At 34.4% G+C, this 72,089-nt stretch overlaps 2 pseudogenes; one reads left to right on the plus strand and one right to left on the minus strand.

Annotated features, from left to right (window-relative positions):
* Nucleotides 1-9,593: 9,593 nt before the first annotated feature.
* Nucleotides 9,594-42,933, plus strand: LOC122731998 (annotated as a pseudogene).
* Nucleotides 42,934-57,371: 14,438 nt separating this feature from the next.
* LOC122733184 lies at nt 57,372-57,485 on the minus strand (annotated as a pseudogene).
* Between the last annotated feature and the right edge of the window lie 14,604 nt (nt 57,486-72,089).

The following is a 72,089-nucleotide window of genomic DNA, read 5'->3' on the forward strand; positions in this document are numbered from 1 at the left end:
GACAAACAGGATGATCTCAGAAAAACCTTGAAAAACTCATGAACTGATGTATAGTGAAATGAGCAGAACTGTGAGGACATTGTGCATAGTGACAGCAGTATTGTTTGATGAGCAATTGTGAATGAATTAACTACCCTTAGCAATACAATGATCTAAAACAATCCCAAGGGACTAATAATGAAGCATACTATCAACTCCCATAGAAAGAACTGATAAAAAGAGCACTTGTGAATCAAACATATATAACCTATATCAGATTGGTTGCTGTCTTGTGGGGGGGGGGGGAAGAAAGGGAGGGAGATAGAAAAATTTGGAACTCCAAATCCTATGAAAATTAATGTTGAAAACTACCCTTACATTAACTGGAAAAAAATAAAATGAATGTTTGTTGCAAAAAAAAAAAGACAGAAAGAAAATATAGACTGCTTAAATGGTAAGGGCTAGAGATGCTATAAGTTCAGTCAGAATGTTCCCTGGTCCCCTCTTCATAGCAGGAAAAAGATAACAAAGGCCTCCAGTACACTGGGTGGACCTCCCATGCTTAATTTGCAAGATCATTAAGCACAGAATTATTGCAACCTGTATTCATGGTCAGAACATCCAAATCAATGAAACCTATTTGGGAATTTGAGAACATTCTGTGTGCTTTTCAGCCTCTGTGTCTTTGCTGATCCTGTTCCCTAAAGAAGGAATATTGTTTATCCTTATTTACTATTAGATCTTCTGAATTCCTTCCCTTTTTAAAAATCCCACTTCTAATACAATATCCTCTGCATTCCTCCAAGAAGATGCATCTATCATACCCCTAACTGCTAATGACTCCTTCTTTGCAGACCTCAGAAAATACTTTAGTCATACCTCTCTTCTGCACTTATTTTGTATTTTTGTGGCTAGTAGCTATTTATGTATTTATCATACTGCCCTGTTAGACTGTGAACTGTAGGGGAAGAAAGACTATAGTTTATATAAACTTTAAATTTATCTTAGCAACTAGTATACTTCTCTGCAGACATTAAATATTTGATGAGTGATTTCTGAAAGGAACTGATTTGAATCCAAATGATGGTGATCAGAATTCATTGGAATTAAGGTCTTTTAAAGTTTCCACGGGGCTTAGACAATGTTTAGTTTTATTACATCATCTTTCAAATCGAATGAAATATTTGCATGGTGCTTAGAACAGTCCCTGGTATGTAGGGGACAATTAATAAATGTGTATTCCTTTCTCTCCTTTCAGATGAAGAAACCTGAGGCCCAGATGTTATTGCCCAAGGTCAAACATGTAGCCATGCAAATTTGATTCAAACACATGACTTAATGGTCCATACTTAATAATCCTACCTCTGTGGAAGTTCTTCCATAAACACAAATTGGAGGAAAACTCTGAATATATTTGACTCTTGATTCAGTTTGAGAGACAATAAATTCCAAATATAAAACTTACAAACACACTGAATGCTTTTCATAAAAATAAATCCGTTCATATCTGTTATAAATATTTTCCATATTAGAACAAATATTGAAAAGAGAGTTAGGGGAGCCATATCAGTGTACTGAAAGGCAATTAAGATTCTTACATTATGAATAAGTGACACATACAACTCCAATCAAAAAACAACAACAACAGGCAAAGAATCATACAAAGTGTAATATAAGGAAAGAATGGACTAGAAATGTGTGTAAGCAAAATTACAGTACAGACAATTTATTTAGAAACTAATCTATTTGCACATATTTACATATTTATTTTTAAAGCAATGTATGCTATGTGTCCATTATAGATTAAATGGGTCCATTATATTTATTTTGATTCAGAACGTAAACAGCCATTGAAAGACAAAATATAATTTAGCAAGCACCCAATTTCAAAATTGTAACTGCAGTGTTAATTGTACCCGGCCATGAATGAAAGCTCTGTGTTGGTATTGTTGGAACTTCTATCTCAGGCACCATATATGATTCAATGGTTCAAAGGATCATTGATTCTATGTCTGGGAATTCCTAAAGTACTTGCTTTCTTTTTTTAAAATTTTTTTGATAGTTTAGCATTTTATTATTTTCCAGGTACATATAAGGATAGTTTTCAACATTTGTTTTCATAGGATTTTTGGTTCCAAATTTTTCCCCACCCTTCCTTCCTTACCTCCCCAATTCAGAGAGCAATCTAATATAGGTTACATATGTGCAATCACATTAAACATATTTCTGCATTAGTCATATTGTGAAAGAAGAGTCAGAGCACTAGGGAAAAACTTCAAAAAAGAAGGAAAAAAAAAACAGCCCTAAAGTAGAAACAGTATGGTTCAATCTGCATTCATAAACCACAGTTCTTATTTTTGGATGTTGAGAACATTTTCTATCATGAAGTTCTTTGAAATTGCTTTGGACCATTGCATTGCTAAAAAGAGTCTATCACCATTGTTCATCACACAATGTTGCTGTTACTGTGCACGATGTTCTCCTGGTTCTGTTCCTCTCAGTCAGCAACAGTTCATGTAAGTCCTTCCAGGTTTCTCTGAACTCCTCCTGATCATCATTACTTTTCACATGAATTTTTTAAAACCTTGTGTTCTGAATTTTCTTCCTCCCTCCCTCCTAATCCCTCTCTATGAAATCAAGCAATTCAATATAAGTCATATATGTGCAGTTATGCAAAACATCTTCACATTAGTCAGGTTTTGAAAGAAAATAGACAAAATAGCTTTAGAAAGGAGCTAACAAATAAAATTATATTTCAATCTGTATTCAGATACCATCAGTTCTTTCTCTGTTGATGGTTTGAATTTTTCATATGTCCTTTTTTTTTTAGTGAGGCAATTGGGGTTAAGTGACTTGTCCAGGGTCACACAGCTAGTAAATGTTAAGTGTCTGAGGCCAGATTTGAACTCAGGTGCTCCTGACTCCAGGGCCAGTGCTTTATCCACTGCACCACCTAGCTGCCCCATATGTCCTTCTGATATCATTCTGTTCATCATTTCTTTCACAGTTAATATTGCTAACTGTATTACCCTCCAACTTAATCCCTCCCTTTTTTCGCCTGCTATTAGAAAACAACTTACTATCACTTAGATATAAATTATAAAGAATAAAATTTTAGCTAACCTTCCCAGTTTTCTTGAGTTTTGTTTCATCTCAAAAGAGAACAGTATTGGGGTAGCTAAGTGGTGCAGTGGATAAAGTACTAGCCCTGGATTCAGGGGGACCTGAGTTCAAATCCAGCCTCAGACACTTGACACTTACTAACTGTGTGACCCTGGGCAAGTCACTTAACCCTCATTGCCCCACAAAAAAAAAAGTACTTTAAGCCTCTGCATGGAATTCTAGTGCATTGGTCTCAAAATTATTTTGACCATTCAACAATATAAATATTAATAAAAAGCATATACATCCAATATGTAAATATATTTATGTATAATCAATTAAATTAGATCATACATAAACATATATATGGATATATACACATATATATTACCAAAGAAAGGTTGGAATTGAAAAATATGAAGTAAAAATTAAATAAAATATTTAACATATTTTCCTTTTATTTGTTAATGTTACAAATATATTTTGTTCTCACTAAAATAATACAATTGTTGATGTGTTTGAATAAGAGCAATATGATTCAACATCATTCATTATATTTTTAAAATCCTAGGGTATATGATAAAGAAGGCAATGATTTGCAAATAACAATTTATTCCAAATTGATTATTCACTTACTATTATAAAGGGAGTAAAACAGGAGATTTGAAAAAACAAACAAACAACTGTTTAGTTGAAAGAAATGCATTAAAATAATCAGATATTATTTTATGAAAGTCAGTGAAACTCACTGCTATTCAGCAGGGGCCATGTTTATTATAATTTTTAACATTAAAATATTTTAAGTTCCAATTATTGTCTCTTTCAAGTTCCTCTTTTACCCACTGAGAAGGCAAACAATATTAAACCAATTATACATGTGAAATCATGCAAATATATTTCTATTTCAGCCATGTCACAATAAAGGAAGAAAAATAAAGTAATAAAATTATACTTCAATTTGGATGCATATTTCATCAGTTTTTTCTCTAGAGGTGGGTCAACAATTTTCATCATTAGTCCTGAATTCTCTTGGGTCATTATATTAATCAAAATAGCTAAGTCTTTCACAGTCAATAATTACATTCTTGCTGTTACTGTGTACAGTGATCACCTGCTTATACTCACTCCACATTGCATCAGTTCATTTAGGTCTTTCCAGCAAAGCCTTGTCATACAATAGTGGTCTATCATATTTGATACTACAACTTCTTCAGCCATTTCCCAATTGATGGGCATCCACTCAATTTCCAATCCTTTGCCATCACAAAAAGTACTACTATAAATATTCTTGTACATATAAATCATTTTCCCTTTCCTTTGATCCTTTGAGATACAGAACCAGTAGTGTTATTGGTAGGTCAAAGAGTATGCCCAGGTTCATAGCTCCTTCAGGACAGTTTCAAATTGTTTCCAGCATGGTGGGAGCTATTCACAACTCCACCATCAGTTCATTTAGTGTATCTATTTTCCCACAGCCCTTCTACAATTTGTACTTTCTGATAGATATGATGTGGTACCTCAAAGTAGTTGTGATTTACATTTCTCCATTCAATAGTTATTTGGAGCATTTAAAAAATTTGACTAATAAAAGCTTTCATTTTTTTCTGAAAACTATATCTCTATATACTTTAGCCATTTATCAATTAAGTTATGGCTCTATTTTTAATGAATTTGACTTATTTCCCTATATATTTGAGAAAGAGACACTTTATTTGAGATTTATATTGTTTCACTGTATGTAATAACTTTTATCAAAATATATTTTCCCTAATTATCTTTCTTAATTAACTCTATTTTTGCTTTAACTTTGACTTATGATTACAAAGCCAGTCTTTTTAATTCAGCTATAGCATAATAGATTTGACTCCAGCCCCTTATTTTAACTCTGTGTCTGTGTCTTTTTGTTATTGGGAGTTTTTCTGTTTAACAACATATTGTTGAATTCTGGTTTCGAATCTATTCTGCTATCCACTTGCATTTTATGGTTAAATTCATCCCATGTACATTCACAGTTGAGATTATTAATTGTATGTTTCCCTCTATCTTGTTTTCTTTTCATTATCTTCTTTATTTTTATCATGTGATTCCTCAAAAGTGTATTTTGCTTCTGACCACTGCCTCTAATAATCAACCTGATTTCTATCAGAACTCTTCCACTTACCCCTTTCCCACCTACTTCCCTGTTGGGTAAAATAGATTTTTATATGCAACTGAGTTTTCTGTCTGTGTGTAGATAGATGATATATAAATATGTAGATAGATATATAGATATGTGATTAGAGTGAGGTTTAAGCATAACCTACCAATCCCACTTTTACCAACACTGTAAAAGCTCTTCCTTCTGCACATCTTTTATGTGAGATGCTTTCCCCCATACTTTGCAACAATTTTGTACAATTGTGTATAATTCTTCCTCCTGCTAGTGCATACTTCTTTCTTCTCCATTCATTTTTATATCATCCCAACATAATCAACTCACATCCATGTCCTATGTATGTACGCTCCTGCTAACTACCATAATAATGATAAATATGTAGGGACAGCTAGGTGGCACAGTGGATAGAGCACTGGCCCTGGATTCAGGAGGACCTGAGTTCAAATCCAGCCTCAGACATTTGACACTTACTATCTGTGTGACCCTGGGCAAATCACTTAACCCTAATTGCCTCACCAAAAAAACAAATGAACAAACAAATAACAATGATAAATATGTAACAACTGGACAATGCATAAAAGATTTTGAATTTCCTTAGACATATATTTTTACAGATTTTTTTGGGGGGGTGAGGCAATTGGGGTTAAATGACTTGCCCAGGGTCACACAGTTAGTAAGTGTCAAGTGTCTGAGGCCAGATTTGAACATAGCTTCTCCTGAATCTAGGGCCAGCGCTTTAACCACTGTGCCACCTAGCTGCCCCCTTAGACATATATTTTTGAGAACTCTCATTGTTTGATTTGGTATTGGCAAAGTTATTTAAAGTTGTGTTAAGATCAATTTTGTAGGAAAACTTCCAGCAGCATGGAGAGCCAGGCAATCCCCATTGTTCTGTGTGTACCTGATTCCAAATTCCATCCACACCTGAGAGACTTTTTACAACCACACCTGAGACCATGTCCAGAATCCAAAGCCAGAATCCAAAGCTACACACAGATGACATCCCAAGAACCATGTGAGATAAGACTTTCAAAGACTTAAATGAACATTTTCCTGTTTTCCTTTTCCTATTGCATAGGCTATTTGTAGTATTTACCTCCTAAAGGGAACTGCCCCCTTCAGTTTTGTCAATGCATCACTCAAATTCTTTTCTCTCTTTTCAGTCCCCTTAACATTGTTAGTCATCATGGAACTCTTTATAAGTACTTTGTCATATTCATTGCTTCATTTAAGGAAACCCTGTTTCTTAACGAAGTAGGGGGGGGTATGAGAGAAAATAATGGGGTTTTGAGTACTCAGAGACACCACCACCACCACCACCACCAAACAAACACACACACACACACACACACACACACACACACACAGGAACTCTGGCTGGTTTTGCAGGACCATCCCAGAGTCAGGAGAATTTCAAAGGAGATATAGATCAAAATTCCTAACTAAAGGAAGTTAACTAACTTAAGACCACCTTCAAGTCATGTCAATGTCAAGTCAATGAACTTGAATGTTACCAGCCAATTAGCTTGGATCAAGGTGGAGTGACCCACCTCTACCTCAGACAGGTTAAAAAGCCCTGGAGAGGGGTCTCTTGCTCTCTCTTGGCACGCTTTCCCCTCTCTCATGCTGCTCTCTCTTTCCCCTTGGTATGTAGGGCTTCTCAACTTTCTGAGCTATGTGCCCTCTCTTTACTAATATTTAATATGTTTTAATAAATGTTTAATGCCCCCAAACTGGTACAGTAGTCTCTAATTTCTTTTTTTTTTTACTTTTTTTTTGAGGGGCATAGAGGATTAAGTGACTTGCCCAAGGCCACATAGCTAGTAAATGTCAAGTGTCTAAAGCTGGATTTGATCTCAGGTCCTCCTGAATCCAGGGCCGGTACTTTATCCCCTGCACCACCTAGCAGCCCCCAGTAGTCTCTAATTTCTATGTAACAAATATATTATAACTCCCAGATAAAGTGCCTTACACAGGTGACCACATAAGTTTTTATTTGCCACAGTTAATATGAATTCTATGTACCATTTTCCTATGTAGAGATATAAATGCTTTTAATTTATTGAGTCTTTTCTGATTTCTCTTTCCTGCTTACCTTTTTATACTTCTCTTGAGTCTTCTGTTTGAATGCCAAATCTATTCATCTATGTTCTTTTCATCAAGAATAATTTAAAATAAGAAATAAAAAAGGGGGGAGGCAAAAAGGACCCACATGTACAAAAATATTTATAGCTATTATTTTTGTGGTGGTAAAGAATTAGAAATTAAGGAGATTCCCATAAATTTGGTAATGAATAAACAAGTTGTGGTATATGAATATAATCGAATACTATTGAATTGTAATAAATGATGAGCAGGTGTATTTTAGAGAAACATGAAAGGACTTATGTGAACTGATGTTGAGTGAGATTAGCAGAACCAGGAGAACATTGTACACATTATTAATAACATTGTGTGATGATTAACTGTGATAAACTTAACTCTTCTCAGTAATACAATGGTCCAAAATAATTTCAAAGGACTCATGATGGAAAATGCTCTCCACATCCATAAAAAAGAATTGTGAAATCTAGATACAGATTGAATCATACTGTTTCTACATTTTTTTTGTTTTTTGTTTGTTTTTTGAGGTTTTTCCATTTGTTCTAATTCTTCTTTCATAACATGACTAATGCAGAAATTGTTTAATATGATCGTACATATATAACCTATATCAGATTGCTTGCTGTCTTGGAGAGGGAGGAGTGAAGGGAGGGAAGGAGAAAAAATTGTAGCTAGAAATCTTATAAAAACAAATGTTGAAAACTACATGTAACTGAAAAATAATAACATAATAAAATGTTTTTATGAAAAAAAAATTTAAGTCCTTTATTTCATTAAATATCCATTCCCCAGAACAATGGATTACACATAGTTTTGCTGGGCTATTCTTGATTGTAATCCTAGTTCCTTTGCATTGTGGAATTTCAGATTCTGATCCCTTTGCTTCTTTAACATGGAAACTGCTAGTACAGGCTTTCCCTTTGGACTTCTCCATATATGATTTGAAACCTGGAGATAGTGTATATATCAAAAATTTTCATTCAACTAGTGGGACCCAACCAGCTTGGGAGGATCCTTTCCAAGTATTGCTAACAACTCCGACTGCCATCAAAATCAGAGGGAAGGACTCTTAGATACATTGCTCCCATGTAAAACCAGTACTAGTATTTGTAGGCCATTGAATTTCATTGTCTCTTATTCTTCTATGTGTATTCTGTTCTATTCATTTATGTCTCCAATCTTGAACCAATGCAAGATGGTTTTGATTTCATAATAAAATGTTATTTCTGGGAGGATTGTGCTTCCACATTCTGAATTGGTTTTTTTTTTCCAACTGATTATTTGATCAAATTCTATAAAGCATTTCTCTGGCAAATTGGTTGCCATGGCAAGTGTAAATTAATTCTAAAAGTATTATTTTTTGCTAAGCATTAAAATAAAAGTTCAAATGTTACATAAGGGTTTCTTTTTTTTAAAAAACTTTTTTTTTTCAGGGGTGAGGCATTTGGGGTTAATTGACTTGCCCAGGGTCACACAGCCAGTAAGTGTTAAGTGTCTGAGGCCAAATTTGAACTTAGGTCCTCCTGACTCCAGGGCTGGTGTTCTATCCACTGCACCACCTAGCTTCCCCAGGGTTTCTTTTTTATGCCATTGTATCTACATTTTGAAATCAATAGTATGAGTTTATTTTTATATTTTCATTCTTTTTAGATTGTGTTTTAAGCCAGTTTGAATTTCATTGTCTTTTATTCTTTCATGTGTATTTTGTTCCATTCATCTATATATTTTTGAACTGAAGTAAGATGGTCTTGATTTCATAATACAATATCAAGTCCAAAAGTATTATTCTCCCATATTCTAAATTGTTTGTTTTTTCCAACTGATTATTTGATCAAATTATATAAAGTATTTCCTTGGTAAATTGATTGCCATGACAAATATAAATTAATTCTAGAAATACTATTTTTACTAAAAACAAAATTAAAAAGTTATTACTTGAAATTATTGCATATCGGGGCAGCTAGATGGCGCAGTGGTTAAAGCACCGGCCCTGGATTCAGGAGTACCTGAGTTCAAATCCGGCCTCAGACACTTAACACTTACTAGCTGTGTGACCCTGGGCAAGTCACTTAACCCCAATTGCCTCACTAAAAAAAAAAAAAAAAAATTATTGCATATTGTAACATATTCTGAGTCAAAGTAAATTCACATTTTTTGTGGTCATCATTATCTTCAATTTTTAAATCCATAGGAGACTTGGATTATGGGAATTTATCATTTAAGTCATTAATTGCCTTCATTCTGAGTTAATCAGATGCCAGTCAGCCAAGATGACAGCCAATCACAAGAGGAATACATACAAGAAGAGACATGGAACTGTCACAAAAGGGAAGACATGCATGAAGTCCAGGTACTGCACTGCCTTGGGAAAGGCTGAGAAAATGGCTATTGGTAAGAGTCAAGGTTGAATTTTCTTGGTTTAACTTTCCCCTCATGGCACAGGGCGGCTGGGCTAGCCATCTAATTGGACACCTCACTTCAGTTCCCCTTTCTATATGCCTGATATTGTGGACATCTCAATCTTATGCATCTGATTAAGGCTGACTCAGTTATTTCTCTTTTCTTTTATATTAACCCCTCAGGTGCCATGATAAATATAATGTTGGATTTGGCCTTGACATCTGCTACCAATTATATTAGATCCTTTAATTTCTCATAATGGCATCAGGATAATTAGGCAGATGATGCAAAAAGTGATGAAACAAAGATAAAAATTATTTTTAAATTAATATCACAATTATCTTCTCAATTTATCCTCCACAGGGGAGATTGTAATAATATTTATTTTTAGAGAATGTCTCAATTTTTGTTTTTATTATATGTTTAATGCCTGACAACTGGACAATAATTATAAAATCTCTAAAAGATTCTGAATTTCCTTATACATGTTTCTGAGAACTCTCATTATTCAGTTTGATTATTGGTAAAGCTATTTAAAGTTGTGTTAAGTTCAATTTTGTAAGAAATTTTCCTGGCTGATTACCAGCATCTAAAACACCTGAAACACTTCCATTCCACAACTACACCCAGAGGACATCCCAAGAATCTTCTGAGAAAAGACTTCCAAAGACTTAAATTGACATTTTCCTGCTTTCCTTTTCCACATTGTATACACTGTTTATAATGTCCACTTGCTAAAGGGGAATTAGGGTTAGGTTTAGGTTTAGGGTTAAGGTTAAGGTTTTTTTCTACAAGAGATCTGTTCTCACACTCTATTTCATGCTCTCTTTTTTTTCTTTCTTTCTTTTTTTTTTTTTTTTTGAGGGGCAATGGGACTTAAGTGATTTGCCCAGGGTCACACAGCTAGTAAGTGTCAAGTGTCTGAGGTCAGATTTGAAGTCAGGTCCTCCTGAATCCAGGGCCACTGCTTTATCCACTGTGTCACCTAGCCACCCCTGTATTTCATGCTCTCTTAATTTGCTTATGGTGTCATTCTTTATCTGTAAATCATATAACCATTTTGACCACACTTTAGTATACTCTGTGGCATGTTGGTCCATACCTAGTTTCTGCCATATAGTTTTCCAGTTTTCCCAGAAGTTCTTGTCAAATAATGAGTTTTTGTTCTAAAAGCTAGGAACTTTGGGTTTATCATATGCTAGATTACTATAGTCATTTATTGTAGTGTAATCTATACCTATTCTATTCCACTGATCCACCACTCTATTTCTTAACCCATACAAAATCATTTTGATAATTGCTGTTTTATAATTGTTTGAGGTCTGGTACTAATAGAACACCTTTCACACATTTTTTCAATTTTCCCTTTATTCCCTTGAAATCCATGAACTTTTGTTCTTCCAGATGATTTTTAAAATTATTTTTCTAGCTCTGTAAACTATTTTTGATAGTTTGATTGGTATGGCAGCAAATAAATAGATTAATATAGTTAGGGTTATCATTTTTATTTTATTGGCTTGGCCTACCCATGAGCAATTCGTATTTTTCCAACTGATTGGATCTGACTTTATTTGTGTAAAAAGTGTTTTAGAGTTCTGGTCATATTGTTCCTGGGTTTGTCTACAATTATTTTAAATGGAATTTCTTTCTATCTGTTGCTCCTGGAGTTTCTTGGTAATATACAAAAATACTGATGCTTTATGTGGGATTATTTTTGCTAAAATTGCTAATAATTTCAAGTAGCTTTTTAGTTGATTCTCTAGGATTTTCTAAGAATAATATCATATATCTCTAAATAATGGCTTTTTTGTTTCTTATTACTTTTCTAATTCCTTTAATTGTCTTCTTTTATTTCTATGGCTAACATTTTCCATACAGTATGTGGTAAAATAATGGAATTTGGCAGATACCCTGGGGTCCCACCTGATTGATTTAGTACTGTTTGAATTGGGTGAGAATGAAAAACTGACAAAGTACCTACTCGGGAATGATTAGACATAGGCCACACCTGGCCTGCCCTGAGTGACGTATACTGCTGATGTCAGCAGGTGGACCACTCTCAGCCTTGCAACTTGAAGGACCTCCCTTTTGGGGGAGGGAGAGAAAAAGTAGAAAAGGGAATGTTTGCTCAGAGGAGCTCTCTCTTTCTTGTTGGCGAGCTTCTGAGAGCAGACTGGAGAGGGGCTGCCCAACTGACTCCCATAGAAAATACAGACCCCAGGTGGTGAGCTAATAGAAACAAGGCCAGCTCTTCCAGTTAGCTGAGCTGGAAGCAAGTTTGGGGATTGAGTCAGTCTTTGATAGAGCCAGGGAGCTTTTCCATTTTTCTTTTCCCCTATTCCCTTGTCCCTGGCTTTATTAACTTTACCTTTGTTGTATATTTTATCCCCATTAATAAAACCTGATTTGTTGGTGGAAAAGAGGCTGTTAATCTCCTTTCTTATTAGCCTATGAGAAATAACTTTAAAAGGCAGTTTGGAAGAGAGAAAACTTTGGCCATAGAGGTACCTCATTATTTTCTGAACTCCAATATTACAGTGAGCCACCCATAGTTTTTGTGTGCCAGCAAGGAGTCAAACTTGGAATCTTCTGATTTTTTTTGAAAGAACCATGGGTTTAATGAGTCTGTTTATGGGATTATGTAAAAAAGTAATAGTAATAAATGTGATCCTGTACACCCTGATTGTATTGAGAAGGCTTCTTGCTTATCCATTACAGATAATGCTATCTGATGATTTTAAATAAATATTGTTTATAATTTTAAGGTAAGCTCTATTTATTCCAATGTTCTCTAGTGTTTTCAATAGATATCATTGCTGTAATTTGTTTAAGGATGTTTCTGCATCTATTGAGATAATTATATGACTTCTAATGCTTTTGTTATTGATATGGTCAATTATACTGATAGTTTTCCTAATACTGATTGAGCTCTACATTCCTGGTCTAAATCTCACCTGGTCATAATGTATGAAAGCTATGATATATTGCTGTAATCTCCCTGCTAGTTTTTTTTTATTTTAAAATGTTGAATCAATATTCATTTGGAAAATTGGTCTACAACTTTCTTTCTCTGTTTTAGTTCTTCCTGCTTTGGGTATTAGCACCATATATGTCTCATAAAAGGAATTTGGTGGGACTTCTTCATCTATTTCCCCAAATAGTTTATATAATATTTAGGATTAATTATTCTTTAAATGTTTGGTAAAATTCACTTGAGAATCCATCTTTTCCTGGTAATTTTTTTTAGGTATTCCATTGGTGGCTTGTTCAATTTCTTTTTTTCTAAAATTGGGTTAAATATTTTATTTCTTCTTTTGTTAATCTGGGTAGTTTATATTTTTGTATATATTCATCCATTTAATTTAGATTGTCAAATTAATGGTATCTAAATGGACAAAATAGTTCCTAACATTTTCTTAATTTCCTCTTCATTAGTGGTGATTTCATCCCTTTAATCTTTGGTACTAGTAATTTTTTTCTTTCCTTTTTTTTAATCAAATTAATCAAATTTAATCAAATTTAATCAAATCAAATTTTTAACCAACACTTTATATATTTTATTGTGTTTTTCTTCATAAAACCATATTCTAGATTTATTTATTAGTTAAATTATTTTCTTACTTTCAATTTTATTAATCTCTCCTTTGATTTTCAGGATTTCTAATTTGGTGAGTAATTGGGGATTTTTAATTTGTTCATATTCTCATTTTTTATTTGCATGCCCAATTTATTAGTCTGCTTTTTAAGTATATAAGATTTCCCCTGAGTACCACTTTGGCTGAATCCCATAAATTTTGTTATGTTGTCTTATTGGCATTTTCTTTAATGAAATTATCAATTGTTTCTATGATTATTCTTTGACCCACTTCTTTTTTAGGATCAGATTATTTAATTTCTAATTTTTTAATCTCTCAATTATCTATTATTAGATGTAATTTTATTGCATTATGATCTTTAAAAAGAACTGTGTTTACAATTAATGCTTTTATGCATTTGGTTATGAAGTTTTTTATGTCCTGATACATGGTGATTTTTGTTCTGTGTGCCATGTGCTCCTGAGAGGAAGGTATATTCCTTTCTATCCCCATTCAGTTTTCTCCAGAGATCTGTCATATGTAACTTTTCCAGAATTGTATTCTCTTACTTCACTTCTTTATTTTTTATTGTTTGGTTAGATTTGTTCAGTTCTGAGAAGGGAAGGTTAGGGTCTCCTTACTAGTATAGCTTTATTTTCCATTACCTCCTGTAACTCATTTAACTTCTCTAAGAATTTGGATGGTGTACCACTTGGTGCATATATATTTTGTATTTATATGACTTCATTGTTTATGATAACTTTCAGCAAGATATAGTTTCCTGCTTTATCTCTTTTAATTAGATCTATTTTTGCTTTGTCTGAAGTCATGATTTCAGACTTTCTTTTCCTGTTTTTTTTGCCTCGCCTGAAACATAATAGATTTTATTCCTGTACCTTAACTTTACTATGTGTATTTCTCTCTGCTTCAAATGTGTTTCTTGTAAACAACATATTGTGGGATTTTGGTTTTTAATCTATTCTGCTATCTGCTTGCATTTAATGTGTAAGTTCATCCCCCTTATACACATTACATATATAATACATTATATTATATAAGATATTATACATTTATAAATATATATTCACATATATATGAAAATGGAGACATATAGTGATAGACAGATAGATAGATATAGTTATGGTAACTAACTTTATTTCCCCCCATGCTATTTCTTTTCCTTATCTCTGTCTCTCTGTTACTCCTCAAACTTTTCCTCCTTATAAGTATTTTAATTCTGATCACTGCCTTCACGAATATTTCCTCCTTTTTATCAGTTCCTCCTCTCTCTTCTATTATCCCAGTCCTTTTTACTTCAAGATAGTGTAAGATAGATTTCTATATCCAACTGAGTGTACATTGGTCCTTCTTAGAGCCAATTTTTATGAGAATGAGGTTTAAACTTTGCCTGCACTCCATCCACTATCTTCACATTTATTCTAATAGTTCTTTTATCCTTCTTTTATGTGTGACAATATACCTCCATTCAATCCCCCACCTTTGTCCTTCTTCCAGTGCAATTTCTTTTCTTTTCTTTTTAGGGGAGTATCATTCCATTAATATTACCTTATAAGCACACATTTCACAGTAGGTAGACCAGTTTGTCACAGAATGTTTGCAAATATATTCTACCAGTCTCATGCTAGTCATTATTTCTATACCACAGAAGGGTATTTAACATCCACCTGAAGAGTGACATCCCCCCTGCCTATTATGAAGCTCATTTATAGAGTACATTAGAAAGACACATTTACATGACTTTAACATTATGTTACATACTCATATTTATTGCCAGACAATATGTTTTATGTAGCTTTACCATATAAAGTAGTGTAAACATGTGGACTTGAATATTAAAATCTTGAATTAATGAACATTCTCATTTTATATTGTTTGAATACTTACTCAATACATACACAGACACAGACGGAAACATGGAATAATTTTGTCAAAAAAAAATTAAAAGATTTTCTTCAGAAAGGATTACCTATGTATTGCATAAATGACCATCATTCATATGGATTGGAGTGGACCTTGAGTTCAATCTTAAAATGACAGTCCAGAACCCCTAGTTCTCAGCATTTGATAGATCAATTTGTATCTAGTTATATGTCCAAGACTACATACAATACTGAACTTAAATATACTACATCTTTTAAATGTACATTCATTTACTTATTCAATCAACAAATAAGTATTGATCATCTGATGGTTGCAAAACATTTGGAAGAGTTGAAAATTATCCACTTATCTTACTGGAAAGAATTTTCCATCTGACTTTCATTTAAATCAAAAAGTAGAAAGAGTAGACTTCTAGAAATCTAGACTTGAATAATCAAAACAACCTCATCTAGTGGATTCCTTTTGTTTTTATTCAGTTATTGAGAGTTTTAAAGAGTCTTTTTCATTCAAATGAGTGTATTTCTTTGTGTTTTTATTAACAATACACAAAGAAGAATTTTTGAAACATTTGTAGATGGCATACATTTTTAATTAATTTTATTCATACCATATGGCAAACTCTCATTTTTTTAAAAAACTAATTAATATCAATACAGACATTTTAATTATCAATAAATAGCTAAGTAGTGCATGATGTATGAGTTACTGGGGTGAGGGGAATCAGCTGACGTATTCTATCTGGGGTTTGGTGTTTCAGTACAAAGACTGAAAGGAAACATGAACAACGTCCATAAAGTCACAAAGGAATAGAATGGTTAACACATTTGTTTAACAAAATATAAGAGTATTAGAATTAGAGGCTACCCTTACAATTTAAAAGCAGTCAATTTAAACAAGGTACTACTTTACACTGAAGGTATTGAAATAACTCCTCTATCTCTCTGTCTCATACACACATGCATGCACAAAAAGAAATATTCAAGGGGATGATGAAGGCTAAAGGTACTAATATATGTAGAAAACTTTAAATTCAATCTGTTAAAATGATAATAGATAAAAAATGGGTTAACAAAAATAAGGCTGTTTATAACAGAGTAAAATTCAAGACCATAATTGTTTATTAAGTAGATAAACAATCCAGAACACTTTTGAAATTTGGAGAAACTTACAATGTCATCCTTGCCATCAGAAAGATTACAATATGATATGGACATGACTTTAACACAGAAAACTGCAGTATAGGATATTATAATAGAGAGATGCAAAATAAAATGCCTGGTGATGTCTGAAAAATAAAGTCTTATTCTTGAAAACATGGTGAAGGGTAGTATCAGATAACTATAAATATGCATTATCTTTAAAGCTTTTCATTTAAATAACTATTTTCATTTTGTGATTTAGTCTTAAATCACCAAGAAATCAGGTTGTTTGGGGGTTATATCCAAGCCTTGTCTTTTGGGACATGTTATAAACTCTTAAGCTTGTTCTTCCACTTGAAGTGGTCATGGATAATAAGCAGAAATTTTTCAAACAAATAAGAAAGTGAATGAACAAATCAATTAATTAATTAATTAATGAGTGGATAAATGGATGGATAACTATAAATAAATTAATTTGTAAAGAGAATATTAAAATAGTGAAAGGATACTATAAATATTGTACTTTCCTTACTCTTCCTTTTCATATATTTTATGTAATCATCCATATGATGCTATTTATTTTGTCAAAAACAAATCTATAATAAAGGTATTAATTATCTGTCTCCCAAAGTCATGCATATGATAAATTTAGGCTTTCCTTGGATCTAGTTGTTTTGCTGCTATGTGAATTTAGCAACTCATTATTTTATAGTTCTTCAGAAAATAACTCCATAAATATCATACAAAGGTGCCTTGAGATGCAGGCAACAAAAATAATTATCCTGATTTAATCAGTAAAGGAAAAAAAAGTTAAAAGTGGAAGATATGCATACAAACACACACACACACGCACACACACACGCACACGCACACACGCACACACACGCGCGTGCGCAAAAAAAAGCAAAAACATAGCTCCTCACATTCTCCTAACACTTTCAAAAGTAAAATAATCTGCCTTAAACAGCAATCTTTTGAAATAGGTCATTGGTTACAAAAAGACATTTGCCTTGTTCTCTATGTCAAAGAATTTTTCAGTTGGAGAAATGAGAGTCTACTTGAGGGGGAAAATGAGAAATGGGAACTTGAAAGACCTCTTCAAAGACACAAGGGGGTAAAAACAGATCATATGGACCTGCTAATAAATATTTTTTGAAGATTTTTTTCTTGTCTCTCAATATCCACTTTCCTAACAAAATACAATTTCAAGAAAAATAAGTTTCAAATGAGAAACTGTAACGAGTGAGAAGAAAAACAACTGTCTTGTCTGCTGACCTGCAGCTTAACATGATGCACAGCATGGCAATTGTCAACAGCGATTTTAGCAGCTATTATTAGTCAGTGAATGAGTAACCTTAGCATCCAGTAGAAATAGAGAGATGGATTGCCATCCCAAATTAAAACTTCAATGATAGAGATGGTATTGAAAAAAAATAAAGGAAAAGACAGTGTAATCTAACACCATAAATCAAAAGAAAATTCAGAGCAGTATTTAATTTTGCCAACTCAAATTGATGGGGAAGTCTCATCTTCCTTCAAAATCTTGCTTCCCCTTTGTGCCTTCTGGGGAGGTGGCAAAAGATAGAATTGTGTAAACGAGGATTCATAAACAGGAAAGCTATCTTTCTAGCACCCCTGATTTCTCACAGATGATAAATAGTTTATGGCAACTGACAAAGACGACATTTGGCAATTTGTCTAGGAGTGCCAAGTGACGAAAAGCTGCCAGCCGAAGAGAGTAGATTTTTGTGCTGAATGAATACTTAATTATACAACAGGAAATTGGAATGAGTGAGCACTTCAAAACTTTAAGACATTCATGGAGCTATAAAAGAAAGGAAGATGAGAATGAAAGACATCAGATTAGAATCTGTGTACTTGAAGTTCTAGGAGAAAACAAGCGTGTGTGTGTGTGTGTGTGTGTGTGTGTGTGTGTGTGTGTGTGTTCTTTAAAGTATTATGGTTAGCAACAAACGCTTAAACTTTTTCTTCTCTCTCCCTGAATGTTTGTGTGTTCTATGGTCCTGCTTTACAAAGGAGAAAAAAAAAACTGACTCTTTTGCAAGTTGAATCTTTTCAATGTCCATTGTCTCCTGTGGATAGGTAGAATGTAAAAGAATGTTCCCATCTCCCCATTCCCCCCAACTCCTTAATTGTTTGCAGTGATATACCCCTCTGTTCTCTGATGATTAGTGAAGGAAATTGGTACCTTGGACAGATATATCCAGGAAGAATTCTGTCTTTATTAACTGTTCTTAATTTTCAACTTTGAGATGAGGAAACACTCATTTGTATCCTTGATTCTTAGTGCACATCTAATATTATTTATGTAGTTTGTGGCTTTGTGAGCAGAAGGAAAAAAACTTTCCATTTTGAACCCTGGACTTGAAAATTCTGTTTTTTAATACCTACCTAAAAAAGCAAATATAAATGTTTCCTGATTTTAAGAAAAGATTTTTTTTTTATGAATTTGTTTTGCCTAAATTGAGGAAATTAAATTCCCAATTCACTTTTATGGCTTACTTTAATACTGATATTCATTATAATCTTTGTCTACTTAGGATTTAGTGGGAGGGTTATAAACTGCAAAGAGTAAGCTGTTACCTTTCCCTTGAAGGTGAGAAAGGAAAGTGGCATTTATTTATTCTGAACTACTTATCATATTCATAGACTACAAATATTTAGTATGTGGTAGATAGATATAATTTTAACTTGATACTCCTCTTGGAAAAAGAAAAGTAATGGAGATCTTGTTTACCTGTGATGGTCCTGCATATACCTGACTTATTCCTAGTGTCTAGTGTCTATCAGAGCACAGCTGTCTTCATTCTCTCCTAAAATGTGTAAACTGCTTTCTTCTTTGGAGGTGAAGTGGGCCAGACAACATATTAGTTATATAAACATGAACCCTTGTCACACATTCACACCTACAATATTTGATCTCCCCACTCTATGGCTCTATTTTATAGACTATCCCTATATTTATGTTGGTTTTCCTTTTTACCTCTGCTTCTTGGAACTCCTAGCTCCCTTCATAATTCAGCTTAAGTGACACCTCTTTTTTATGCTCCTAGTTGTTACCCTCTGGGTAATAGATCACTCTGTAACATACATACATACATACAAACACACACACATGTGTGAACAAACATATACACATGTACATGTATACATAATATATTATATACAGTGTATATGTGGTTTATTTATAAATTCATTATGATAAATTATTTCTTATGCATCTGCACTTAACCAGGGCCAAATTATATTTTCCAGAGTACTTGGAATTCATATACAAAACAGCAAGAAAGTCCTTGCCTTAATGGATGGGGGAAGTAGACACATAGCAGTGAGCTAAGAGAGAGGAGGATACTTATACATCATGGCATGGTTTGAAAATGTCAAAGTGATGTGGAGAGCTAGTATTGGTCATAACAAAAACCAAAGTCTCACCAATGAGATGTAAAGGTAGTTCTTGAGATAGATTATAAGGCTCTGATGTAAGAGTGTGAAGATGATAATAACAGTGGCTGGAGTACAGGTTATATAATTTAGAAATGGCTAGGAAGCATTGTGGAAACCTGGTTCATGGAAAGATGAGACACATTTCACCTATCATACTTATACAGATTTCATAATTGAACATGTATGCCAGTGGGAGAATGTAAGCATCTAGACTCAGGAGCAGTCTCCCATTTGTTTCTGTATATACAGACTTAGCATAGTGCCTGGCACATAATAGGTACTTAATAGGTGCTTACTGATTCATTGTATATGCCCCTTTAGTACTTAATTTTCTTGTTTTTTTTGTTTGTTTTTTGAGGGGCAATTGGGGTTAAGTGACTTGCCCAGGGTCACACAGCTAGTAAGTGTTAAGTGTCTGAGGCTGGATTTGAACTCAGGTACTCCTGAGTCCAGGGCCAGTGCTCTATCCACTGCGCCATCTAGCTGCCCCCCTTTAGTACTTAATATGGAGTCTGCTTTAAATCATATAAGAAGCGACTATGCTATAAAGGAAGAAATGAGCAATGTGTGCAGACAATAAAAACAGTTGTGATCATCCTTATCCACAAGGCTGTGGATATTGAGAAATCAAGAAACTCAGGAATTATAGAAATTTTGATTTATGAAGGGGACCACCTGAGACCTTTCACTGGTTGTTAAAAAAAAAAAGAGGTTACTCCTTTCTGGTGACTTATTTCATTCTTTGACAAAGCAGATCTTTTATAAATTACTTCATGGGGGCAGCTAGGCACAGTGGATAAAGCACTGGCCTTAGATTCAGGAGTACCTGAGTTCAAACCCAGACTCAGACACTTGATACTTACTAGTTGTGTGACCCTGGGCAAGTCACTTAACCCTTATTGCCCTGCCAAAAATAAATAAATAAATAAACAAACAAATAAATAAATAAACAAATAAATAAATAAATAAATAACTTCATAGCAAGCTTCTTTTCTAAGACTTTTTTTTAACTATCTCCTTCACATATACATATACATATACATACACATACACATATACAATACATATATAGTATATGTACATATATGGAATAAAATCTCTATGAACATATACATTATATACATAAAATACATATATAATCTATTGAATGTCAAGAGAACATGTGTGGCAATTTCTGTTGAACTGTGGTTAATGATTTTTTTAAAAATTATGTGTAGAATGTCTTGAGAGAATAGGAAGAAGTTTCTTTATATCTCAGTACAGTAAAATGGAAAGATATCTTTGGACTCATAGCATTTAAGGTAGAATCCTGTCTCTACAATTTATTGACCTTACTACTTTTGGCTAGTCACTTAAGCTCTCTGGGTCTCAATTTCCAACAAACTGAGATCGATTTACTATATGACCTTTAAGGTTTCTTCCAGATCTAAATCAGTGATTCTATGTGCTTGAGTATCACAAAAGAAAAAAAAATGGATTATAAGTTTACCTCTGTTTCATCAACAGATTTTGGGAAAAGCAGTATATTCCTGATATACAAAGGCCTGAAACAAAATATTAAGCTCTTTGTTGAAAAGAAATTGTCGGGGCAGCTACGTGGCTCAGTGGATAGCACACCAACCCTGGATTCAGGAGGACCTGAGTTCAAATCCGGCCTCAGACAGTTGACACTTACTAGCTGTGTGACCCGGGGCAAGTCACTTAACCCCCATGGCCCCGCCCAAAAAAAAAAAAAGAAATTGTCATTAAATTCTTTTTGCAGCTTCAAATTTTTTTTTTTAATTTTGGCAAATGAAAAGATTTATAACATTTTCATTAGCTTTTCTTCATATATTTATTAAAGCAAAGAAAAACACAATTTAAATATACAGAACACAATTTCCATTAGTAACTAGAGTTTATGACTTCATTTGGACTCAATTAGGTAGGTATTTGATGTTTTAATATTAAAGAGTTTCTCATTTCTGTTCTAGATCCTGACAAAACCCATTGAAATACTTAATTTCTGTACACCTGATGGGATTTTATTACCCCATGTACTTTTATATTTCAAAATTATACACTGTCTAAATTTTATCTAAAATATTTTTGGTTCCCAAATATGCCATTCAACTGAATTAATTGATTTCTTTTTTTTTTTTTTAGAGGAGAAATATACTAACAAAATCTTCTAATTAGATATCACTAATCATTCCTTTTCCAAGTGTCCTAATATCAGCTTCTCCAAAATCTACTAACTGTAAAAAACAAACAAGCAAACAAAAAACAAAAAACTTTGGGACAAATGCCTTCACAAATTTTAGCCTTTAGTTCAAATCTCCTTTTGGCTGTAAAGCTTCTTCATGACCATAGAATTTTGCTAATTTTTGTTCTTGAGCATTTTCATTTTTTTTAGTTTGTTTTCTATTAAAAATCATTTTTTCAGATGAAGGTGTTGCTTCCTTTTTCCTTTTAGATACATTTTTTTCTCACTTGCATTGTATTAAAGTTCTTTGGGCTTATTTTAGGAACAGACAGTTTGTCTTGAAGGCTCCAGCCAAATCAGCAAAATAAAAAATCAGCACTAATTATGATGTCCCATTGTGGTTACGGTTGACTTCTAAACTGGTGTCTTACATAATCAAGTTGACAGATATCATGCTAACTCTGTACTACTCATTCCAAACTTGAAAGAACCAGAGCAAGAATTGTAGGACAGTAAAAAAAAAGGGGGGGGGGGGATTGAATTAACCCAATAAATAAATTTCAGATAAGTACAGAGGCAGAGAATGTACCAAAATAAATATAGAAACTTCAATAGTAAAGATATAAAATTAGATAGTGCTAATTTGTCTGTGAGAGGAATGAATCCTCAAATTTGCATTTCTCTTTTCTTCACCAATAAAGCTTTATTTTTTAAAGGTAACACTTGGGCTAGAAGAGAAAATTCACTTCTCATCCTACGTCCCTGAATTATTTTCCTGTTTAGATGCTTATATCAATATAAATAAATAAAACTCCTATATGACATTGGAGGGAATAGGATCAAGAACACTACATTATGGTTTAATCTTGGGATTTAGAAGGCTCAAGTCTTTACCTGGCTATGGTTACAATTTTTTCCTTAACTTTTATCACTCGATTGTCAACATGAATCTTATCAAAATAAATTAATAGTTTTTCTCTGAGCAAACCACCAGGGATCATCTTATCAAAGACCACCCATATGAATTAAAATAAGAGGGAGGAAAGGAGGAGTAAAGTGTTTGGTTCCTTCTTCATCTCAATATTTTATTCTGAATTCCTGTCTATTTTGTATGTGTACCTAGAAAACAGCCCTCTCTACCATTGATCACTCCAGATTGTTAATCTGCCTATGATTTCCTCTTGCCTACAAAATAAAACCTTACCTCCTTACTATGTCATTCAAGGGTTTACATGTTCTGTTCCAAGTCACCTGTCCAAGTTTATATTCCATTGCTCCCCTGCATAAGTCTTATACTTAAATATGCATTTATTTGTGATTGAAGTGATGTGTATGTTCTCTCCTTGACTGAAGCCCCTCCTATTCTGGGTGTCATTTCTCCCTATCTTCCCTTAAATCCTTCACTTAAGGGTCACCCAGTTTGCTATGGGCCTTTTTCTCATTATGTTATTGCACAGGATACCAGTGGAGTATATAGACTGGACATCCTATGAAAACAATATGTCATATAAGAACATCCTATGTTCTCACTAAATCACTTTCACTTTGATTTCCAGGGATACATCTCATTGGTAATACTTTATGTTCTTTTTCTCAGGTAATTCATTTTTTAATGTTATTGTGTAATTCTTTTTTTTTTTTTTTTTTAGTGAGGCAGTTGGGGTTAAGTGACTTGCCCATGGTCACACAGCTAGTAAGTGTTAAGTGTCTGAGGCCAGATTTGAATCCAGGTACTCCTGACTCCAGGGCCGGTGCTTTATTCACTGCGCCACCTAGCCGCCCCCTATTGTGTAATTCTAATGAACTATTTGTAGTCTGCAGCATTTAACCTCTAATCCCTTATTTCAGGTAAAAAACAAGCCTACTTGCCCATTGCTTAACTATATCTTTTTCATCTGTGTTCACAAATTTGTGCATGTTATTAGTGCTACCTCAATTACTCTTCCCTCAAACTCAGTCTGTAGATATCCTACCATCTCTTACAGATTATCTGAATTCCAATTATTTCCCTGAAAACTTTCTTAATAATTTTATTTCATCTTTTAATTATTTTCCTTAACAGAATATATAATATAGCCATTATTTATTCTCTAAGTAAATAATATGTCTTAGCCTTCTCTTTTTCCCTTGATCTCTATTTTCTTTATAACACTTTATTTTATTTTCCAGTTACATGTAAAGATTTTTTTCAACATTCATTTTTGTAAGACTTTGAGTTCCAAATATTTCTCCCTTCCTCCCTCCGTTCCCTCAAACTCCTCAAGATGGCAACTAATCAGATAAATATTTATACACACAAATATATACACACGTATTTATATTTATATATGGAAATGTATATAACATGATTGTTTATATACATATATATGTATATACATAAACATAGACAAACGTATACACACACACATACATATGGCATATTTTAAAAGAATCAGAAAAAAGGGAAAAAAAACAAGAAGAAAGAAAAAAAAATAACAAATAAAGTGGAAATAGTATACTTTGATCTGCAGTCAGATTCCAAAGTTCTTTTTCTGGATGTGGTGGGGAGCATTTTCCATTATAAGTCTTTTGAAATTGTCTTGGATCATTGTACTGCTGAGAAGAATGAAGTCTATCCCATTTGGTCATCATACAATGTTGCTGTTACTGTGGACACTGTTCAACTAATCTTACTCAGTTTATGTGTCTTTCTAGGTTTTGTGAAATCGGCCTGCTCATCATTTCTTATAGCACAATAGTATTCCATCGCATTCATTACTACAACTTGTTCATTCAGCCATTCCCCAATTGATGGGCATCCTCTCAATTTCCAATTCTTTGCCAGCACAAAAAGAGCTGCTATAAATATTTTTGCACATGTGCATTCTTTCCCTGTGTTTATAACCTATGTCTTAGCATTCTCAAATAGAAGTTTTACTATAGCTTAAAATCCTTAAGGAGGGGAACAAGGTCTTCTGTGTCTTGGTTGTTCCTTATGCTACCTTTCAGAAGTTTAGGAATATAGGAGACATTTAATAGAGCGAGGATAACTGATTGGTCATCCTCAAATTAGAGGAAAAGTGGTGCCCTGAAAATTATGACCTGTCCTCTTAAAAACTTGTCAGTGCTGGAAATTTGATGTTAAAAATTAGTTAATGGGGCACAGTGGATAGAGCACTGGCCCTGGATTCAGGAGGACCCGAGTTCAAATCCGGCCTTAGACACTTGACACTTACTAGCTGTGTGACCCTGGGCAAGTCACTTCACCCCAATTGCCTCACCAAAAACAAAAACAAACAAAAATTAGTTAATAAATTTCATTTCTGACACTTTAAGTTTTCATTGGTTAGTGAAATACAATATAAAATTTAACTAACCATTTTAATTTTGATGCACTGAAGAAAATATATTCCTCTTTCTAGCAGCATTTAAGGTAAAGGATAACACTGCTTTGAGGATTTTGTTCTTGTTTATTTGTATAGAAATTGAGCATATACAACAGACCTAAAAATGTGACATTTTATATGAGTTCATCGAATTTAAAAGCTCCTTTCAGGGCAGCTAGGTGGTACAGTGGATAAAGCACCAGCCCTGGATTCAGGAGGACCTGAGTTGAAATTTGGCCTCAGACACTTGGTACTTACTAGCTGTGTGCCCCTGGACATGTCATTTAACCCTCACTGCCCCACAAAAAAATCCTTTCTCTTGAAAAAATATAATTATATATTAAATGTAATTAAAATATATATTGTTTTACATTTTTTTTAATGTGCTCTGTGATATTCTTTCCTGGGTACCATTTTTCTGTCTGTTCTATGAGGAAATAATTGAAATCACAGCTGATAGATGCTGATTAATTCATTTGGGGTTTTGATACATGAGGTGGGTTAAGGAATAGAATTTTAGCAGGATATATCTCTTCCATAGCAATCCATGAGGCATTACTAGAAAGCATTTTATTGGATCTATCATAGGCAAAGAAATAGAGTAAGAGGAAGCACAAACAGGTAATGATAACATTTATAGCAACTTTCACTCTCTTTGGGAATACAATGAAGATGTTAGAGCTCTACTTAAGCACAAATAAGGTCAAGAACATTTCTCACCAAAAACTCTGGAAAATCCCTGAAGCATCTGATGGAAGATGGGTGTCAGAATTAGTGCTCATTATTCACTGTCTTGAAATGATTGAATTAATAATACTGCCACAATATGGCACAAAGAAGTTCTAGTCACATTGAAACATGTAAATGAAGATAAAAGGAGAATACCAGGATCAAATATTCCAAAAAAAGTAATTGAATTTGATTTCTCTGATATTAAGTCGCGAAAAGAGTTGGAATGAGTTGAGTAATTTTGTCTCTAAAACTTAATATCTGGGGGTGGAGCCAAGATGACAAAGGAAAGACAGGGACTTGACTGAGCTCTCCCCAAGACCCCTACAAATGCTTTCAAATAATGCCATAAGACAATTCATGTAGCAGCAGAACCCACAAAAAGGCAGAGGGAAATAATTTTCCAGGCAAGGAGAACTTGGAAGGTTGGCAGGAAATTTCTGTTGTACCTGAGTGAAAGTAGAGCACAGCCCAGCACAGACCCTGCTAGCACAAACCCAGCCACAGCCAGAGCAACTGAGGAGGAAGCCTCAGGAGTCTCTGAATCAGTATCATCATCAGCAGCAGCAGCAGCAGCAACTACTTCTGGAACTCAGCCCATTCAGGAGGTAGAACAATTGACCAGAAGGAGATTGCAGGGGTCTCTTTGCTAGTACTGAGTCAGGACTCTGTTGTTTGGCCCATACTCACATGCAGATTATAGTCTTGGGTGGCAGTCACATGCCAGAGAGGAGAGCAAGCACATAAGAGTTTGCAGCCACAGTGGAGCAGGATTCTGTTTATAGTTCCAGGGCAGAAAAGGAGGCCTGTGGTGGCTTGCAAACCAGAGCATCAGCTAGGAAGGTGGTGAACATACCTCTCTTTAAATCATACAAACTTGGGAGAACTAAAAACTTACAAATTCCTAGAAGAATCTCTGTAAATAGTTGCACAAAGCCCCTGAAGGTTGGGACACCATTCCCTCCACCCTGGAAGTAGTGCCACATTTTATCAAAGAGTTAAAAGTCAAGAAATAGGTTGGGAAAATGAGCAAACGGAAAAAAAAATGCAGACTCTAAAAAGTTTCTGTGATGACAAGGAAGATCAAAATACACCTTTAGAAGAAGATAACAAAGTCAAAGCTCCTACATCCAAAGCTTCCAAAAAAAATATGGATTGGTTTCAGACCATAGAAGTAATAGTGATAAAGGGGGAAAAAAGAAAGAAAAATTAGTGTGATACAAGAAAATCATGGAAAAAAGTCAACAGCTTGGTAAAGGAGACACACAAAAAATGAAGAAAATAACACCTAAAAAACAAACTAGGCCAAATGGTAAAAGAGGTACAAAAAGGCAATGAGGAGAAGAATGCCTTGAAAAGCCCAACTGGCCAAATGGAAAAGGAGGTTCAAAAGCTCTCTGAAGAAAATAACTCCTTAAAAATTAGGATTGAGCAAATGGAAGCTAATGACTTCATGAGGAATTACGAAACAAAGGAAAACCAAAAGAATGAAAACAAAAATAAAAGGCAATGTAAGATATCTCTTTGTAAAAACAACTCAATTGTAAAAATGAATAATTAAAAAAAATTTGAACTACCTGAAAGATATGATCAAAAAAGAGCCTAGACATGATCTTCCAAGAAATTGTCAGGAAAATTACCCTCATATTTTATAACAGGAAGGTAAAATAAAAATTGAAAGAATCCATCAATCACCTCCTGAAAGAGATCCTAAAATGAAAACTCACAGAAATATTATAGGCAAATTCTAAAGTTCCCAGGTGTTTAGTTAAGGAAATTTGGTTTCTATTCACCCCTAAAAAATGACATGCTCTCAAATAGAGATTAAAATGATTTTAATAGAATATAATAATTAAAGGAAGATTAAAAACAGATGAGTTTTATAAAGAAAATATCCAATACAACCTAGTATGATCACACATAAAGCAAATCCTACAAATATATATCTATATCTATACCTATATCTATCTATCTATCTATCTATCTATCTATCTATCTATCTATCTATCTATCTATCAAGCAAAGAAAACATCACCAAATTTGGGAAGAAATAACTCTCAATTTAGTGTCTGGGGAACCCCTATTCACAGCCTTTGATTGAGAGGGCCCCGGGAGACGTGTCCACCCCTCGGGTGAGACTTGACTACACTGAGGAAGGGCCAAGTTTAAAAAATCTGAGAACAAAAAAGCCTTACTGCCAAGAATATTGGAAATATTGGAATAAGGTAAATCCTTACATAAAATCCCAGGAGCGGGCCAACCCTGCAAGGACCCCAGAAGAATTGATGTTGATTCCCAGAAATGGCTAGTTCCGGGAATTCAGTTTAAGTGAAGCCTTGAGGGCCTGACCAGGGTCCATCAAGATTGTTTTCCTTCTCATTCTCAGGCTACTCCCAACATAAACTTACACTGTAGATGAGAGTTGAGTCACACTAAAGATAATTGGAGGTCATGAAATTCCAGTCACATAAGGGTGAACTAGAGGTCATTTCAACTCAGCCTATGCCTGGATAATCTTACACTAATTCATATATTAAATCATAAATGAATCTTAGACCAGGTCAAGGAGAAAATATTACAAGCAGCCAGAAAGAAATAATTCAAGTATTGTGGAGCCACAGTCAGGCTAACACAAGAATTAGTTGATTCTACATTAAAGGATCAGAGGGCTTGGAATATGGTATTCCAGAGGGCAAAGACACTGGGATTACCACCAAGAATCACCTACCCAGCAAAACTGTTTATAATCCTTTAGGGGAAAAAATGGGAATTCAATGAAAGAGAAGACTTTTAGGCATTCTTGATGAAAAGACCTGAACTGAATAGAAAATTTTACTTTCAAATGCAAGACTCTAGAGAAGCATCAAAAGGTAAACAGGAAAAAGAAACTGTAAGGGATTTTTAAAATGTTAAAATGTCATTTTGGAGAATGTTTCTGTTTTTTTGTTTTTTGTTTTTTTGTGGGGCAATGAGAGTTAAATGACTTGCCCAGGGTCAGTTAGGCTAGTAAATATCAAGTGTCTGAGGCTGTATTTGAACTCGGGTCCTCCTGAATCCAGGGCCAGTGCTTTATCCACTGTGCCAGATAGCTGCCCCCTGATATTTCTCATTCTATTAGTAGTTATACAGCCTATGCCTACCTTTTGCAAATATTTACACATAACATAAATACATGTGTGCAGATGTATGTACATATGTATAATATATGTCAAATATGTATATATGTATATGTACTAAAAACTTCTATATATGTCTCTCTCTATATAATATATAGACATATACAGAAGATTTTAGTCCTTATCAAGTATAGCATATACCAATGATTTTCTTTAAGAATGTATTCATGGGGCAGCTAAGTGTCACAGTGGATAGAGCACCAGCCCTGGAGTCAGGAGGACCTAAGTTGAAATCTGGCCTCTTACACTTAACACTTACTAGCTGTATGACCCTGGGCAAGTCACTTAATCCCAATTGCCTCACCACCACCCCCAAAAGAAAATGTATTCATAATATATAAGCATAATGCATTTCACTGGACATGGATATTACCTTTAGAGTACCAAGAACTAAATTAATATTTATGGACTTTCCCAAATTTGTGAGAGCTATAAGAGACCTGATTTAAAATCCTGACACTTCCTTTTACTAATCTTATGACCCTGGACAACTCAGATAATTAATCTGGGTCTCACTTTTTTCCCCCCACCACACCTTACTTTGTCACAATTCCTTTACTTATTTACAAAAGGTATGATACGATCCTTTAACCAACATTTCCTCTAGCTATACTTGTTTCTGTTTTCCTAAAATATGGTATTTAGGAACAAAATTGAAGACCAGGGGGAGATTATAACTGGACTAAATGATTCCTATACTGGGAACTATGCATCTCCATAATATCTCTAAAATCTTGTTGTCTCCATTCTGCTTTAATTATAAGCCAATGAGAGAAATTGAAAAAGAGACATGATTAAGGCAGTATGTGTAGAATTCAGAATGTGAATCTTTGATGATGAGGTTGATAAGGATATCCAATAGGAAGATGTGATCAATGGTACCAAAATATTTAGGGAGATAAAGACGAAGACTTGATTATTGGCACTTATTGATTAGGAAATGAATGGTTACCTTGAGACAAGAGTTTAAGGCAAGTGTATCTAGAATGTTCTGAATGTTTTAATATCTTTCTGCTCATTTATTAAAATGAATAATTAATAAAACAAATTAATATTCAGTTGTCTGGTATTAGCAGTGCAAAATTTTGTTTAAAATGTTGATTTTTATCCTACGCCATTAAACTATCCAAGAAGGAATTTTAGTTTCTGTAGTTTTGTATTTGACAAATATTTAAATTTACAATTAGCATTCTAAAAATGTTCATTTATGTGTTACTGAAATGATCTGAGTCTTTTGCACATAGAAAAATTAATGAACATATAAAGAATTAAAAAATATGTGATAGAAAATTAAATTGTGGGATAATATATCAAAATTTCATGAAAACAGCTTATGACATCCTAAGGAAAAAAACATCATATTCCTACAAACATACATTAACACAATTGAAAAAAGAGAGTTAGTGAACTGAATTTTTACCAAAAAAGTAGAAATCCAAAACATACAGAACAGTAATATAATCATAAAAGAAGATATATTTAAAATTATGGGATAAATAAATTTAAAATTAAAAAAAATTAAAGTATCAGTAAATTTTAAAAAGCTGATTATTTGACAAGATTAATATAACCAATAAACCTTCAAGTTAATCTGATGAAAGAACAGAGTAAATCAAATTAATAAAACAGCAAGTGTACAAGGAGAAAAAATAATAAGAACATTATATATAGTTATATGCTTACAAATCTGAAAACACAAAAAAGGAATACTTCCAAATATATAAAAATATCTAAATTGTAACAATGCCAGATAGAAAAAAATAATCAAATGAGTTTAAGAAAAATAATTTAAATTTAAAAAAAAAGAAAATATAATTTAAATAGCTGTAAAGGGGATAACCAGATGGAAGAACAAAAAAGGCTCCTGTCCTGATCCATACATAGGATAGTTCTATCAAACATTTAAAGGAAGGTTGTTACCCATAATTCAGAAACTTTTCTCCAAAATAGAGAAAGAAAGCAACCCAAAAGAAACCTTTGATGAGACAAACATGTTCTTACTGAATAAACCAGTTCTATGTGCATGCATGCACACATGTATGTAAGTACATATGTGTGTGCACACATATACATGTGTGTATGTGCATATATGTGTATACATATATTTTATGCTTATACATAAATATATATGTGTGTATGTATCTCTATCTCTATCTATCTACATATATAAATAAATAAAACAGGACAACTATAGGGCAAAATCATTAATATATGTTCACTCAAAAATTTTATGCAAAATCCTTTGAAATTTACTTCAGTAAGTCATGAAATAAATTATGTCTTATTACCAAATAAGATTCATAACAGGGATACAAAAATGTTTCAGCATTAGGAACATAATAAACATAATTTATTAAGGATTGAAACATAAAAACTATGTAATTATTTCAATGGATGCAGAACAAGGTTTTGACATAGCACAGCACTCATCTATGATAAAAATTACTACAAAGTATAGTCATAGAGAAACCCTTTTTAATATTATACAAATCGTCAAGCTAAAACTTAAAGTTAAGAATCATATACATTGGGGAAAACTAGAACCTTTTCCAATAAATATGGGAAGAAAACAAGGATTACACTCTCCCCATTATTATTGGGTAGAGTTTTATAAATCTTAGCAATAGCACCAGGATTAGATCAATAACTTAAAGTCATAAAGATAGTTAAAGAGGAAAAAGAGCTCTCCCTGTTTGCCAATAATATGATGCTATTGTTAGAAAATCCTAAGGAAGCACCAACAGTACTAATTTATACTATTAATAAATTAAAGAAAGTTGCATGCTACACTATAAACCCTAAAAGATTAAGAGTATTTATATATAATAACAAAACCCAAGAAGTTTCTTTTCTTGTCCTTAGTATATTGATTGTTTGTATAGATGTTATCTAAACTTTTCTAATTGACTCCCTTCTTTGGTTAAGAATATATCTTCCAGGGCAGCTAGGTGGTACAGTGGATAGAGCACCAGCCCTGGAGTCAGGAGGACCTGAGCTCAAGTCTGGCCTCAGACACTTAACACTTACTAGCTGTGTGATCCTGGGAAAGTCACTTAACCCCAATTGCCTCACCAAAAAAAAAAAAAAGAATATATCTTCCAACATTACAAAAGTAGTAATCATGAAAATAATGTTATTTGCTAAGAAAATAAGTGAGTGGTATTAGTGGAATAGATTAGGTACACAATATACAATATTAAGTAACCATAGTAATCTATCAATTGATAAGTCCAAAGATTCAAGCTTTGGGGGCAAGAACTCACTATTTGGCAAAAATTTAGATCAATATTATATATCAAGAAAATTTCAAAATGGGTACATGATTTAGACATGAAGATTAATATTGTAAGCAAATTAGGAAAGCATAAAAAATGTACCTGTTGGTCTATAAATATCTAAAGAATTTATGACAAGAGATACAGATGATCTTAGGAAGTAAAATGGATAATTTTGATTACATTAGATTAAAAAGGTTTAGTTAAAAGAAAACTAATGCAGCCAAGATTAAAAGGAAAGGAGAAAATTAGGTAATTTTTTATAGCAAGTTTCTGTGATGATGAACCCATTTCTCAAATATTTAGGGAACTGAGTTGAATTTATAAACAATACAGCTCATTTATCTATTGATAAATATTCATAGGCTATGAACAGGCAGTTTTTAGGAGAAAAATCAAAGTGGTCTATAGTAAAGAAAATGCTCTTGATCACTTTTGATTAGAGAAATTCAAGTTAAAACAACTCTGAGAAACTACCTCATACTCTTAGTTTTACTAACATAACTGAAAAGGAAAGTGACAAATGCAAAAAGGAATTTGGAAAACTTGGGACACTGATGTGCTTGTGGTGAAGGTGTGGACTGGTCCAACCATTTTGAAGAATGGTTGAATTTGGAATTTGGAACCATGCCCAAAGGACTCTAATAATTTGCATACTCTTTGACTTAGCAATACCAGTACAAGGTCTGTATTCCAAAGAGATTAAAGGAAAGGGGGAAAGACCTATTTGTACAAAAGTATCAACAGCAGCTCTTTTTGTGGTAGCTAAGACTAGGAAATTTAGGAGATACATTTAAAATAAGAAATGCCTGAAAACCTTGTGGTATATGATTTTGATGAAATACTATTGGGCTATGAGAAATGAGCAGGATGGTTTCAGAAAAATCTGGGAAGACTTATATGAACTGATGCACAGTGGTGTGAGCAGAACTAGATCACTGTACACAGTAATAGCAAAATTGCATTACAATCATGAATTACTTACCCAATTTGACCAATACAATAATGCAAGTCAATTCTGAAGGACTTATGATGAAAAATGCTAGCTACCTCCAGGGAGAGAACTAAATAAATCTAAGTGCAGAATCAAGCCTATTTTCCCCACTTTTTAATTTTTATTGCCTTTTCTTTTGCAACATAGCTAATATGGAAATGTTTTACAAAATGTCATATATGTGGTTAATATCACATCTCTTGGGGCAGCTAGGTGGCACAGTGGATAGAGCATCGGCCCTGGATTTAGGAGTACCTGAGTTCAAATATGGCCTCAAACACTTAACACTTACTAGCTGTGTGACCATGGGCAAGTCACTTAACCCCAATTGCCTCACTAAAAAAAAAAAAATCACATATCTTGCTTTCTTAATGGGTGTGGGAGAGGGAGATAATCTGAAACTAAAAATCATAATAAATATATATGCTCATATTTATATGTAAATATGTATATACACATATACAATACATACATATGTATATTTAGATATCTATATCAACATCAATATGTAGTTATAGATCTACACTAAAGTCATTCCCCAAATGACAAGTGGTGAAAGACATTAACTAACAGTTATGAAAAGGAATGCAAAACTTTCATAACCACATCAAAGAATGATCCAAATAACTAATTATAAAAAGGTGACAAAAATGTCAATAGTAAATTTGGCGGGGGGGGGGGAGTTGTGGAACGATAGACACACTAATATCTTTTTGGTAGAGCTGTGAAATGGTGTGTTTTGAAAAGCTATTTGAAATTATATAAACAGATTAATATGACCATTACCATAGTCAGCATTGCTGGATTTATACCCCAAGATAAGAAAAAATGATAAGAAAAAATGTTCCCCCATCCAGCAAAATATTTAAAGCAACATTTGTTTTAATAACAAAATTTTGGAAACAAAGTAGAAGCCCATCAATTGGGAGAATGGCTAGAAATGTTGTATTTAATAAATACAGAAAAACATGGAAAGATCTAAATGAGTTGAGATAAAGTAATTAGGGTCAAGGAAACAACATTACATGGTAACTACAGCGATGTAAATGGAAAGAACAATTACACAGCAAAAAATCATGAGTGGGGGGCAGCTATGTGGCCCAATGGATAAAACACTGGCCCTTGATTCAGGAGGACCTGAGTTCAAATCCATCCTCAGACACTTGACACTTACTAGCTGTGTGACCCTGGGCAAGTCACTTAGCCCTCATTGCCCACCCCCCCCCAAAAAAAAATCATGAGTGAATGTAAAACAAAACAAAACAAATTATAGAGGTAAAACAGGTAGATCTGTTTTACCTCTATAATTTGTTTTGTCACATAGATGTGAAGAGATATGAAAGGACCCTTCCAACACACCTTTGTGGAATCAGGAGATAGAGAGTTGTTACACATTGCTCCTGTTTTGGGGTTTTCAATGTATCTATCAGTTTTATTTATATTTTCCTTCTAAAAATGCAATTTGTTATATGGGATAGGGACAGGGAGAGAAACTGGAGATCAAGTCCCTGTATCACAAAGACCATACATAATGAATAACATGGCCATTTAACTAAGTCAGTTGAAGACTGAGAAGGTAGCAAGATTTCCCACTAGGAATGAGATGAGAGAGAGAGAGAGAGAGAGAGAGAGAGAGAGAGAGAGAGAGAGAGAGAGAGAGAGAGAGAGAGAGAGAGAGAATCTTCAAAGTCTATCATTCTCTCACACAAGGGGAAATCTTGCAAGTTTCTTCTAGTAAGCTTGGTATAGGACTGTGGTTGAAATACCAGTTTGTCTCTATGCTGGTTTCTTCCCAGCCTTTTTCCTTTAGGGAATTCAGCCATGTGAGTTTAATATCAAAGGTGGAAGTCAAAAGGCAAGAAAAAAGCTGAAAGTCTCTCTTCTTCCAAGCTCTGGACAACAATTCCCCTTGTACAGGCTTGGGGTATTAAATAATCAGTGTACACCAATAGGGAGAGTCTTATGCAAATGGGCTTGATGCCCTGGTAACATTAGAAAAATGTGAAATAGGAACAGAGGTTTTTTTTTTCTTTTCCTTAGTTATGTTTAGTATCAGACACTTTATTTACATCACTGGGTGTCATCTGGATATAACTGTTTGTCACTTAAACATCTCAGTACTCCAGAGACAAAGGCAAGTCTGTTGACAGCTACATGGGCTATTATCAGAGCACATATGGATATAGATTTGTCAGAAAGTGAGGGAAACTGACCAAGCTGAATAGGAATCAGTTCTATATCATAAAGTACTTCCATTCTAGTGCATTTATAGTAGTCAGAGATGATAAAAAGCAAGGGTTATCACATAAACAACAGGTCTAATTGGACAAAAGGTTAAGTCAAAAAAGCATAGCATGCAGGTACCTTAACTCAGATATATAGGGTCAAGAGTTTATTGGATTGGGTCAGCTAGGTGTCACAGTGGATAAAGCACTGGCCCTGGATTCAAGAGGACCTGAGTTCAAATCCGGGCTCAGAAACGATATTTACTAGCTGTGTGACCTTGGGCAAGTCACTTAACCCTCATTGCCCCGCAAAAAACCAAACAAAAACCAACAAAAAAAACCCAACAACCTGTTTATTGGATTAGAGAGTCTCCAAGAGTGGCACTAGCAGGAAGAACTAACTGAAATTATAAAATAATATTTGCTTTTGGTCATATTTTACACATCCTACTGAATGTGAATAGTCCTTAATCCACAGATAAATTATAGACAGAAGGCAGTGAAAACCCCAGTAATGTCAGAAATAAAAATTCTAGGATCATAAAATATGAAAATGTAATATTTTGATATGAAAACATTACTATGTAAATGGCAACATTATAATTATTATAATTCACTATTAACTTCAATAAAGCTAAGAAAGTTAAGTATGGATGAATAAATGATAAATACTGAAAAAGATAAAGAAGGTCATTGAATGCGTGTGCTAATTGTTCTTACTTATTTTGAACATCATCTGCCTGCACAAAGACAGTTAGCAGTATGATATTGATATGGTGGGAAAATGGGTACGGGTTGGTGGGAGGGGTTCTTAGGAATTCCTCTTTAAAGAATTACACCCTCTTGCACACAAAACGTAGTTAGAATAAGGTGATAGTTTATTTAGGAGCAAGGGAAGGGAGAGGTGGGGGGAGGGAAACCATGAAAGAAATCCTTGGACTTTTCATGGTGAGATTTGGCATAAAGCACATGGCTCAGAGGTACCAAATCTCCTCGAACAGGAGACTGGAAGGTACTTTTATAGAGGCCTGATGGGGGTGGACCATCTGCCTGTGGAAAGTTCCTTTAGTGAAGGTGGACCATCCCCCACCGGTGGTAGCTGGGGGAATTGGGTGAGCAGTGGAGGACCATCCCCCACTGGTTGTGACTAAAGGAATTGGGTGAGGGGTGGCTATGGATCCCTCCTCAGAACACAAAGGCCGAAGCCACACCCAAATTTATCTCCCCAGGATAAGGGAGACCGGAATGAAGGGTAGGAATCCCAAGTTAGCTCAGTCAGATTTGGTTCCTCTAGGCGTTATCTGTCCTCTGGTTTAGTTTCTCAAGGAGAAGATTCCTCGGTGTGCCCCAGAGAAATTCTGGGGTGCTCTGCGCCCCATGACAATATCCTCATGTGATTACATGGTATGAGCTGGAAGCCAATCTAGGATCCTTAAGGAATACAAATAAAATTCAATAAATTCAGTCTAATGTATTTATTTTTCTGAACTCCATGTTAAAACATTCAATATGTATGCTATGTAAGACTAAGTATCTTTTTGATTGTATACATATACATATATGTGAATGTCTTCCTAGACCATATACCTTGTACTTAGGATGAGAAGGCTGATTTGGTAATATAAAAACAACTCTAAAACTTGCATTTCCTGAGACCCAGAATGAGAAATTTTATAGCCTGTTTTATATTGTTTTAATGTAATGCAGTTTTCAATAATATACTTGTCAAAAATAGTTTCTCATATGCGAATGTATTAGTCACTCAATGTTAGTATCAATGTGTGAGTATTCACATGAGAATGGAGGTGTGAAAATGACTGAAAACTTTTAATTAGAATAAGACTCAGTAAAGGCTTCTGTAGGGAAAAGTTGTAAAAGGAAAATTTATCTTTTTATTGTTTTTATCTCTGTTGTTTTCTCTTCCTCTCTAGAGTCATTTGGTACATCTTGTACTTTGTTTACACTTTTTCCTTATGACTTCATTAGGTTTAGTCATATTAAAATATGTTCTGAACTACATCTATCCCCTAAATCTTTAAACTTATGCCTTTGAAGGCCTATAGATTAAAACAGGAATCTTGTTGTTCAGTTGTTGTTGTTTTTTTTAATTTCCAAGTCTTCATGACCCAATTTTGGATTTCCTTGGCAAAGATACTTGGAGTGGTTTGTTGTTTCCTTCTCCAGCATACTTTGCAGATGAGGAAACTCGGGCAAGCAGTATTGAGTGACTTGCCCAGCATCACACAATTAGCAGCTGAAGACAGATTTGAATTCAGGAAGATGAGTTTTCTTTACTTCAGGACTTGCACTCTATCCATTGAACTACCTTTTTATCAAATGTCTTAAATTCATAGTTTTTATTCTTTCTTTAAGAAGGATAATTTTTAAATAGTAGAAATGGTTAAAGATGATGTAAATATGAAACCAAAGGCATATGTGAATATGGGTACAGATGTGAACATTGATAGAGATACACATATATAGTCCAATAGGTCATTTGATTGCTAGGTGGGATTCCTGATAGAAATTTCATATAAGAATACTTGCCTATTAAAAAAAAAAACATTTATTCAAATTTATTTATTAACCAGGAAACATTTATTAAGCACATCTTTGTGATCCATGCATAATTCTAGGTGTTAATGGTATGTGACAAAATTGAAGGAGTGCCTACCTTACCCACGTTTATACTCTACTGTGTGTTAATCATAGAAAATGAAAATGTACTTGAATTGGTGAATACTAAATATATATGAAATATAAGGTTGTTTGGGAGAGGAGAGCTTTAAGGACTTGAGTGATGAGAAACAGCTTCTTTTAGTAAGTGGGGCATGAGATGAGTCTTGAAATATGATATTAACTCAAAGAGGTGGAATTAAAAAGTGTTCATTGCAGGCAGAAGGTATAGTCTATTCCAGGGAGTGGAGACTAGAAGGACAGAGGATTTTAACATTTAGCTGGATAGAGTACCACTGGAATCAGGAACTTCTGAGTTCAAATTTGAACTCACTAAGATGTGTAATCCTAGAAAAGTCACTTAACCTCTGTCTGCCTCAGTTTCCTCATTCATAAAATGAGGATAATAATAGCATCTACTTCCCAGGGGTGTTGTAAGGATAAAGTAAGATGATATATGTAAGGTCCTTTGCAAAGCTTAAAGTTATGTAAATACTCGCCATTATCTATTTGTTTCGTAAATAGAATGTATGATAGGGTGCAATTGTGATAAGCCTGGAAATGTAGGGTGGAGCCAGATTTGGAAACCCTGTAAATGCTAAACAACGGGATTTTTAATTTAATCCTAGAAGGACTAGGAAACCACTGGATCTTTTTGAGTAGGAGAATAATGTGATCAGATCTGTGGTTCAGGAATACGAATGTGGCAGCTGTGTTGGGGATAGACCAGAATGGGAAGAGGTTGAATTCAGGGAACCAAACTGGGAAGCTGTGCAATAGGCTTGGCAAGAGGTGATGAGCTACTGACCTAGGTGTCCATGTGAGTAGAGAAAAGGGAGGACAGATGCAAAAGATATTGTGGAGACAGAATAAATTAAACCTGGCAAATGACTATATGTACAAGTGGATGGATAAAAAAGAGTGAAGAATGAAGGAAAAATCCAATGTTTTCAAATTTATTGATGATTCTTCTTTCTTTCATATACTTATGGGTATATATGCATATATATATGCATCATCTATTTATATATCTGTCATATATCTATCCTCTGTCTACCTATCTATCTTCTAATCTGTCATTTTTGAAATTGCTAAATACATAGATATTATAGATATCCCAGGAAAGTAAACATAGGTCATTGGATTTAAGACAAAAAGGGACCTTACTGACCTGTAACTTTCAAGACATCCTTTATGGGGTAGGTTTAGTTTAATTGATCATTTTCTGCACCTGCAATTTTGCTGTATAGAGATGTCTTCTGCTGTTCAGACTGACAATGGGTTTCTTGCTTCCAACTTAAGAGAGAGGTATTTCTGTCCTTGATTCCCAAAATTATGAGGAGTACAAGGTAGAACTTGAATTTCAGTCTCCCTGAATCCAAGGTCAAACCTCTATCCTCCATGTGACACAACTTTTTGAAAATGTTATCTTATTTTATTCAAGTAAATATTTAAAAACACACCTTTTTCCCACTTACATTTGACATTGTGACAAATTATCCATTAATCAATAGGCTAAGTTATTATAGTCACATAAACCTATCATATATCAGTTAGCTCTGTAGGACACTTTATGCACTAGGACTGAGTATCCTAAAATTAGATTCTTTTATGTACTTTTAAAATTTACATTATATGATGTTATTCCCTAATTCAATTTCTTATATTTTTTGGTATCTCATAGCTAGGTATTATGAAATCTGATATTTCAGTCAAAGGGAATTTTTATCTGTTAGTTGGCCACACTATGAGAATTCAAATTGCCTGTGCTCATGCATACAATCTGAATGTAAAGTGCTGCATTGGTATTCACTGCCAACCTTCTCAATCGACAATATGCCAATATGTCCTAAGCCAAATCACTTATGATTCTTTTACTTTCATATTATTCAATTACATAAGATACTATGCATTCCCTTAATAATATATATTTCAAATTTTAGTAAATTTTCAAAAGTAGCCATTAATACCAGTACTCACATATAAATGTAAACAATAGACTGCATCACATATACAATTATTAAATTTTTTGGAGTTTCCAATGAACTAATAAATGGAAATTAAAAAGGAAACAACTTTTAAAAGACTTATTACATATTTATTTTCTGGCTTCTTTCAGAATCACAGAATCTCAGAGTTTTAAAGTAATTAAGAGGTGATTTCAGTCCACCCCATATCTCAATAACAGTCCTCTCTACAGTACTTCTTACCAATGTTAACCTGCATTTTTTCTTAAACCTCTAGAGAGGAAGAATGAATCACCATCTTTAAAAAAATCCACTTTTGGCCAGTTCTTTTTTCCAAATTTTTTCTCAATTACATGTAAAGATTTTTTTCTTTTAGTTTCAACATTTTCTCCAATCCTCCTTTCCTTCCCCCCTCACAAGGGCAACAACTAATTTGATATAGGTTATACATCACAATGATGGAAAACATATTTCCACATTAGTTATATTGTAAGAGACAAGTCAGAACAAAAGAAAAATGCAATAAAGAATAAATAAAAACAATAACAAAAAAGCAACAACAAAAATGGAAATGGTATACTTCAATCTGCATTCAAACCCCATAGTTATTTTTTCTGAATGAGGAGAGCATTTACCACCATAAGTCTCTTGGCATTGTCTTGGATCATTGTATTGTTGAAAAGAGTTAACTGTATCACAGTTAATCATCATACAATATCATTGATACTGTGTAAAATTTCTCTTGGATCTGCTGACTTCACTCAGCATCAATTCATGTAAGTCCAAGTATTTCTGAAATGTATCTGCTTATCATTTCCTACAGCATAATAGTGTTACAAGACCTTCATATGCCAAAACTTGTTTAGCCATTCCCCCAATTAATGGGTATCCCCATCATTTCTAATTATTTGCTACCACAAAAAGAGCAACTATAAATATATATATATATATATATATATATATATATATATTGTACATGTGGGTCCTTTTCCCTTTTTTATGATCTCTTTGGGATATAGACTTGGTAGTGGTATTGCTGGATCAAAGGGTATTCAAATTTTTAAAGCCTTTAAGGCATGGTTCCAAATTACTCTCCAGAATGGTTGGATTGGTTCATAGCTCCATGAACAGTGCATTAGTGTGCCAATTTTCCCACTTCTCCAACATTTATTATTTTCATTTTTTGTCACATTAGCTAATTGAATAGGTGTGAGGTGATACCTCAGAATAGTTATAATTTGCATTTCTCTAAACAGTAGTGATTGAGAACATGTTTTCATATGGCTGTCGATAGTTTTAATTTCATCATCTGAAAACTGCCTGTTCATATCCTTTGACCATTTCTCAATTGGGGACTGACTTGTATTCTTATATATTTGATTCAGTTTTCTATATATTTAAGATATGAGGCCTTTATCAGAAACAGTCAAAAAAATTGTCTACCAGCTTTCTGCTTTCCTTCTAATATTGTTTGCATTGGTTTTGTTTGTGCAAGAACTTTTTTTTTTAATTTAATGCAGCCAAAAAAGATCTATGCTACATTTTGTAATGTTCTCTATCTCGTCTTTGGTCGTAAATTCTTCTCATCTCCATAGATCTGACAAATTAACTATTAATTCCTTTTCTAATTTGCCTACAGTGTCACCCTTTATGTCTAGATCTTGTATTTATTTTGACTTTACTTTGGGGTATGGTGTAAGATGTTGTTCTATGGGAGCAGACAGAAGTAGGGCTGAGAAGCAGCAGCTGGAGCCGGAGCCGGAACAGGGCGGGCACCGTGGCTGGTATCACCACCATCCAGTTGCCGAAGCGCAAGATTCAGGCTCTGCAGCAGCAGGCCAATGACTCTGAGGAGAGTGCCCAGCGTCTCCAGAGGGAGGGAGAGGGGGAGAAGTGGCCCGGGAACAGGCTGATGCTTAAGTGGCTTCTTTGAACTGTCGGACCCAGCTAGTTGATGAGGAGATGGACCATGCTCAGGAGCACCTGGAGACAGCTCTGCAGAAGCTAGAAGAGGCAGAGACGGCAGCTGATGAGAGTGAGAGGTATGAAGTTCATTGAAAATTTGGCCTCGAAGGATAAAGAGAAAATGGAGCTGCAAGAAATCCAGCTGAAAGAGATCGAGCACATTGCAAAGGAAGCAGACAGGAAGTATGAGGAGGTGGCTCTAAAGTTGTTGATCATTGAGGGATCTTGGAACACACAGAGGAGCGGGCCAAGAGGGCTGAGTCCCCTTGCTAAGAGATGGATGCTCATATCAGACTGATGGACCAGAACTTGAACTGTCTGAATATTGCTGAAGAAAAGTATTCACAGAAAGAAGACAAATATGAGGAAGAGATAAAGATTCTTACAGATAAACTCAAAGAGGCAGAGACCCGTGCTGAGTTTGCTTGAGAAATCGGTAGCCAAACTAGGAAATGTGATTCATGATTTGGAAGATAAACTGAAATGCACCAAAAAGGGGCATCTCTGCACACAAAGGATGCTGGACCAGACTCTGCTTGACCTGAATGAGATGTAGAAATCCTTTTACCCCCCCCCCTGCCCCACCCTGTCGTTGCTCCTTCCACTGACTGACTTCACTGGAGGCCAGCCTGCCTGAAGCTGACCTTTAAACTGAGGGCTGATCTTCAACCTGAAGGCTGCCTTCTTCTCTGGGCCCTTCCTTTCTGTCTCCCCACTCTACCCCTACTCCCCAACTACCCATGTCATTTTCACCAAACTGTCTCTACAGCTCTCTCGTAGAGATCCCAGATGGGCGAAGGGTTGAGCACTTTGGGGAACAACATTTAAGGGAACATGAGCACAATGTAATGGTGTTTTTAAAAGAAAAAAATGTTGTTCTATGCCTAACTTCTGTCATACTATTTTTCAGTTCTCCCAGCAGTTTTTGTCAAATAGTCAGTTCTTATCCTAGAAGCTGGAGTCTTTGGCTTTATCAAACCAGAGATTGCTATATTCATTTATTACTCTGTTTTGTGTGACTAACCTATTCCACTGTTCCACCACTCTATTTCTTATCCAGAACCAAATAGTTTTGATGATTGCTGCTTTCTAATGTAGTTTTAGATCTAGTACAGCTAGGCCACCTTCCTTTGCATCTTCCATATGAATTTTTAAATTTATTTTTCTATTTCTATGAGATAATTTTTCAGTAGTGTGATTGGCATGGCACTAAGTAAATTAATTTAGGTAGAATGTTCATTTTTATTATATTAGCATGTCCTACCTATGAGTAATTTTTATTTTTTCATTTGTTCAGATTTGATTTTATTTGTGTGAAAAGTGTTTTGATATTGTGCTCATATAGTTCCGGGGATTGCCTTGGCAGATAGACCCCCAAGTGTTTTATATTGTCTGTAGTTATTTTAAATGAAATTTCTCTTTCCATATCTTACTACTGGACTTTGTTGGTCATATATAGAAGCATTGATGATGTATGTGGGTTTTATATCCTGCTAAAGTTGTTAATTATTTCAAGTAGTTTTTTAGTTGATTCTTTAGGAATCTCTAAGTGTGCCATCATATTATCTGTGAAAAAGTGATAGTTTTGTTTCTTCCTTTCCTATTCTAATTCCTTCAACTTCTTTTTCTACTCTTATTGCTAAGGCTAACATTTCTCATTACAATATTGAATAATAGTGGTGATCATGGGCATCCTTGTTTCACCCCTGGTCTTATTGGGAATGCCTCTAACTTATCCCCATTGCATATAATGCTTCCTGATGGTTTAAGATAGATAATGTTTATCGTCTTAAGGAAAGCCCCATTTATTCCCATGTTCTCTAGTCTTTTCAAAAGGAATGGGTGCAGTATTTTGTCAAAAGCTTTCTCAGTGTCTACTGAGATAATCATATGCTTTTGCTTAGTTTTGTTACTGATGTGCTCAATTATGTTGATAGTTTTCCTAATGTTGAACCAGCCTTGTATTCCTGGTATAAATCCCACCTGGGAAGTGAGCAGAACCAAGGCAACATTGTGCACAAATACAGCAATATTATTTGATGAGGAACTATGAATGACTTTACTATTCTCAACAATACAGTGATACAAGACAGTCCCAAAGGACTATTTATGAAACAAACTATCCACCTCCAAAAAAAAGAACTGATATTGATGGGAAAAGACTGAAGTATGCTATTTTGCACTTTCATTTTTTTCTTTTAATCAAATTTTCTTGTACAAAATGACAAATGTGGTAATAATGCTTTACATAAGAATACATGTATAACCCATATCTGATTGCTTGCTGCCTTAGGGAGGGGGGGAGAGGGAAATAGGGATAAAAATTGGAACCCAAAACTATAAATAAAAATGTTTATTACCAAAAAAAGTAATTCTACCTGCTGATAGTGTATTATCCTCATGATAAATTGCTGTAATCCCTTTGCTAAAATTCTAGTTCAAATTTTTGCATCAACATTCATTAGGGCAATTGCTCTATAATTTTGTTTCTCTGTTTTTGTTCCTCTTGTTTAGGTATCAGCACCATAAAAGGGATTTGGTAAGATTCCTTGTTCACCTATTTTTTTCAAATAGTTTGTATAGTATTGGAATTAATTATTGTTAAATGTTTGGTAGAATTCACTTGTAAACCCATCTGGCTCTGGAGATTTTTTCTTAGGAAGTTCAATGATAGCTTCTTCAATTTCTTTTCCTAAAATGGACTTATTTAAGTATTTTATTTCCTCATGTTAATCTGGGCAATTTATATTTTTGTAAATATTCATCCATTTCCTTTATATTGTTGAATTTATTTTCATACAATTGGGTAAAATAGCTCACAATTATTGTTTTAATTTCCTCTTCATTGGTGGTGAGTTCACCCTTTTCATTTTTGATGATGGTAATTTGGTTTTCTTCTTTCTATTTTTAAATCAGATTAACCAAAAGTTTTCTATTTTTTTTTATAGAACCAGCTCTTAGTTTTATTTATTAATTCTATAGTTTTCTTCCTTTCAGTTTTATTAATCTCTCCTTTAATTTTCAGAATTTCCAATTTGATATTTAATTAGGGATTTTTAATTTGTTATTTCTCTTGCTTTTTAGTTTCATGCCCAATTCATTGACCTCCTCTTTCTTTATTTTATTCATATAGGCATTTAGAAATAGAAAAATTACCCCCAAAACTGTTTTGGCTGCATCCCATAAGTTTTCGTATGTGGTCTCATTGTTGTCATTCTCTTGGATGAAGTTATTTATTGTTTCTATGATTTGTTGTTTGATCCACTCATTCTTTAGGATGAGATTATTTAGTTTCCAACTAATTTTTTTCTATATTTCAATGGCCCAATATTACACATAATTTTTATTGCATCATGATCTATAAAGGATGTATATACTATTTCTGTCTTTCTGCATTTGACCATGAGGTTTTTATGCTTTAATACATGTTTTATGTCCTAATTCAATTTTTGTGTAGGTGCCATTTACCACTAAGAAAAAGGTATATTCTTTCTATCCTCATTTAATTTTCTCCAGAGGTCTATTATATTCAATTTTTCTAAAATTCCACTAACCTCCTTAACTTCTTTCTTATTAATTTTGTGGTTAAATTTATCTAGTTCTGAGAGGCAGAGGTTGAGTTCCCCCAATAATATAGTTTTGCTATCTATTTCTTCCTATAACTCACTTAACTTTGTCTCCAAGAATTTGGATGCTGTACCAATTGGTGCATATGTGTTTAGTATTGATATTATTTCATTGTCTATAGTACCTTCTAGCAAGATGTAGTTTCCTTCCTTATCTTGTTTAATTAGGTCAATTTTTGCTTTTGCTTTGTCTGTAAAAAAAGAAGGGGTAGAATTCCTTACTTCATCTGAAATGTAATATATTCTGCTCTACCCTTTTATCTTTACTCTGTGTGTCTCTCTGCTTCAAATGCATTTCTTATAAACAATGTATTGTAGGATTCTGTTTTTTAATCCACTCTGCTATCTGCTTGATTTTTATGGGAGATTTCATCCCATTCACATTCATACTTGATAGTTCTGTAATTTAGCTACAATATTCCTTAGAGTTTTCCTCTTGAGGTCTCTTTCAGGAGGTGATCAGTGGAATCTTTCAGTGACTACTTTTTTCTCTGTTGTAAGACGTTGGGGCAGTTCTCCTTGATAATGTCCTGGAATATGCTGTCTAGGCTCTTTTTTTGGATCATGGTCCTGAAGTAGTCCAATTATTCTTATATTGTCCCTCCTGCATCTATTTTCTATTTCTGTTGCTTTTCTGAAGAGGTATTTTATGTTTTCTTCTATTTTTATATTCTTTTTATTCTGCTTTATTTCTTCCTGTTGTCTCATTGAGCCATTAGTTTCTATCTGCCCAGTTATGATTCTTAGGGAATTATTTCCCCAGTCAGCTTTTTCACCTCCTTTTCCAATTTTCCAATAGAATTTTTAAATCATTATTTTCGTTTCTGAAGCTGTTGACTTTTCTTGTATAACTCTCGTTTCTTTTCCCAATTTTTCTTTTCCCTCTCTTATTTCATTTATAAAATTGTTGTTGAGCTCTTCCAGAAGGGCTTTTTGGTCTTGAGGCCAATTCTTCTGCCACTTTAAGATTTCACATGTTGGAGTTTTATTATTGTTTTCTCCCTCTGAGTTTATGTTTTGGTCCTCCCTGTCATCATAGTAATTGTCAATGATGAGGGTTCTTTTTTGTTTCTTATTCATATTTTTATCTTTATTTTAGCATCTTTTGTGCCTTTTAAGGTTGAATTCTGCTCCTGTGGTACAATATCCTCCGTCCCAAGCTTTTTTTTGCTGGGGCCCAGGGGTGAGTCAACAGCTTTCTACTCTGAGGTATCAGTAGCTTGTGACTTCTTTTTTTCTTTTTTTTTTTTTTGAGTGGCAATGGGGATTAAGTGACTTGCCCAGGGTCACACAGCTAGTGTCAAGTGTCTGAGGCTGGATTTGAACTCACGTCCTCCTGACTCCAGGGCTGGTGCTTTATCCACTGCACCACCTAGCTGCCCCCAAGCTTGTTTGCTCTTATTGCACAAGAGTGGTCCAGCATAGTTGGGCTTGTTGGGTAGCAGATACTCCAGTTTGCAGACTGCCTTCTGCTTTGGGGCTGGAGGTCTTGGAATTGGGCTACTGGGCTACTAGCTTGCTGACCTAGGACTATGGGTACTCAGCTGCTGATCTGTGCTATGACTAAGAGCCTCTTCCTGGCTTTCCCAGACACCATCTGTGCTGAGCCATGCTCCCCTTTTACCCAGATGAAACAGAGCTTTTCTGAAGTTCTTCTAGGTGTGAAAATTTATTTTGATTTGGGGACCCTACCTTTGGGCTGAGATTAGAAAGCCTTGGGCCCTCAAGGTTTCTCTGTGTGGGAGGGGCTGGTGCCTTTCCCCCTCCACTTCAGCTGAGCCAAAAAGCCTCATGGGCTGAGATGCCAGGTCAGACAGCTGTGGGGAGGGAGCCCCAACTCCCTCCACCCTGAGAGAACATACCCCAGAGATCCTGGGTTCATCCAGGCCGGCCTCTGGCTTAGCCCGTGCAGAGGTCCCTGGGTGCATAGCAGGGGGCATGGACCCCTGGAGCCCTGGGTGTGGTACTCACAAGACACTCAGCTGTAGGGCAGCTGGCGGATTACCTTGGTGTGTAGGGGGGTGCAAAGAGCACCGAGATTTGAGTGGAGAGAAGGAATATATATATATATATATATATAGACCTGGGAGTTAGACAGCAAGTGGGGTGGACAAGATTAAGAAGGAGGCTGATGAGACGAATGGAAGAGAGAAGGACACTGGAACACTAGGAGAACAGAAGGGGAGGTCGGTGAGAGAGAAACACAGGGGTTCAGTGATGGCAGTATGAGAGGAAAGTTAGATGCAGGGGGATAGACAAAGTGAAAGGGGTTTGGAGTTAGGAGAAAGTATCTGAGCAGTGAAAGTGGAACATACCCTAAGGCAAGAGGAGGCAATGGCCCTTATTGTATTAAAAAAGTTCCAGACACAGCAGGTGGAAAGAGACACACCAGAACGAAGTCAGGTTGTACATTTTATTTCCCTGTATTCTTAATTTTAAATAGTATCTCATAAATAAACTCTGCTTTGATTATTTAGTTAGGAGGTTTCTTAATCTTTTGCTTATCCATTTGGGAGCAGTGTGGAAAATTTTTAAATGGCCCATATTAAGTTAATAGCAGTCAGATAGCCAATGAGTCAAAAGTCTTCCAGTCAGATTAGGCTCCCCCCAAATTAGGCAAGTTAACAAAATATTTTTTTTTACATTTGAATGGCGACCACAGCAGGATTTATGACCAGATTATAATTTTTCTAAACTAATAATTTTTCATATAGCACACAATTATAAATTTTTCAGATTAGATTAGCTAATAATTATTTTTTTCACATAGGTTATCTTAAGTTGGAAGATTGTTTTGCTCCATTTTTTTTTTGGCAGGTTTTGCAGCTCCAGAATCTGTTGAGAGTCTTAACTTAACATTGTTATTGAGGGAAATTTGGGAGAGCTCAGGGAGCTTCCTGGTTTCACTCCTCCATCTTGACTCCACCTCTGGAACTTCATGGCTAGTTTTAATGATGCTTTTTTTTTTCTATGTCTTTGCAACATCACTTATTGCTCATAGTCCCTCCTAGTCTCGCCCCCTTTTATCAGGCCAAGTCTAATCTGTCTTCAATATGACAGTAATTCAAATTCCTCAAAACATGTATAAAGGACCTTAAAACTTCAATAAGAGGTATATTATGATCAGGGGTAACTAAGTGTCATAGTGAATAGAGTGCCAGGCCTGTAGTCAAGAAGACATCTTCTTGATTTCAAATCTGGTCTCAGAATGTTACTAGCTGTATGACTCTGGGCAAGTCATTTAACCCTGTTTGACTCAGTTACTCATTGATAAAATGAGCTGGAGAAGAAAATGGCAAACTCCTCCAGTAACTATGCCAAGAAAAATCCCAAATCGGGTCACAAAGAGTAAGATACAGCTGAAATGACTCAACAAGAATAGTCTGGTAAAGGCAGAATACAAGACTATCACTGGCACTAGCTGTATAACTATGAGCAAATAATTGTAACTTCTTTGATATCTAGGAAAAACTCAGTGACTTATCTATTGATTGACAACTGGGTTGATAGTCCATACCTCACAAAATCATAGCTCCTCAAAATTCAAGAGAAAATGAGAGAAACAAATTAAACTCACTAATTTGAAGGTGCATTTTTTCTTGCTATTCAAAAGTCATTAGGGAAATTTACAATTTAATGTCTTAATATGGGGTGCTGTGTTGTTTTCTCCACTATAGAATAATTTATAAAGCTAAGATGTACATTTAGAAGCACAGTTTGTCAGCTGTCATAAGCGATTCTAGATGGAATATTCTTTACTGAAAACTAAACTGACATGTGAATGACAAGTGTATACATTTTCTGGGCAGGAAAACAACTCACCCACCAAAGAAATAAAAATCCAAAAACCCAATGTGGAGAGATTTAATTAATATATTCTTTAGGTAGAGAATTATGACACAACTTGAATAAATCCATACTGTTGTGTTTTTTTTTTTTGAAAGAGACCTCACTCTATCTTGTGAAATGCAACATTCTAGGTTTAATTTGGCTTAAACCAATTTACATCACCTTAGATTTTCATAATTTGGCCAGAAAAGTGACAACGCCCCTAAAATAACTGAGTCCTTGCTAGACAACAGGTTGTTGTCCACTGAAAAAACACTAGGAACTTGAAAGTTCCAAATAGATTGGATTGTGGTTTGGAGACTCTGTTTTCAATTTCTGCAAAGTACTTCTAGCATTTGTTCAGGCATTTTCAATATGTTTGAATTCCAGATGGTAAAGGCAGGATGTGTTTAAAAATTAAGCACTATTAATTTTTTGTTATACTATATTTGTGAAACAGAATTGGCCATATTTCCAATTTTCATTACTGAAAAAATATTCAATAATTATTGAATGATGATTATGCTCATTTGTTGGTAAAAGCTGGAAGAGATTACCACAACTCCATATTCGTGAGTTAAAGCTACAGTGATGGGGTTTCTGCAGAAGACCATTTCTGTTGGTGGATGAGATTGGGCTTTCACAGAACATATCTTACTTTTCTATTTCTTTTCTTCCATGCAGAATAATAAAAAATCACTTTACCACTTTCAAAATTTATATATATATATATATTAATATATATATATGTATATATATATATATATATATATATATATATATTCCCATTCACTGCTTGAAAACTTCAAGGAGTAAAACTACCCCCATTTTCACTATCTGGTTTATTTTCTGAAAGTATTTGTGGGGTGTTTGTCATGCATGCACATGATTGTATGTGGGTATGCAGGATACAGATAGAATTTTACATAAAGTATATCTCATTCTTCACAGCATAAATAATTATTCTGCACAGGTGTTATTATGGAGTACATAACTTTTGAATATTTTAATACCTACTAGAAAGGAATGGTACATAAATATCTTTTAGATAGACTATTGGGGCAGGTGGGGGTGCAATGGATAAAGCACCAGCCCTGGATTCAGAAGGACCTGAGTTCAAATATGACCTCAGATACTTGACACTAGCTGTATGACCCTGGGCAAGACACTTAACACTCACTGCCCCACAAAAAAAAAAAAGATCCTATTGGCAGGGGTGAAAAGCAACAACAAAAGAACATGGATGTTTTCACATTTTATAGACAAGAAAACCTTATTAAGTAATGTTTCTCCCACTCCTTGCCTCCAAAAATACTTTTCTATTACTTTTTTATGTCATATAAATAGTCATAAGCTCTGAGATATTTTAAAACAGGTCCTATTTTTACTTATTTATTTAATTAGTCAAGTCACTAAACCCCAATTGCCTCACCAAAGAAAAAAATCAGATATTTGTTGAACACAACCATTATTTTACACATGAAGTAACATGCTACATAGTCAGTAATGATCAAAGCTAGGACAAAATTCACTTCTTTTAATTCCAAAATGAATGTTCTTTTTTTTTTTTCAGGGCAATTGGGGTTAAGTGACTTGCCCAGGGTCACACAGCTAGTAAGTGTTAAGTGTCTGAGGCTGGATTTGAACTCAGGTCCTCCTGAATTCAGGGCTGGTACTCTATCCACTGTGCCACCTAGCTGCCCCATGAATGTTCTTTTCAGTGTACCACACTGTCTCCCACTTTACCCTCTTGATAAACCTTGACTAAATCATTCTGTCAATATTTTTTGTGTGGTCAAAAATAACATTTAAGGGGGTCTCATGGAATTTTAGGTCCAAAAGCAACTAGCACAATTCAATCCAAAATCAAAAGTATCTGTCAAATCTTATATAATGTTGTGATTTACTTTCCCACATGAGATATGTATCTAATTATACATAATAATGTTGTAAAAGCACTTAGATGAATCTGTGCCTCCTTAAACATAAGCTTCAGTGGAAATTGATCAGTCAGTCAATCAACTAGCATTTTTGAACTATAACTGAAATGACTGAAAAACAGGGGAAAAACCCAAAGAAACATACAAATCATTGCCAACTTTCATTGATCTCTTATTTTAATAGGAGAGAAAATATGTAAATATGTGTATATACATACATACATATAAACACATAAAAGAACCTGGATGTACATATACAAATACATATACATACATATATACATATATACATACATAAAATACCTTTGTGTGTAAGTATAAATGATAAATTGGGGTGGGGTTAATATTTTATTTTATTTAATATGAGGAAAATGTGGTTAAGTCACTTTCCCAGGGTCACACAGACAGTAAGTGTCAAGTGTCTGAGACCAGATTTGAATACAGTCCTCCTGACTCCAGGGTGGGTGTTCTATCCACTGTGTCACCCAGCTGCCCTGAGGGAAGGTTCTAAAATTAAGTAGGATTGGGAAAATCTTGTATAATTTCAGCTAAGGCTTAACTTGAAAGAAACCAGGGAAGCTTGCAGCTAGACATAGACATGAGGAGCAAGATCATTCAAGGCATGGAAGTTAGCTAGTAAAATACTTAGAGGTGAGACATGGGATGTAGCATGCAAAGAACAAAAAAGAGCCTGGCATCATGATTTCACAGTATGGGGAGAGGAATATAGTATAAGAAGATGAAAAGTTCCAAAGGGATCAAGTTGTTAAGGGCTTTGAAACTGTAACGATTGGAATGACGCCACCTGCTGGAGACTTACTGTAGAAGAGTTCCACCCATGAAGCGAAGGTCTTTGAGGGCAAGACCAGGAGTCTTTTCTTTGGCGTCGGGAAGTGACGCGGGCTAGTGGGAGGAGGAAGGAAGAGACTGGTGCTTGCTCTCAGGCTCTTTCCTTTGGACTCTGGTGGAGAGCGGTGCTAGAAATGTGCTCTCCCTTTAATAGATAGGAATCTAGGCCTTTCTCTCTCTCTTTACCAAATTCTTATTCTCCTTAATAAATGCTTAAAAGTCTAACTCTTGCTAAAGCTTATAATTTATTGGCAACCACTCATTAGATATTTTAGACAGACTAGCTAGAATTTTAGCCCTTAACAAAACCCAAACAGAGGAGTTTATATTGGATCCTAGAAGTAATAGGGAGCTAAGATTTTTTTGTTTGTTTTTTGTTTTTTGTGTTGTTTTGTTTTTGTTTTCTTTTTTGGTGGGATTTGGAAATGGTGATATGGTATCTACATTTAGAAAAAATGATTTGACAGCTGATTGAGGAATTAATTGAAATGGTAGGGTGGGTGGAGTGGGGTGGGGGGTGAGGAGGGAACTTTAATCATGACACCAACCAGTCGGTTTTTTCAATCCTGTAGGGATAAAGTCAGATGTATGATGGTTGCAGTGTCGGAAGGAAAAAGGGGGCATATAGAATAGGAATTAACCAATGATCCTATATTGCATATTTAGTATTTAATAAAAGAGAGTGAGGTGTCAAGGATGACATTAAGGTTGTGAGAATAGGTGACTGGGAAAATGATTTTACCCTCCACGATAATGGGAAATTTTAAAAGAGGAGATGTTTCAGAGAAAATGATGTTTCTTCAAATATGCTGAGTTAAAAATATATATAGGATATTCAGTTTAAGATGATTAAAGGGCAGTTGGAAATGTAAGACTAGAGGTCAGAAGAGAAATTAGAGCTACACAAGTAGATATGAGAATCATATGCATAGAACTGATACTTGAATCTATGGAAACAGATGAGATGACCAAGAAAAATAATGCAGAGTGAGAAGAGAAGAGGACCAAGGATGGAAACTTGGCATACTCTCATTGTTAGCAGGCACAGCATAAATATAGTTGCAGAATGGCTCCACAGAGTCATGTAAACAATATTGCAAACATCTTAAGAGAAGGGAATATTAAAGAAAAATTGGGTGATCAATAGCAGTGAGGTCCAGAAGACTGAGAATCCAGAAATCCTCAGAAAACAACTAAGCAGTTGTGATAAAATAATGGGATTTAGCAGATACTCAAAGACCCACCTGGAGATTAATCAAGACTGATTAAATCAAGTGAGAGTGATTGACTGCTGATTGAGCCTACTTCAAGTTAATTGGATTATATCAAGTTAATTGGATTGTGATCATACCTGGTTATCCCTTAAGAAGGTGTAATTCTCAGAAACTAGACTGTGAACTCAACTTGAGAACACCTTCAAAGACAATGGATTTGGATGATGCCAACCAATAACCTTGAAGCAGTGTGTAAGGACCGCCTCTGTTCCAGATCTATAAATAAGCTTCCAAAAACAGCTTGGGGGGGGAGTAGGAGTAGCTTTCTTTTTGCCTGCTTGGCGGGACTCCTGACGGCGCGGCACAGACTCTCTCTCTCCAAAGGTGGTCTTTTTCGGATTGGTGAGTTTTTATAATGAATATAGACTAAGCTTAGACTTAAGACGATTTGTATTGTGTTTCTACTTTTCTATCCTTCTAACCAACATCACCTTGTGACTATCATAAATATAAATAAAAAGGTCTATCTAGAAAATTAAAACCTGCTTCCATTTACTAGTTTGGGAGATAAATTAAGGGAAAGGTTAAGTAGGGGAGATTTATGATCTAATATCCAATTTTAAATCTCACAGTTTGGCACCCCAGATGGGACCTTAAGGACCCTCCCACCCTCCCTAGTTTGAACTCCTACTGCCATTAAAATTGGTGAAAAAGACTCATGGATTCATTGCTCTCATATAAAGCCTGCACCATTCATAGGTGAAGAGATTTCAGATAGACCTGAGGTAGACGCTAAAGAGGTAAAAACCCTAACGATAGCAACTGTTAAAGAGCAAAGAGAGTTCAGAGGAAACAGGCAGTTCCCATTTAAGAATCCCACTGATCAGTTAAATGCTTTGGGACTCAGTCTTCGTAAAGTATCAGGAGACGGAAATTGCCTTTTTAGGGCTTTAGCAGACCAGCTAGAAGGTCACTGTAGAAATCATCTCAGATACAGACAAGAAGCTGCTTCTTATATGATTAACCATAGACAAGAGTTTGAGTCTTTTAGAGTAAATGACTCCCCTTTTGAAGAATATGTTGATGAATTAAAGAAATTTGGAAAGTGGGGAGGAAATGATACAATTGTAGCATTTGCTAAGCAGCATCAGCTGAATGTTGTGGTTCATCAATTAAATCAGTCTTTATTGAAAATCAGTGGCACAGACAAAACTGATGCTACAGAACTCCACATTTTCTACCATAAAGAACATTATGATAGCATTAGAAAAATTAACGACAATTCAGAAACCCCTGCCACTTTGACATGCACAGAATTGGAGAACCAGTTGAAACAATGTGGCATACCCCAAATTCTGACTGCTTAAATACTTTAACCTTAACAAGCTTTTCCTTCTGCAGGTAAACTGCTTTTTTGTTTGTTTGTTTTTTTTTTAACCATGAGTTTAATGAGTCTGTTTATGGTATTATGTTTAAAACCTATTGCTTGATTTATCAATGGACATATTGAATATTGACTCATTTCTTTTTGATGAAATTGTTTATCACTTTAAGTATCTGTTACTGTCATACTAGATAGAGAATTCATGTATAAGATAATGTGTTTACTTGCTAAAAGATTATGTAATAATGTCTAATATTATCAGTCATTTACATTCATATATCATTTACATGTCATTGTGACTATGTACATTGTGGGTATGGTTTGGAATTATTGTATATATAACAAGTACATCATCAGTTATGCAGCATAACATGCATTTTTACCATCATACTGTCTTTGGTGAAATTAATATGAGATTTATGAATTATGGAAACTTATCATCTCAGAGACTAACTGCTCTTACAATGAGTTTGATATAGGCCCTGTAGAGAATATATGTACAAGTCTGATGGCATAGTCAGAATCCATCCACCTATGGCCTACTGGATGTCTCGAAACCATGAGATGTGGTATGATAACCTTTCCATAACATTTTCAGATGACATAAACATGTTACTAAATTTGGCTTTGATCCAGACACATGGTGGTAAGAAGTGTTATAGATTGCATAACTACCTCAACTCTCTATTATATAAAGGAGGGAATGTAATGGAATGTACTAAATTTGATCATTGACAACACTATGCTAAGGTTTAGTAAAAAATCCAGCAATTCAGTTAAAGAAGAAGAATCCAGCTTTCCAGACCAGAATCCAGCTTCCTCCTGATGACATCTTACCACTCCAAGAAGACAAGAGAACTGAGAAAAGACTTCCAAAGACTTAATTATTTTTTACTGTTTCATCAAGGAACACCTGTTCCTAGAAGAAACAAAGGGGGGAATGTGATAAAATAATGGGATTTAGCAGATACTCAAAGACCCACCTGGAGATTAATCAAGACTGATTAAATCAAGTGAGAGTGATTGACTGCTGATTAAGCCTACTTCAAGTTAATTGGATTATATCAAGTTAATTGGATTGTGATCATACCTGGTTATCCCTTAAGAAGGTGTAATTCTCAGAAACTAGACTGTGAACTCAACTTGAGAACACCTTCAAAGACAATGGATTTGGATGATGCCAACCAATAACCTTGAAGCAGTGTGTAAGGACCGCCTCTGTTCCAGATCTATAAATAAGCTTCCAAAAACAGCTTGGGGGGGGAGTAGGAGTAGCTTTCTTTTTGCCTGCTTGGCGGGACTCCTGACGGCGCGGCACAGACTCTCTCTCTCCAAAGGTGGTCTTTTTCGGATTGGTGAGTTTTTATAATGAATATAGACTAAGCTTAGACTTAAGACGATTTGTATTGTGTTTCTACTTTTCTATCCTTCTAACCAACATCACCTTGTGACTATCATAAATATAAATAAAAAGGTCTATCTAGAAAATTAAAACCTGCTTCCATTTACTAGTTTGGGAGATAAATTAAGGGAAAGGTTAAGTAGGGGAGATTTATGATCTAATATCCAATTTTAAATCTCACACAGTTATATCTGTGGTTACTGTGACTATTGTTATCAAGGTACCATACTTGATTTTAACAACATGTATGGAGATGTCTCCTCTGAGCCTTCATTTTATCTGAGTCTTTTATTTTTTCTTCAATGAACAAAAATAATAGATCTGATCTTATATTCCCTATACCTCACCATCAACCATTTGATTTGAAGTATGTGATCTATTATTAAAAAAAAACTGATTAGAAAAGTCTATTTGTTCCCTTTTAAAATATTCATCAATATCCAATGCATAAAGTTACTTTCATGAAGATTTTATATTCATGAGAAGTGGTTATACTGATTGGTACATGCTAATATCTTATATATGTATATTATACATAATTTTAAAAAATGATATCATTAATGTTTTCCTTTCATAACTTTATTTTATTTTGTAATCTCCTCTCTATTAGAATTATTGTGTCAAAGCCAGGATGAATTTCTTTTTTTTCTTTCTTGTGTGTGTGTGTGTGTGTCTGTGTGTGTCTGTGTGTGTCTGTGTGTGTGTGAAGCATAGTTAAGTATCTCTTTTTTTATTTATTGGTTGTCCTGCCTTTTGTTTAGATGCCACAGAGTAGGTGGCAATGCCTTAACTGTTATAAAGGCCACTCGGACCTCTTCCATCCTTATTAAGGGGAGTGTTAACCTTCTCTCCTTTCATACAACATGGTTGTCCTTTCTTTTGACACATTAGTTACTAAAGGATACTGAGTCTACATATAATGGAGATGTTTATTGAAAATGAAAAGAAATTCTTATTTTAATAGATGCAGATATAACATTCTATTCCATATATATTTGTTCTTATTCTTCCTTCATCTATAAATGTTGTTGAGAATGTGGTTTAGTTTAATATCATAGAAAGATTTCCACAGACTAGTTTTACCTTTCCCTCCTTTTTTTTTTTGATTTAGAAGATGATACTGCTTATAGTCTTCCATATTTTTCTCAATGATATTTTGCAAATTATTTTGTATTTTTAAATGGCACTTTCCTTGGCAATAACACCTCTTAATCTGATATTTTAGTATTTCTGTATTCTTCTGTCCTTTTTGTTATGATTATATTACATTAGTTAAATTTCTATAAAAATGGCATTATTCTTCCAAACTTTTCCTGATATTTCAAAGTCAACAGCTTGCTAAAATTGTCCAGGTAGGTGGTATTATAATTGATAATTATAATTACATCATATTTATGTGGTCTCATTTTATCCTTTCATCTTTGTTTTTTGGGTTTTTTTTTGGGGGGGTGGGGCAATGAGGGTTAAGTGACTTGCCCAGGGTCACACAGCTAGTAGGTGTCAAGTGACTGAGACCATATTTAAACTCAGGTACTCCTGAATCCAGGGCCGGTGCTTTATCCACTATGCCACCTAACTGCCCCTTATCCTTTATTCTAATTTGGGCTTTATGTTGACATTCAACTTTGATTTAACTAGTCATTGGTCTCATTACATTCAGACAACTGCTTCAGAAATCAATGCCATATTTGTAATCAGTTTTGTTCAATTATGCCTAGTAAATGCAAGGTATGCACTTTTCATTGTAGATAAAAACAAGATTCAACCAGTTCATATCTTCAAAGAATTTATTTTACAGTGTGAAAGTAAATTTCATTTTTTTCTATGATTTTTTTTGGTGTTACCCATGCACATCAGCTTCCCACTTTCCTCATGAAGAAAACATACTTTAAACAAATATGTGTATTTACCAAACCAATACCTCTAATGTTTTTGGATTAATCCTGAAACATACATAGTATCACCATCAACCCGTGTATCCATTATTTAGTATCAGGGTATCCATTGACATTAATGGGAAAATAATAATGTTAAATGGAATCATCAAATTTCACAAAAATATTTTTCTTACCTTTATGCATGATGAAATCAGATTCATAGCAACTTTATTTGCTTTTTAGGTAAGTTGAAAAGCTTATTTCCATTTAGTAACAAATTATCCTGATGGGTTAATGTAATGAGAATGTCAATATCCATGCATTGCCAGTTCCTCCAAGAATGCATCAATTTGGTGGTGGTTGCACAAATATCTTTCAATTTGAATATGAGATTCTCACTATTCTCTACCTCTTTGTCTCCATCTCCATCATTGATACTATATAAGGGAACGACTTAGGGCTATTTTGTATAATATGAGATGCTTTCACCAATGTAATAATCTGGTGCTTAATTATGGCACAGAGGTTAGCAGGAGAGCACAGAGTTGTGTGAGTTACTTCTCTCTGCAAGGTGCAAATCATATGGATATGGGTCTGGCAATGAATTGTATTTTGTCTGAAGAACAAGTTAGTTAAGTGCCTCTTAGTTAGATTAACTAGAGGGATATAAATAGTTAGTGGATCTGAGATTTCATTAACATAAGGTATTTCTACATTATCATATCAATTTACATCAGTAGTTTCTTTGAAATTTATCATCTACAAAAGTTGCCAAGACCACTGAGAGGTTAAGTGACTTGCTGTACATCATGCACCATTATGAGTCAAAGATAAGACTCCAATGCAGACATCCCTACCTTCAAGGTCAGCTTTCTACCTTCTATACTATAATAAATGACCAGGAGTGATAAGTTTTGTATTCTCAGTAAGTTTGGAAAAAATGTTCTTAGCATATTGCCTGGCATATAGTAGGCACTTAGTAAATATTTACTTATTGATAGGAATTAAATGAAAGAAGGATCAAAATGAGTTTTGGGTCAAGGAAGTCTGGCACATAGGAAATCAAAATTTGTGAATATTGATAGATTTTTCACTTGCGGTAACTATAAGATTTGAAGTCACATCATTTTTATGCATATTTTATTGAAGATTTATTTGGTATTAGGAATGTTTAATGATATTCACCTTTCTCTAAAGGTTAGCATAGGATCTGTTTTGCTGCAAGATTGTGGAATCACACTTAATCACTATTCTACCCTATGGATTCTGATTTCACCACCATAATCTCACAATATACTCAGGTGTTTACTAAAGCAATGCACTGGACTCTTTAACTTGAGATATTTACTAGCTGTGTGACTCTAGGAAAGTCACTTGGACTCTGTGTGCTGCATTTGCCTCATCTGTATAACGGTGGTGAAAAAAAATGGTACCTATATCACAGGGTCGTTGTAACTATTAAATTATTTAACGTATGTAAGGTACTTTGTAAACCATAAAGCGTTTAATAATAGCACAGCCATACTCATCACAATCATCTTAGTTATTAATAAAAAGTAAAAATAAACATAATTTGATCCTTTTCATCATTAAAAAACTAGATATAATACCATTAGGGATCAAAAGACATTGCAAAGCATGGTTTGTGCCTGGAAAATAGGCAGAAATAGGACATCGACTGTCCATTTCAATTAGGAAAATGAAAAGGTAGGGTGTTTTATCCACAGTTATTAATTCTGTGGCTATAATAGCATTTGGGGCAATCCTAAAAGTGAGATTTAGTTTACCATGATCTCAGTGCATTTCAAGGATGAATTTTGCCCTAAAGCTATATAGAACACATGATATATTAATTCATCCTCCAGCATAAAGTACCCTGGAATTTGGACTTGGAAAAAGAGATAGCCTGTTACTGCAAGCCAAATATATATGAGTAAAATGTCCAGACACTCAATTCATTCTATATTTTTAATCACTGATATAGAATATTGCATGATTAAGAAAATAAGGAGATTGATATAAATTTTCAAGCTAGGTATAATGTTTTGGATAGCCATATGATGAACTCAGGGTCATTGTCCATGGTTTAATAATTAAGAGTTTGTATGTATGTGCATATTTTTATATATTTGCATATATGTATATATACATATATATGTATGTGTATACAAATATATACATGTATAAATACATACTATATATATACAAATACATAAAACATATATATGCTTTTATGTTAAAAAGGAAATGTTCAACATTAATTTATTAGAAAATCATACCACTGCTACATATCTTTATTTCCTAGATACCATTGTGATGATATAGAATTTTTGTGATTATATTGCAGAAGTCTTAGAATATTAATTTGGAAATAATAAAATATTTTATATATTCTGTCTTTCATTTGCATTTGATCCAGGGCTGAACATGAAAAACATACTCTTTGACACAATAAAAATAAATTATGAGGCAAATTCCAAAAAGAGAAAAATTAAAATTGGTTTTGAAGGATTCACTTACAGCTGGTTTTATTAGTCTGATTGCTAATATTCTGCTTAAGTAAAGCTTAGGAAGAAAAAAAAGGGCTGTATATTATCTGACAGCTAAGGACAAAAATATGTTCCAACTCTTTGAACTTTGACTGAACATTTAAGAAATACCAATGTATGCAAAATGAATGGACCCATACATGACTGATTTAATTATCTTGGTGATTTTAAAGATAGATGTAGAACATTTGCACAATGGATTTGGCTAAAGTGATAGGTATTGATTATGTAAAAAAGGGTAAAATATTGATTATTCATGACATAGTCCAGTTTGGTGGGTAGATATAGTTAAAAAAATACAAGCATGAGTCAATAATAGATGTATAAATATATTTTAATGACAGATATCTAGAAAAATCTAAAACCAATTTCCAAAGTAACTTCATACACTTATTCCCAAAAACATTTTTGAGGGTAATTACATTCCTATCTCTAGTTAAATTCTCTTGAATGGTAGTGGAAATATCTTACACGGAAAAAAAAAACACCACAGTAGAACTTAGTTGTATTATCTGGCACAGAATAAAAACAAACTACTGATTAAAATCTCTATAGATGATTTATATATATATATATATATATATATATATATATACACATACATATATACACACACATACATATACATATACATATACATATATATATATGTAAAGTTGTCATCCTCAAGAACCTTTTAAAATTAATTACAATAATATAACTCATTTATGCCATTTATATAATATTTTCTTTTTTATTGATATTTATTTATTTATTGATATTTTTCTCTTATACAGTATAAACTTTTTAGTGATTATCTCCTTTCTTTGACATACCCATTTGAAGAAAGTAAAATAATTAAGCATAACAACAATAGAGTGACATCATCTAAAAGTGCATATAACATTCCAAATATATTGCTCCTCCAAATTTTCTATTAAAAACAAAACAAATTTATTTCTCTTTTCTTTCACATCCCAATGAAAGAAATTAAGAAAGAAAACAAATGGGCATAGGCACAGAAAGAAAATTATCTTGCTGACTATATTTTTATATACATATGTGTGTACATATATATGAATGTGAATATACTGAATGCATGCATGCATGTACATACAATCTAACTTTTTTTCCAACCAAAACTCATCTAATTCTCTGTTACCAGATGTATACTTTATCATCTATCCTTGGGCATCATGGGTATTCATTAGATTAATTATATTTCAAAATTGAGTGTCTACTGTATTTTTGTTATTGCATAAATTGTTCTTTGGGTAGTGCATTTCATTCTTCATCAGTTTGCAAAAGTTTTCAAAATGTTTCATTTTCATAATAATGATGATTTTATTCATTTCATTCTAACTTCAACCATCATTGATTCATGCCTTTCCATTTTTAAAAAAATTATCTTTCTTGTTTCTTACAGCACAATTGTATTCAATCCCAAAAATATGCTACGACTTATTCAACCATTTCTTAACTAATGGGCATCTCTAATTTCCAGTTTTGTTTTGTTTTTTTGCTATTACAAAAGAGTTGCTTTTAATATTTTATTTTGTTTTGTTTTGACTTGACTTTTTTTTTAATCACTTTTTTGTAGAGACAGAGAAGTGACAGTTTTCTTTATGATTGCAAATAACTTTCTGGAATGATTGTATCCATATAAAGGTCTACCAATAGTACAACAATATGCCTCTTTTCCCACATCCTTTTTAATATTTATCATTTCTCACTTTTTAAAAAATCTTGGATAACTTAATATATTTTTTCATGAGTTACTTTCACCAAAGCAATAACCTAATGCTCCATTATTACACAGAAAAACCATAGGGTCACAAGGGCTAAACAAAAAGAACAAAAGCTCACACAGGTTCCTCCACAGGGGCAAAGGCTTTGGATATAGACCAGGAAATGGATTGTATGTTGTCCTAAGACTAACTTACTTATATAGCTTATCATTAATTTACTCAGTAGGATAGAAACAGGCACCAAGACTGTGATTTCATTCATATAGGTAACGCCTATATGCTACTGTACAATGTAGTTCAATACTTCCTCTGAATCTTATCTTCTATAAGAGTTCCCAATAGCAGAGAGGTTAAGTGATTTTTTTCTAGATAACACAGTCTGTATGAATGAAAGATAAGACCAAGATTCAAATATTCTTACCTTCAGGGCTAGGTTTTTTGTTTTGTTTTGTTTTTATCCCATATAGTGTTGATTCTTACCAAGAATGACAGTGCTGAGCATGGTATCAAGATATAGAACTAGAAGCTCAGAAATGCTCTAGTTTTCATTTTGACAATTAGAAGTGACCTGGAAAATTTTTGATGTGGCTATAGATATAGTTTAGGAAATGACAACTTTGTCAGAGAAAGTAATCAAAAGTATCATTTTATCTTTTGTGATTTTTTCTAGTTTCTATGTAGTTATGAATGTTTCTCCTGCCCGTGGATATGACAGGATATTTTTTTCCAAGTTTCTCTAATTTGTTTCTGTACTCTTTATATCTAGATCAAATATCCATTTGGATCCTGTCTTTATATAGGTTGTGAGGTATTTGTCTATGTCTAATTTCTTCCATACTGCCATCCAATTTCTTCACCAATTGTTGACTCAGAAATAATCATTATCCAGCGTCTGGGGTCTCTGTGATTATAGCATAAAGCTGGACTAAATACAACTGCTTCCACATGTAATCTGTTCCACCAATCAAATCTCTAACTTTTATTTTTTGTTTTTAATATAATTTTATTTTTTCCAGCAACATGTAAAGGCACAATTTAACTTTCATTTTTAAAAATGAGTTCTAAATTTTTGCCCTCATCTCTTGCTTTCCTAAGCAGTAAGCAATTTTATGTAGGTTTACATATGTGCAATCATGTAAAATATATTTCCACATTAGTCATGTTGTGAAAGAAGAAACAGACCAAAAGGGAAATACACAAACACAAATTCATTTCTAGTAGTGGGAATCCTTGCTTCACCTCTGATCTTATTGGGAAGTTATCTCACTTATACCTATTGCTTACTGTTTGTTTTAGATAGATAATCTCTACTTCTTTAAACCACATCAATTTTTTTTTTTGAAAATTACCACTTCATAGTATAATTTGAAATCAGGCACTCTAGCTATGTGACTTTTTTATAAGTAAACTCTTTCCTTGGTACTATTATTTCTGGGGGAAGAGAGATATAATAATGGAATGAAATAGTCTGTTCATATCTTTGATGATACAAGAAACAAAAACATAAATATTAATTCAAACAAAATTACAAATGGACCTATAAATATTTATTCAAACCTCCAAAGTGATAAAAGAAAGAAAAATAATACTTTAAATGTTATATATTACTATTATTAAATTGGCATGAAGGAAAACAAACACAGAGGAAGTTTCCATGTTTATTTCTACTATAATGCATATCCAAAGGAAAAGTCTGTAAGTTTTTAGTACTACAAAGACTAGTTTAAAAAAAAAACAACAGATAAAATGTCAAATTCTGAAGTGATTTTTTTTTCAAAATGTGAATTATTTTGTTAGCTACTGCTAATTTCAAACTTTTCCCTAGTCTCTATTGTTGGAATGTAATTTCATTCTCTAATCATCATGAAAAGCAACTACAGTAATTTCTTTTTATTTTCATTTCCTTTTTACTATGTGAACCTAATATTGTGAAGTAAAGAATGGAATGTTAACATAGGGAATATAATGAATTTAAAATGTCACTCTTGAATATTTCAGGCAAACATACACATACACAAAAATATAAACATTTGTTATTTAGTCAATTTCAGTCATGTTTGATTCTTTATGACCTCTTTTAAGATTTTCTTTAAGAAAAAGATACTGGAGTGTTTGCCATTTCTTTCTTTAGCTCATTTTTAAAAATTATAAATGAGGACACTTAGGCAAACAGGCTTAAGAGACCTAGTGAGCCATCTAGATGTCTTGAGATGTAAATACACACCCTTTTTATTGATAGTGGGTTTTTTTGTGAATAAATTACACAATTGTCCCAATCCTCATTAATATTGTAATCTTTAATTTGCATTTGCCATAACACAAAAAATTGCAGTTTCAATATATTTCTTCAATACAATTTCTTTGTATTCTGGATATTCCCAGTAATAATTATCTTCTTTATCTATGCTCATAGAAGACTATTACAATAATGAATTATGTTTTCTGAGGGGAAAAAGGAATCACTTTGGTTTCCTAATCCAATTGATATTTTTGTCATTCTTAAAGTTAAAATATTAACAATATTAAAAAAAGCAAAATAAAAACAAAAATCATATCCCTGATGTTGCTTCCATTGAGCAACTTAGTTACTGAACCATAAGAAATCACATCAGAAAAGAGATCAAAAAGAATTACAATGATCTCAACAATATTATGAGGTAAATGTATTGTAAATTTTAAAGTTCTATAATATTATTTATCACTTATCATAATAATAATTATTGTATTACAATTCATAGCCACCCTATTCTCTAAAAAAGAGGAAACTAATGGTCAGCCTGAGAAGCGTCTTCAATAATTTGAATGGCTATCTTTTTTTTTTCATCGAATAGATGAAATAGGTCCAAGAGGCAAGAACTCTTGAGGTTTCAGATAAGCAGAATACAGAAAGTGTTAATCAGAAGTGGAATGGTGGTGGTTTTTTGGGGAGTAGGGGTAGTAGTAGAAAATTAGTAACTCTATTAGAGGAGGCAATCAAGTAAAAGCTGGATGACTGCTTTACAATAGAGGGGATTTATGGTCTGGTAGAGGCCGCTGAGTGAGGCATCTTCCAATGTTAACCCAGAAGAGTTGACCCAAAAGGAGATGGATTTTAAGTCTCTGGCTAATAAATTCACACGATTAGAGAGAATGGCTAATGAGATTAAGGTGTTGGAACTGATTCATGACTCAATAGATTGATTTCACTCAATTCAATAATGGTAGACTGTATCTGAAAATGTTTCTATCATTTAATCACAAGCTTGTCTTTTATATGATGATGACCAGGTGAGACATAATAGGGAAAGGAATGCACATCCTCTATACTATTTTTTTTAAAGCCTAAATTCTTGCTGAAGAACTACTTATAAACTAGATCTCCTGTTATTGGAGATTGGTCAAACAAACTGTGTTACATGCATGTGATGGGATATTATTTTGTCCTAAGGCAAATGGGGTGAACATAAAGATACATAGAACAAGTTAGAAAAATTATTACAAAGAGAAATAAGTAGAATCAAGAAAACTATAAGCACAATGACTACAATAATGTAAAAAAAGAGTAATAACCCCAAATAATTCCAAATACTGGAATTCACAGAGAATAAGATTAGTCCCAAACATATACAAGAAGGCATTCCTCTGTCTGCGCCCCCCCCCTCCCCACGCCTTACCCTTGGTTGAAGTAGGGTTTAAAAATATGGAGCAGTGTATGTAGCATTACTTTTTATGTGTTTATTGTAATTACATATTTTCTCCCTCTTCTTTTAGAGAAAACATTTTTTTTTTAATCAAGACTGGCTTTCTGAGAGGAGAAAGAAAAGTGGTACAGTGTGAAATTCAGGTTATATAAAAAAGTTATTGATAAAAATATGATTTAAAAATATTTTGCTAGATGGTTCAGGAGTAGCAACTTAATGAATAAAGAAAAAATAAAATTTGAAATTGATTTAAGCAAATTATGTATCTTACCACCTTATCTCTTTCAAACAGGACACTGTGCAGTAAAGAGGTCAATCAATGCTCAACAAATTTAAGCACCATCATGTTAATTATTATGTAAATTATGTTAATCTAATTATATTAATGAAATATATTAGCTCATTTTGTTAATTATTACTTTCCTAAATTATTTTCTCCATTAAAATTATAGAAAAATAGAAAAGTTAATCTATGTATTTGAATTATTTTAGTATGCCTTACTTAAAAAAAAATAAAATTTTCTTTATTTTTATTTTTTAAGGATTTCTTATTTGTGGGATAGAGTTAAGATGGAAGAATATAATGACCATTTTCCCCATCTCTCCCAACACACCCTTCCCAATAGCTTAAAATTTGAATCATACTGAACTTTGATTGGGAAAAACAAGAAATAATCAAAGTGAATCATTTTTTTCCTGAACCAAGAACATCAGGAAGACAGAGAGGTCTGCAGACAATAGGGTGGGGGGCTTATACAGAGTGCAACAGAGGAGAAATTGTACATATATTTACAAAATAGCATAGCATTCAAATTATTGAATGAAAAGTTAAATGAATTGTAGGAGGGAATTGTAAAATTATACTAGTGGGACAACCTAAATAACCCTCTCTCTCTCTCTCTCTCTCTCTCTCTCTCTCTCTCTCTTTCTCTCTCTCTCTCAAGATATATATATATATATATCAGGACAACTAGAGATGGCTGTGGATGCAGTGGGGAACCTTGGCCTTTTAAAGCTAAGGTCTTTCTCATGTCTCAGTTTCTCTGAGGTATTGTCCATTCAGTGATTAAGGCTAGGTAAGAAATGTGGCTAAGAAAGGACTCTTTTACTTAGACGAAAGAAAGAAAGAAAGGAAGGAAGGAAGGAAGGAAGGAAGGAAGGAAGGAAGGAAGGAAGGAAGGAAGGAAGGAAGGAAGGAAGGAAGGAAGGAAGGAAGGAAGGAAGGAAGGAAGGAAGGAAGGAAGGAAGGAAGGAAGGAAGGAAGGAAGGAAGGAAGGAAGGAAGGAAGGAAGGAAGGAAGGAAGGAAGGAAGGAAGGAAGGAAGGAAGGAAGGAAGGAAGGAAGAAAGAAAGAAAGAAAGAAAGAAAGAAAGAAAGAAAGAAAGAAAGAAAGAAAGAAAGAAAGAAAGAAAGAAAGAAAGAAAGAAAGAAAGAAAGAAAGAAAGAAAGAAAGAAAGAAAGAAAGAAAGAAAGAAAGAAAGAAAGAAAGAAAGAAAGAAAGAATCTGGAAGGGGAAGATCCTCAGGGTTTCTGGCCAAAACAGAAACACTTGTCCTGATTTATATCTCACCACTGGACACAGATGGCTCCAGACTGACTGAGACTGACTTTGCACAGCCCTGCCTCTCTTTAACCCAATTAATTTGCAATCATGTTATGGTCCTCTTTGAGAATGAAGGACAAATAGCAATCTCAGAGTGGTAAGGGCTGTCTCACTAGTGTTATGGGCCCAGGGTCCTTCAGAAAAACTCATATTTTGTGGGGTACATCAAAGAACCTTCTCCTTGAGAAACTAAAACAAAGGACAGACATACCTAAAGATATAAGTGGAACTGGATACTGATGGAGCTAGCTTTGGGACCACCACCCTTCATTCCAGGCTCCCTCACCCCTGGGGAGATAAGATTAGGTGTGGCTGCTGTCTTTGTGGCATGAGGGGGAGAGAGATGGCTTGAGAGATCCAGAGCCACACCTCACTCAGCTCCCCCAGCCACCACCAGGGGGCATGGTCCTCCCCCAGTAAAGGAACTTTCCACAGTCAGATGATCACCTCATGGGACCACCATTAGTCCTCTATAAAATTATCTGCCTGTCTCCTGCTCCAGGAGAAAGGTATCCGAGGTTAACAGTGGGCAATAGGGTTTAATTCTTTAAAGGGGAATTCCTGGGGCAGCTAGGTGGCACAGTGGATAAAGCACCAGCCTTGGATTCAGGAGGACCTGAGTTCAAATTCAGCTTCAGACACTTGACATTTACTACCTGTGTAACCCTGGGCAAGTCACTTAACCCTCATTGCCCCACAAAAAAAAAAAAAAAGAAAGAAAGAAAGAAAGAGAATTCCTAAGAACCCTTAACCCAAACCCCCCATAACACTGGGGATCCAATTGTCAAGTTCCAGTTGGACAATGCAGCTCCCTCCCTGTGTGTCCTTTCTTCCTTCTTTCTGTCCATCCTTTTTCCCCCCTTTTTCTTCCTTCCCTCCTTCTTTTCCTTTTTCCTTCTCTCTTTCTTTCCCTTCTTGCTTCCTTCTCTCCTTCCTTCCTTCCCTCATTCTGTCCTTGTCTCCTCTCCCTCTATTCACATAAGTAATTATACCCTTACTTGCAGGTGGCCTGCCCAAGGAATATACATTTTGATTACTGAAACCTCATTATGCCTTAAACCCAAATCACTATGGCTCTCTTTAAGTGGTTAATAATAAGTCCCACACCAAGACTCACTTAATCATTGTTTTGGCTCTGACGATTCAGAATGAGTGTAAATAGCAAAACACTATCACACCTGTTTACAGAAAAAATAGCCTTAAGTATAATTTATAAAATGTTTATTGATTAACTGGATAGTACATTTTTTATAAAAAAAAAATTCTAAGGGATGTTAATATGAATCACCTGGATTTGATGAAGGTACCTTACTATCCAAAAGTAATTTTTATGGGACCCTGGATTAATATGAGCAAAATGCCCTTTGTTCAAAGACTTCAAAGTGAACCAGACAGTCTCTATTTACTTTCCCCAAGAGAATAAACAAACTCAAATGCCCCTTTAAAATTCCCATTCCCAATCTTTTTTCCCCAGGAAGAGAGACCACCTTGTCTCAGATAAACACCCTTCCTATTTCCCCCTATCTATCCATAGCATCTGAGTTGTTAAACTGATTTGTATTGTTTAACTGATTTACATTTGTAATGGGTTGATCTGTATTCTGTAACCCATGGGAAAAGAAAAAATTTATATACCCTCAGAAAGAAAGAGTCTTTGAGCTTCTCTCTTAGGAGGGAAGACTCCACACATGATTATATTGTTATGGGTCCATAGCACCCCAGAAGTTCTCTGGGGCACATCAAAAACCTTCTCCTTGAGAAACTAATCTTAAGGAAAGACACACCTAAAGAGATAAGTGAGCTAGCTTCCAGACCTCAGCCCTTCATTCTAGTCTCCTTCAACCCTGGGGCAATAAGATCAGGTGTGGCTGCTTCATTTGTGTCCTGAGGAAATGGCTTAAGATCTGCAGCCACCCCTCACCCAATTCCACCAGGCAACACCAGTGGGGGATGGTCCTCCCTCACTAAAGGAACTTTCCACAGTCAGATGGTCACCCCCATCAATCCTCTATAAAAGTACCTGCCAGTCTCCTACTCAAGGAGATTGGTATCTCAGAGCCATGCTCTGTGCCATGCCTTCTCCCCATGAGAAGTACAAGGACTTCTTTCATGGTTTCCCTTCCTTTCTTTCCTGCCCTAAATAAACTACCATCTTATTCTAATTGCTTTTGTGTGCAAAAGGATGTAATTGTTTAAAGAGGAATTCCTTAGGACCTCTAGTACCCCTTACCCCTTACCCCATTTTCCCTGTGACAATATGTTATTTCTTTCTTCTTGGTAGAAAATATTAAATTGATATTATGTTTTTCCTATCCATTCTGTGATCTGGTTTCTGTGAGGTAACTACTGGTAAGAGAGGTAGAAATAGCCTTCTCTGATCTAGGTGAACAAATTGTAGGAGATATTATTGATGTCTCTGACCTATTTATTATCTTGTAGGAGGATGGGTACAAAACCTATATTTAATATTCAACAGGGATAAGTGGCTTTAGTCATAATTGAGATAATAGGGAAGGAAGGAGCATTTACATATGTATGGGAGAGAGTTTCAATATCATATAATTTCTTTCAAGGATAGCAAGATTTGAGTTGGGTTTGAAGCTGTTGTGGGGAAAATAGGGTAGGGGGTTTGGGATAGAAATTTGTGGTTCAGGTTTCTTAGGAATTCCTCTTTAAAGAATTACACCCTCAGCGGAGCCAAAATGGCAGAGAGGAATCAGCAAGCTGCCTGAGCTCTCATTCTGTTCCCTCAAAAAGAACATTAAATCAAGCCTCTGGATGGATTCTGAAACTACAGAACCTGCAAAGAGACAGAGACACAGTCTGCCAACCAGAGATAATTTAGAAAACTTCAGGAAAAGGTCGGTCTGACTCGGGCAAAAGGGAGGCGCAGCGCAGGGCAGCAGCCCAGCACTGAGAGGTCAGGGTAAGTCAGCAGGAAGCTGTGGGCCACAGCTGAACAACTGAGGCCCTTGGAACCTGGCTCAAAATTCTGGTGGCCCAGGAGGACAGCAGAAAAACCTACCTGCACCAGCTGAAAGGGCATGTTGCCAGCTGTAGGGCCACGAACAGGACAGGTGCGACCAGGCCCACTGACCAAGGGAGCTCAGACAGGAAGTGCACGGGGCGAACTGCACACATTATAAAGGCCTCAGAGTAAAAAGCCAGTCACACAGCACCTATACCCCTGCACAAGAAGCCCAAAACAGGGACTCTGGTGCCCCGAGAGCAGACCTCAACTTAAAAAATAAATAAATAAGCTGCAATAATGAGTAAGAAGCAAAAAAGAGCCCTCTCCATTGAGAGCTTCTGCATCAATAGGGAAGAAGCCAACACAAACTCAGATGAGGACAATACCCTCAAATTGCCTACATGTGAAGTCTCACAAGGGAAGGTGAATTGGTCTCAAGAACAAAAAGCCTTCCTGGAAGAGCTCAAAAAGGATTTTAAAAATCAATTGAGGGGGCAGCTAGGTGGCGCAGTGGATAAAGCACTGGCCTTGGATTCAGGAGAACCTGAGTTCAAATCCAGCTTCAGACACTTGACACTTAACTAGCTGTGTGACCCTGGGCAAGTCACTTAACCCTCGTTGCCCTGCAAAGAATAAAAAAAACAAAAAAAAAAAGAAAAAAAAATCAATTGAGAGAGGTAGAAGAAAAAATGGGGAGAGAAATGAAAGCAAAACAAGAAGATTATGAAAAAAGAATCAGCATCTTGGAAAAGGAAGCACAAAGATTGCCTGCAGAAAACAATTCCTTAAAAAATTAATCTGGCCAAATGGAAAAAAAAAAAAGTGCATAATCTCACTGAAGAAAACAATGTCTTAAAAAATTCATTTGGCCAAATAAAAAAAAGGTGCATAATCTCACTGAAGAAAACAATGCCTTAAAAATTAAAATTGGACAGTTGGAAGATAAGAAATCCATGAGACACCAGGAAGCAGTCAAGCAGAATCAAAAGAATGAAAAAATAGAAGAAAATGGGAAATACCTTATTGGAAAGACAACTGACCTGGAAAACAGATCCAGGTGAGA

This window comes from Dromiciops gliroides, chromosome 6, assembly GCF_019393635.1.
Source record: "Dromiciops gliroides isolate mDroGli1 chromosome 6, mDroGli1.pri, whole genome shotgun sequence".
In the NCBI taxonomy this organism is placed as follows: domain Eukaryota; kingdom Metazoa; phylum Chordata; class Mammalia; order Microbiotheria; family Microbiotheriidae; genus Dromiciops; species Dromiciops gliroides.